Here is a 72,089-nt window from a genome sequence, read left to right on the forward strand (position 1 = left end):
TTTTTCTTCAGCAGTTGCTGCTTTATGATTCTTCTTTTTCTCAGCTTGTCCTTTTTTAAGTTTTTCCAATCTTTCTGCAAAAAACATATTATACAAATCAGGTGAAAATTTTCTTTTATAATATTCAAGTTTTTAAATTTCTTCACTGTCATCGTCACTCTCTTCATCTGATGAGTGATAAAAAATTGGAGCTTTTTCTGAACCAACTTCTGAAGCCTTTTCAGCTTTTTCTGGACCAATTTCTGAATCCTTTTCAGGTTTTTCTGAAAAACTTCTGAAACCTTATCTATTGAAACTGGTTCTTCTTTGATCGTTGCAAGATTGTACTGCAGAGTTTCGTAATAATAATATGCCAATTCTTCTACAGATTCCATGTTTTGGTTTTCAAGAATTTCACACAATCAACACTTTCAAACGAAATAAGACTCTGAATTTTCAATTTCGTGCGAAATGAAGATCTGATGTACTGTTTCAAGTGTAGGATCATGTAGCTGACCCGAACGAGTCGTTCAGAGAAGTTTTGATCAGTTTCAGGTGTGGAAAACAAGAAACTGACTTAGATACAGCTTGCAATTCACTTTAAACACCTTGTAGATTGATATAACACTGATTACATCCAAGAATCAAACCGGCAGCACCTCGGTATGATTTTGAAGAACTGTTACAACTGATTTCGCTTCTAACCTATATATACACATCTGATTCCTCTTGAAACAGCTTCAAGCGGAATAAGGAACTTTGTGATTCCGCTTGAAAATGACCGATGTCATTTCAAGCGGAATAAGCATTCTCAAGCGAAATCACATCAAACTCAACTATCTCGACCTAACGTGCCCTGATCTAATCTATCTAGTCTAAGACTCGATACAAGACGAAGTCGACAGATGCATGCACTAACAGACTCCCCCTCAGATGTTGACGAGTCTTACTGTGTCGAGTCTTTGTAACTTCAGTCTTGAACAGTCTCTGGGCTTCACTCTTTCAATCAGCATCAACAGACTCCCCCTAACGATGTGCTGGCATTCCTTAAGTTCATTAGCATCATCAGTTTCAGGATCGTAATCTGACTTTCACAAGTTCAAGATCGTTTCCTGGCTCAACCTTTGTCCACCGAGTCTTCAGGTATCGGAACCTGGCTCTTTAAACACAAGCTTCTCAGGATCGATCAACCTGGCTTTTCAATATCCAAACTTTCTTTGATGTTGTTCCAAGATCGTACCCTGGCTCTCATCCAGCTCAAAATCGTTACCTGGCTCAGACTTACACCTGCACAATCTCTACCTCAAAATAAATTTCACATATTTAAACATTTCAAATTTAAGTATTCAGACTCCCTCAAATTTAACTATACTCATGATGAACCACTTGTAAATTTGATCATAATTCATTTGTTTTTCAAACATAGACTCCCCCTCACAAAAATGTCATCATGTTTAGCTCTTGGAACTTTGAAAATCAGCTCTCCAATATCAGTTGTCGAAAATCGTTTTGAAATTTTCAAAAGTTTATGCTAAAACACACTAAAAATCTTTTTGGAATTCTGAATATAAAGCAATGCAGTAAAGAAATATTTACAGAACAATATTTTTGTGAGTTTGTGTAAGAGGATCATATCAGTTTTTGAGACAAATCACCAACACCGTTAAGCTTCATTTCATTTTAATGTTCAAAACAATTCACCTAGATTGTCAGTATATTAATCCACTTAAATTTTCACACAAAGTTCAATTGTTTCGAGATACGATATTAATGTCTTAAGCACTTAAACTTATTCGCGTGTCCCACTACTTGAATATACTCCCGTATCCAGATCCCAATATTCAGTCTTACAGGTGAGTATACCACAGATGATATCTGTAAAGGGGTAAATACGAAACCGTGAGAGCTCAGGTCAGAACTTCCGTTCAGCAGAGGGATGACGGTTCGACTTTTGGTGTGTCCCCTTTAGAGGATCTTTTCTTCAACAGCAATGATTATCAATTTTATTGTTTCATCATTTTGCTAAGGGCGAGCTTATATTTCAAAGCATTTAGCAGAAAGTATTATACGGGGACTAGGTCAGAATTTCCATTCAGCAGAAGTCCCGGGATAATACCCCAGATATCACTAAGTATAAAGACCTAGTATCTCAGAAAGAGGGACCTTTCAAACAAGATTTCGGGGGTTACCTATATATCCAAGAAGTTGTTCCCCACGATATAAGCAAGTTTGAATTTAGGTTTATATCTCGTCACAATCTAGTAAATGTGCAAAAACCTACTGGCACATCCGTAGTGAGATTGTTTATCATATTTTCACTTTCCATTTCTTTAGCATGTTGTGACAGTCCACTGATGTACTATCATTTCCTCTTTTCACAACAAAACTCTTTTTCATTTTATCATGTTTTTTGACTTTTCAAATTTTCTAATGTTTTTGGATTTTCTAAAATTTTTACTCCCCCTAAAATGCAAATACATTTAAAGAAATTTGAAAACAAACTGTACAAATAAAGTGACAACTGATATCAAATTGCTTCAATTCGCCATCCACTAGGCATAAACAATCAGAACTCCCCCTTTCAACAAACTATTTTCTCATTAAGATTTCAAAACACTTAAGTTTGTTTTAATCAAAATGATTTTTCCGGAAAATAAGTTTGTTTTTACCACTTGTAGGGACTGGTTCATCATCTTGTTCAATTTTAACCATTTGTAGAAAATCAAGTACAACTTAATGTCCCTGATTTACCACTTGCACATATGCACAAGCCAACCTATGTACCAGTTGTAGATAAAACACTTGTAGGAATATCACATCTACATAAATTCTTTTTACCAACAAAGATGCCGATTCCTGCTTCACACTTACCAACCTAGAAGCTTCGGCAAGTCCATCATCCTGTAAAATTTATCAACATTAAAATCTTTCACAAAATCTATCATAACAATAATGATGCTGATTCCTGATCCACGATTACAAACTTGGGATCTCCGGCAAGTCAGTTTCAAGGGAAAAGAATTTCCACCCAAGTCTTTCCAACCTTGGGTGTTTTTAACTCTTGTTCAGTAGGGTTATATGTTGCTTTCTTTGTTGCATAAAAATCTTTAATTCCTTTGGCCTTTCCCTCGACCATTTTCCCAAAACATTTCTTAACATTCCCATTGAATGCTTTCACAACATCAAATTCCTTCTGATCAGAATAGAATTGATTTGAGATTTCCACCTTACCAGCCTTTTGTTTAAAATTCTCATTCTTCAATGGTGGAATTTTAGCATCATCCACTGAAGACACTGATTTTTCTTCTTCTAACTCAACCTGTGGCTCCTCTGATTTTGTGGAATCAGCTTCATTGCCGACTTTTACACCACCCTTCTTAACAACCCACATTTGGTTGTCTTTGGCTTTATTTTTGTAAAAATTTTTCTTTGAACTCTCACCAACTTCATAAGTCGAATTTTCAAAAATTTTGAATTTTTCAGTTGGTGGTTCAACATCAACAACTTTTTCTTTAAATTTTTCAGATACTCCCTATTTTGGTTTTGTCATTTGAGAACAAGTTGATGCAATGTGACCAGTTTTATTGCATTTGAAACAGGTTCGAGTATCTTTTCTGTAAAAAACTCCAGTTCCTTTTCTTTTCATCTCAGCAAGAAACTCCTGGTTTGATTGTTTCCAGAACGGTTTCTTCTGTTCATCCTCAGCACTTCCACCTGAAACAAATTTTGTATTCGTTTTAGAAATTTTGTCATTTTTATAGTTTTCTGGTGGAACAAAACCAAGACCTTTCTTTTTGAAATTACCATTATGGTTTGGTTTCTTTTGAAAACCAAAACTAGAATTGTAACCTTTTTTCTTGTTTAATCACAGTTGAACTCTTGAAGTGTATTTTTTTAGGTTTTCCAGTAAGATTTAAATCTTTTATTTCAGAAATATTAATTTCTGTCATTTTGAAAACCTTTTTGATCATATCAAATCGAACACTTCTTATTGGGAACTCTTTGTTATAATATAATTTGTCAGAATCATTCAAAGTATAAACTACTTCGAATGTTTCATCATTCAAATTCGATTTTGATAACTAAAACTCTTTACTATAAACCTGTTTAACCGATGATTTTTTACTGTTGACTGACGAACTTGACCCTCCAGACTCAGATTTTGACTCAGACTCCTCATCAGTATCCAACACCTGATCGACCACCTTTTTGATTAACTCAGACTCATGATCAGTGTCAGACAAGGTGAACGTGACGTCAATGTTTTCTGGTAATTCATCAGTTGTTTCGGATTTTAGATTTATATTGACTTCGTTTTGGACTTGCTCCTCATTTGGCTTTCTGGGAGAATAACCTTCCTAGATCGGAGGCGGACACTTGTTATAACTAACACTCGGTTTCTTACCAGTATCATTCTTCTTTGGCTTTTCATCCTGAAATGCTTCGAAACCTGCAACAGTTGGATAAATTCGATCAATAAGATAATCAGAACTAGAATAACTTTGTAACAAACGTCTAATTCTCTCATTCTCAATTTTCTCAGTCTCCAACTCTTGTTTCAATCTCGCACATTCTTCAATGTAAAGATTGAATGCCTTTTGTTTTGTCATCATAGTAGCGTTCGTCATAGTCAAAGCATATTCTCTTTCAGAATTTGTCTTTTGAAGACCAATTACTGTTCTGTTCAAAACGTCATAAGATTCCTTCACGTAGTTTAGATTGAACAGTAATTGTTCTTTCATTTTCTCAAACTCAGCCAGCTTCTCATCTTTTGCTGCACAATCTTTGCAAGATTCAAGACACTTTGAGCATGACTTGATGACTTCCACAATCTTTTCAACTTCAATTGTTTTTACTACCTCAACCACCTTTTCTGCTTCAGTTACCTGCTTAGTTTCAACAATTTCCTCAGCAATACTTTTAACTTCATCATTTTGAACAGTCTCATCTTCTTGAGCAACATTTTCAGGCTTCATATGCTTTTGCTCTTTTGCTGCTCGTCTCTCCTTCAGCTTCTCCAATCTGCAAAATAAAAATGGAAACTTTCAGGAGAGAGATGAGATTTTGCAATATTAATATGTTTTTCTTCCTCATCATCACTACTGTCATCAGTTGGTGATTGATCAAACTCTACTGATTTGTCAGAACTATCATCCGAAGAACCAGAATCAGATGGTGTTTGATCAAAAACAACTTCTCTTTCTGAACTTTCTTCAGAACTCTGTGAACTTTCATCAGATGAAACATAATTTTCATCTTCATTCTTCACACTAACTCCAACAGATTTCATCCATTTGGTGAACATGTCTGGTTCTTTTACAATCTTAGCAATGAAAGCTTTAAATTCTCCTTTATCATCAACAAACATATCCCAGCTAAAGCCTTCAGGTAGCCTTTCATCATCTTGATTGATTAGGCATGCTTTGTTGTCGGATGAAATGCATTTGTTCCAGTTAAAACTTTCTTGATTCCCCAAACATGCTCTCTTTGAATCCTCTATCACTTTTCTACCATAAGCCACTTGTGGTTCTTGTTATTGTTGTAGACGAACTTGTTGGTATATGGCTTTCCGGTAGTAGTTATTTTTTTCGAACGGATTCTTTGCATCATTTGCTTCTCTATTCTTGCATTCCCTCTTGAAATGACCTTTCTCCCTGCATTTAAAATAAGTAACTTTAGATTTATCAAAACCCAAAGTTGAAACATGTGCATCAAGAAAGTCATTTCTCCCAGTAATCAGTTTGAACTTTTCTGCTCTCCTTAGGACACTAGCTAGACACCATTTGATATCCATTAGCTCCATCTCTTCAGCGTCTATCTGATCGTAATCCTCCTTTGTTAGCATAGGATTCCCGATCCTCCCTGCAACCAAACCTTCATAGGATAATAGCACAGAACCAAGTAATGCTATGTGGTCTTTTGCAACTTCTTCAGAAAAACTTTGACCATGAGGAAGATTCAAAGCAATGTTGCATTGTATCACACAACCACCACCTTTTGTACTTTGAGAGTGAAAACTTGATGTTGTATCTTTTGGATTAACACTTGGATATGAAGAGAATCCACTGCTTTTGTTTGAACTTTGATCAACTTTTTCAGATGATTCTCCAGCACTAAAAGCAGTTTGAATCTTTGGACTTCTTTCAACCTCTGGAACATTGCCTTTGTAGTACATTTTCACATCTTGTTGACCACTTGGATTGTTTATCCTCGCAATCTTTTGCTGTTCCAGATCTTGACTCTCAATCTTCTCGATGAACTGAGAAATTGTCAAATCATCATAAACTCCAGTGTTCTTCAAGATCATCAAGTAAGTACCCCACTCTTTTTGCGGTAAAGCATCAGCTAACTTGTCGACCCATTCTTCACGATCTTTAGTTATGCTCAGCATCGACATGGATCGCACTAGATGGCAATATCTTTCAATAAACTTCTTTGTATCTTCCCCAGGTAAACTACTAAAAAGATCAAATTCTTTCTTGAATAGTGCCTTTTTACTCTTAATCTTATTTTCAGTACCCTCAAACTTGACTTTAAGAGCCTCCCAGATTGATTTTGAGGTCTTGTCATGTTGAAGTAACACAAAGATGTCTTCTTTGATGGCTTGCTGAAGTAAACTGATCATCATTTTTCAGCTCTGTACATTTCCCGTTCTTTGTCATTAAACTCAGAAATTTGTTTTTCAGTTTGCAATTCAGTACGTGGTAGAACATATCTCTTCAATATACACTCCCACGATCTTAGATGGTTAGCTTGAACCTAGTTCTCAAACCGATCTTTCCATCCTTAATACTCCTCAATGCTCATTAGCTTCGGGGGCTTTTGTGTAGTTCCGGTTTCATTTTCCAGATTCATGTTTTGAGCAAGGGAAGCCGGATTAATCGAAGATGTGGCAAACGCGTTGTAAAATTCGTCACTCATGATTCTTGCAGATTCAAGCGAAATCACCTAAGAAACAACTTCAAGCGAGATAAGCAGTTCAAGCGAAATAAGACTTTTAAGTAAAATGACCTGATTTTGCTTGAAAGTCAAGCGGAATAAGGTCTTTGGAGCGGAATCAAATGTTTCGAGCGAAATCTCTGATTTCGCTTGAAACTTTTCAAGCGGAATAGCTAGATTGGAGCGGGATCAATTATTTTGAAGCGAAATAACAGATTTCGCTTGAGATTTTCAAGCGGAATAGTCCAACTCGAGCGGAATAAGAATATGCACGTTCAAGCGGAATCACTTCGAAGGTCCAATTTTACCATTTTTAAATCGAATTTTAAACTGATTTGTTCAAGGCTTTTTTAAAATGCACTTTTACACAATCTGTGAAAAATTTGGCCGATTTTAACCGTTAAATTTTGTTCAATTTTAGAAAGAAGGTGTAGAAGACAGAAAACACAGTGAAATCAGGCTATAATCTGCAGAACTCCTCCTCCTGAGCTCTGATACCACTTGTAGGATCGTGTAGCTGACCCGAACGAGTCGTTCAGAGAAGTTTTGATCAGTTTCAGGTGCGGAAAACAAGAAACAGACTTAGATACAATTTGCAATTCACTTTAAACACCTTGTAGATTGATATAACACTGATTACATCCAAGAATCAAACCGGCAGCACCTCAGTATGATTTTTAAGAACTGTTACAACTGATATCGCTTCTAACCTATATATACACATCTGATTCCGCTTGAAACAGCTTCAAGCGGAATATGGAACTTTGTGATTTCGCTTGAAAATGACCAATGTCATTTCAAGCGGAATAAGCATTCTGAAGCGAAATCACATCAAACTCAACTATCTCAACCTATTTTCTCGTACAACGTGCCCTGATCTAATCTATCTAGTCTAAGACTCGATACAAGACGAAGTCGACAGATGCATGCACTAACATCAAGCGAACTGATGTTACTAAACTTCAACCCGTACGAAATGGAGGTCTAATAATTCATTTCATGCGAAATAAATATCCAAGGGTTCAATTCATGTGAAATGGTTCAATTTCAAGCGAAATGGTTCTCTAAATGTCCATTTCGTGCGAAATGGAATAAAAAATTTCAATCCGTGCGAAATGGAGGACCCTTTTCAAGCGAAATGGTACAAATATGTTCAATTCGTGCGAAATGCAAGTCCAATATGTTCAATTCGTGCAAAATGAGTATCTGTTTCACATGAAATGACCTATTCCATATGAAATGATGATGACGTCACACAATCGAACAGTTTTTACCAAAATTGATCAAGTTTTAGGTCGAATTTAGGTCTGATTCTTTCAAGGATTGATTAAAACAGTGTTTCGCTTGTTATATTACAAAATCAGTCCATTTTAACCATAAAACCTTGATTAATTTTTGAAAAACGTGTAGAAGAATGAGTAGAAATCAGAATTTTCGGTGTAATCGAGCTGAATCAGTAAGAATTCTTCCTCTTAAGCTCTGATACCACATGTAGGATCGTTTGCACGACCAAACGAGTCGTGCAGAAGAGTTATCGATCAATACGAGAGGCGGAAACAAACGTATTGATGTTGAATCAGCTTGATATACACATTAACTGTCTGGTTTATTGATTTGAAAGCGTTATACAGGCTAGAGACACTTCGGCAGCACCTCAGCACCGAAATCAAGAAGTCTACAAACGAAATGACAGGACAGGTATTTATAGGCACACCATTTCGCGTGGAATGGGCTTCACACGAAATGGCATTTCATACGAAATGGATTCATCATTTCGTGCAAAATGGCCTTATCCTATAAGTTTCTCGTTTTTCTCGTAAAACGTGCCCTGATCTATTTAATCTATTACAAGACTCGATACAAGACGAAGTCAACAGACATATGCACCAACAGAAATGTCTTTCCAAAAATTTTCATAGGGAACTGTCAAGTCATGCATTTGAGATGATGCATTCTCTCCGAAGTGGAAATTCACTACAAAAGAAACTACTCTCCTTTAAAGACACGTCAATTGTCGTTGACAACATAGTAGCTGGTAATTTGGATATCGTTACAAGCAAAACCATAAGTTTTCCTAACAATGTCCACCCTACCTTCTTACGTATTCTATCGTCATTTAATGGGTTGTTGTTAGTTTGCAATGAACGGATTTGCTGTGAGCTGATCCTTTGGAATCCAACAACCAGGCGCTATAAGTTTTTGTCTGACGACTACTTTAATAATAGTCATGATCGAAACTCTGATACAGGTGGAATGTATTTTGATGAATCCAATGATCTGAAAGTGCTTCACATCAGATGTTACCGTAATGTGTGACATCCGTGCCTCCACGACCATCAAACAAATACCAAATCGATGAAATATTGTATTTCATACTTGGTATTTGTATAAATATGTGTATCATTTGCATATATCAATTCATGTTCGATTTCGAGCTCTAAATCGCTTTGTGGGAAGTTATACGCGAACTGATGCGTAAACGTAATTAGTTTCATGCAACAAACACTCCGAAACAGTGACAAGGGCATGACATACCTTAAATAACCTTTACATAACTTAGAAATAAGTTTTGGAGGGTTTGGTGTGTCGAAATCAAGTTTATTCGCTTACAGGGACTAATTTCGACAAATTTCGAAAGTATACCGATTCGTACTGTAACGAACATTTCGGAATATGATCATAATTCAAAGATGCCCTAAATATCCATTACATGGCTTATAAATAGGCTTAGAGGTGTTTGGTGCGCAAAAATAAACTTATTTGATCAACAGGGACTAAAAGCGTCAAAAAGTGCATAAGTTTGCATTTTCGCGCATATCTTACGTTCTGAATATATCCGGACTTCCAAAAATTTATGTAATCATTAAAATATTTTATTTTAGTGATTGGCATGATAAATTCCATTCGTCGCGTAATTTGGATCGTTTTTCGCGTCCGTTCGTGTTTCATCGTAATTAACTGAATAACGTGATCGTACGACTAAATGAACCGACATCCGACATATTTTTGAGCATTTTTCATGTCCCCTATGCTTAGGCATCATTGTAGAGCCTTGAAAATGGCTTAACAGGCTTTAAACGTGTCAAAATGGGGCTTAAACAACTGTAGGGAGTAAAACTGCAAATAAGGAAACTGTTGCTGAACTGATATGCCGACGCGGGCCGCGTAAGATGGCTCTCACTCGTATGTGGGGCGCGAGAGCCTGTCAGATCAGCAAAACAATTGATTTCAATCAGTAGCTGGGTTTCTTGCTTTTGCACATGGTTTTTAACAAACTAGGGGCTTGTTTTGGGCACCCATAGTATTTCAAAACAATAGGCACACATGTAAGGCTCAGATTGAAGCTCGTTTATCGAGGAACGATCCTAACGGTGGCCCGACAACTATATAAACCCCCATGTTTTTCATTCCAAGCTCACACTTTGATCTGAATTCTCTAAGTTGAAGCTCAAAACCTTCATACCTGAGAAATTTTGGATCAAATCTTCATCGCTTGGATCTCTTGTAAGCTTCTTTCGTTCTTTTATGCGTTTTTAAGCATGAAAGTCAAACAATGTTTGACTTTCAGCATTGACCAGTCAATGGTCAACACGAAGTTCTTTTGAACCTTGCAACGTGAGCGTAATCACGATGGTCATAGTCCTTTGTGACTATACCTACTGATTACCACGTTATTTAGGCATGGTGACGAGTCATAGTTTCGGTCAAAATACGCGTTTATGTGTATTTTGCAACCAAACTATTCTTGGGTATCAAAACCCTTTGTTTTGATATCAAACTTGTTTTCTAACTTCGTTAAACATGTTTTAACATGTTTATCTCGTCACTTTAGGTTTAGTGCTTATATAGGATCGTAAGATAAGCGGTCTAAACAACCGCTTAGACTTTCGAACCCGACCCGTTTGGTCGATCATTAGGATTCGACCAAACATATTTTGTGACCATAGTTGTATAGGGAATAACTTTCCGAGGTTATACCTTATCGCTACTGCGTTTAGTTAGTTGTATGATAGGTAGTTTATATGCCTTAGGAAAATGACCAAAATGTCCTTTTTACGCATAAATTCATTTTAAGCATATGTAACCTAAATTTTTACATCTAAACTGATTAGGTAACATTATTAGACATGTTAAGGCATATAATACTTGTCATAGGACTAGTTAGGCGTTCCGAACGCGTTTTACGCGAACGACGCGTTAAAGTAGCATAAGCTATCTTAACGAGTCATAATGGGTCGTAAGCACTTAGGATAGGTTTCGATTTACAATGTAGGCTTTGTTAAACCATATTACATGAGTTCCTATACTCATTTGGTTTACGAAACCTGATTCTATCCAATCTTCCGATTTAGTCCGGTTTATTAACGTAGTTACTTATATTAGGTGCCGTTTTGATTCTGTGATCCCTCTAGCTTTGCTTGGTTGTTATTCAAGACTTCTAAGCATCCTCAAGTGAGTACATAGTCCCCTCTTTTACTGTTTTTCAAACATTTTGGGGTGAAACACATGTGCCTACTTGTTACTTTCGTGCTTTTGTATCATATACTTGCTATGTTCATTAGTACACATATAGTACATGATTTCATTATGTTTTGCTATGTATGTTCACTTAGCATGCTAGCACATTGATTTTCATAATTACTTTTGTTGCATATGTTCACTCAGCATATGGACACATTGATTTACTTTGCATTTTTGTTGCATATGTTCACTCAGCATATGGACACATTGATTTACATTGTATTTCTGTTGCATATGTTTACTCAGCATATGGACACATTGTTTTACATTAAATATTTCTACTTGTATGTTCATTTAGCATATTTAAGTACATTATTTTCATAAAACATGCTTACATTTGGTATGACATTTGGTTTGTTTAACGGGTCATTAATACATTCATTAACACCGATCATGCCGTTTGGTAGTAGGTAGTGGTACCATAGGACTTGACAACTCCCGTTCCTGAAATCCTAGGTTTGTTTGGGTGGAAGGAATGACCGAATCCGAAAGCATTTTTGGTAGACCTTGAATGTAGGCGTTAGAACATTACCGCATAGATGTTTATATCAGTAAAGCATGCATGGATTTTACAAAACATAACTTTTGATTTATTCAAATACTTTGTTTTGTGCATTTTTACATATTGTTTAAGTAGTCACTTTTTACTTGCCATACATGACATTGTTTACACATTACATGATTTACATTTGACAATAGACATGGTTTACACATAAACATTTGACAATTGGTTTAAACAAGACATTTTTGGTGGTTTGTTTGGGTAAGTGATTTAAGTAACGAGGCGTGTGTAATATGATAAAAGCATGGTGGATACGCCGCTGGTACTTCCTATATATAAGTGCTTTTATGGTATTACATATCGTCGCGTTATTTAAACCTTTTCAAGTTAGACATATTACATTTTACACATATATCATATCTCCATGAAACATTATTTTACAAACAACATATTTTATACATACTCATTTTTACTTGGTTATTCATTTCATTATGCAATGTTCTTTTATATCATCTGATTTCTTATAAATTTTTGTATGATTTATAAAAGAAAAACATTTTACAAGGTTCATGACTACTTTGTTAAACATTTTTCTTTAAACTTACAAGTCATGAATCCTATTTTAAATAAAACCTATGTATCTCACATGCATTTTTATGCTGACGTACCTATTTTCACATGTGTTTTCAGGAGTAGATGCATAGGATTGATCAAGTTACACTTAGGCGAACATTGGCCTTAGTGACAATAAAAGATGCAAGACTAGTTAATCAAGTTATGTTTCTTTGTTTTTAAGACATTGTAACTTCTTTTATTCAATAAAACAAAACTTCAATTTCCATGTGTTACGAAACAATGATTCTGTTACAACACTCCCCGACGATTCCGCCGCGATTTGTTGTTTTACGCGGTCGGGGTGTGACATAATGTGGTTACTGCTCGGGTTTACTCACGACGTCGTGAGTCATGGAGAGCAATAAATTTCTTGAGCGTAAACAATTATGGTTCAAGTAGTTATTCATGGTCTCCCGAAATTTATTCTGGTAAAACCATATATTTCATGGTTTCAAATTATTGGTATCCACCAGGTGAGAGGAACATAGTTGCTTTCGATGTTCTTTCTGAGACTTCCAGAATGCTTCGTTTTCCCGAGAGTATTGGAGTCAATCCTTGCCAAGGGCATTTTTTGACCATCGCAAAGAGGCTGCATTTGATTGTTGTTGGAAAGTCTACTGAGCTAACTGCTGATTTGCTCAAATATGAAGAAGAAGGCTGGATCAAGGTGTTTGTTTTCAATAATACTCGTGTAGTTGATTATGTAGACAGGCGCCGAAGGACTAATATAATTGAAAACAACAAGTGGCTGATAACAAGCATTTGGGGGGATATGGTTGAAGTTGATCTGAGCAATGAAGTTTTGAAATACCTCCAACATGTTGACAACTATAATGGTCCGAAATGAGCTTTATTTATCGAGACTACTGTTTTGCCCATTGATTAGAAATTATTATGTTGTATTTTACTGAATGGTGTTTGGTTTCTCGAACTTTCTTTATTATATAGTTAGCTCTGTTTGACACTTTCATATTTTATATAATTAGTTGTGTTAAAATTGTAGGATCGTTTTACTGACCAAAACGAGTCGTTCAGAGGCGTTCTACTCAATATGAAAGGCGGAAACAGACATATCGAGATCGATTCAGCTAGATATTCACTTTAAATGTCTTTCTGATTGATTTGACAAAGTTTTACAGCGAAACGACACTTCGGCAGCACTTCGGCTCCGGAAACACACATACAAGAATGACTTCAAACGAAATTAGATGGCCCCTATATATAGGCAGAGTAATTTCGCTTGAACATGCTCAAGCAAAATTACACTCAAGCGAAATTAGCAAGTCAAACAAAACTACTAGCTAATTTCGTACGGAATTACCTGATGGTAATTTCGTGCGAAATTACCCTAAATTCTAAATTTGACAATTTCCTCGAATAACGTGCCCACAACAATACAAGACTCAATACAAGACGAAGTCGACAGACATATGCACCAACAGACTCCCTGTGACAACCCGAACCTTCAAGGTTAGTACTGTGTGATCTCGTGATTCTAACTTCTCGTAACTCTCTCCTCCCACGCTCTTGTTATATTGAACTTTTCTTTTAACTCATTGCTACGATAAACTGTCGAATGTGAATTGACTGGGATATAACTAGACGAACTAGACGAGTGGTAGGATCCATTTTGGTGTTTGAACTTATGAGCCGCATATCGACTTGGGCCGCCGTGCACATACTAGGCCATACATGCACCCACACACCACTATCTTAACTCACTCGGCCCACATTCCTTATTATTGGCCCAAACCTCCTTAGATTGTGTTTATTATTATGATTAGGGGTACGTAAGTTGGTTTTAAAGAAAAAAAAAGAACATACAAACCCTAGAGCCTCTCTTGAACCCGGCGGCCATACATCTGTACTTCGTGAAGTCTTCCTTCGAGTTCATCTGATTTGCGGTTAGTATAATACTCCCTCTAGTTGTTTTGATCCCCTATTATATGTTACATGTGACCTTGTAAATAATTGGTGGTAAATCTATTCATGATTATGATAAAGTATAGTTATCGGCCATATATCAATTTGATGCATGTGAAAGATTATAAGAGGTCCAATTAAAGGAGTTGCATGCAAACAATCGGTCCAATCATTCTAGCCTATTAATCGATTGTGATTTAATTAAAAATTGAATTCAAAATATGTCTGACATATACATGTGAAGGTTTGGGTGTTTGGTCAGAACTCTTATTGATTATATATGATTAGGATGAGAACCGATAACAAGCATAAGTTCACAAATCTGTGTAGCATGATCATGTTGTTCGATTTGTTTGTAGATTATGATTAGGCTCATGAACCCAATGTTGAAACCGATTGTTTTGAAACAAATGGATGGTATTGTGTTGTTGATAATGTTTTGTTATTTGGTTTGAACTGTTAATGCATGATTCTAAGTGTCTGATAGTCGGTTGATAATGAGGTTGTGCTATGGACTTTAATATTCGATTTGGACATGGTAATTATCGGCCGCACACACTTAATAACACCCGAAGGATACTTGGGCAGCATCTTCTCTCGGTGTATGTTGGGCCAGCTAAATCATTGGACTGATTTATATGAAATAATCATATGCTGTTAGTAATAGTTAACATTAAATTATGTAGTACCAATTGGGCCTTGTGTATATACATAAATCTCATGAATGGGGCCGCAAGGTTTGCTGGGTTTTCTGTCGGGCCTTGAGCCAACGGATTGCGTATACGTTAGCGGGCTGTGCACTGATTTAGGCCTTATGTTTAATAGGCTTGAACTACGTGGGCCACACATCTATGGAAGTAATATATCGACCAGTCAAGTGTCTAGTAGGGTCACGAAATGGTAGTGTGAACTTGTGTTGTAAACGTACTATGACTCGTATGCTTGTTGTGACATTTGTGATGAAATATGTTTGGTTGTGTTATTGTTTGAGTAAACCGATATGTGAATTGGTTGGAACTGGAACCATATGTGTGTACTAGATGGTTAACTGTTGGGTAGTACAAGAACCGAGAACATGCGGTATATGCTTATGGTAATTGTTGTGCGTGACAATGTGATTAACTTGAATACAAACTAATTGTGACATACCCGTGAATATCATAGGCGTAAACTAACTAAGTGTGATCAAGTAACTGGTCCTACCGAGCAAATCCAAGGTGAGTTCACTACATTCGAGCATGCGTCCCAGTGGTTGGGGACAGTCAGTGGTTTGGGTAAAAACGGGTATATTGGTTAATATTCTCACCTATCATTTTTGTAAGTCCCTTATGATGTTACCTGGAGGGTAACGGGTATTAGTTGGTAGCGCTACTTAGGTTTGGCACCCTCACACCGCTCCTAGGGAGGACGGATGTGAACTAATGACCCAGTCGGGCCCAGTACTGGATAGGAGTACGTGGGAAAGGGCAGTCATGTACTTCAGGAGCCGTCTTGTTCAGAATTGGGATATTAACAATATTACTTGCATTGGTTATTGAACTGTTTTACATTCAACTGGTAACAAACGTTTTCTTAAACTGTGGACTCGCCAGCTTTGTCTGATACACTTGTTACATGCTCGTAGGTCGTTAGGGGATGGAAACAGGAGCTTGCTGGCTGGAGGACAGGAGTGGTCATGGTCACACTGATGGGCTCATTTGTTAAACACTTATTTATCATGTTGATTAGTATTACTTTATGATACAATAATGCTTCCGCTGAACTTGATGGTTTTTGAATTACTTATGTTTGGATTTTATTACTATTAAATGATGAAACTTTATTTTTAAACTTATGGATTCAACGTAATTGGTGGCTCATTACTAGTGGTCACACGCCTAATAGGGACACACCCTAAATGGCAGTTTGGTATCAGAGCCACTGGTTATAGTGAACTTGGTTTAAAACGTTTTTATAAAACCAGACTATAACCGAACTGATCCGAAATCGACCATGACACTCAGCTCCAGACAGCAAGGTTCGTCTCTTGTTTACTATTGTGCAGTATCTCTAGTATTTGCTATTAGATAACATTACATGTGAATGCACACTTGGCACAACAGTATGAACTTATATGATGACAACCCACAATACGTGTTTTAAGAGTGCAACCTTTCTTGAACTTTCATGGCCTATGTTATAGTGTCACCTACTTTATTGCTTGGATTCGGGAACCTTTCTAACACGAATTGAGTGGAGCTGAGATGAACATGCAAATTGGATTATTATTGTGGGTGCACACAAAATAATAATGTGGGATGCATGTGAGTCCTAGTGAAACTTGACAAGTGTGAAAAGGGTTCCGCTATGTCAGTTGATGTTATGCTAGAACGTAGAAATCTGTGGAGATCATAGTAATGCTTGCCTCCTACTTGTACTTGCATGTTGAATCTTTCCTTTGATTATATATAGAATCATGAGCGGACGTGGCGGACGTAATGGTGGACGTGGTGGAGGCCGCGGTGGTGGACATGGTCAGATTAATATGACTCAAGCTGAATTAACGAACCTAATCAATGCACAGGTGGCTGCAGCCTTAGCGGCTTACCAGGCCGGTCAGCCGGTGCCGCAGAATCCGCACCATCCACCTGTTTGCACGTTTAAAACCTTCATGGATTGTAAGCCGCAGACCTTCAGTGGGACTGAAGAGGCTGTAGGACTCTTACGCTGGTTTGAAAAGGCAGAGTCCGTATTCGCGATGTGTAACTGTCCGGTTGGGGACAGAGTGAAATTTGCTGCGGGCACGCTCGAGGATGGTGCCCTGACATGGTGGAATGCCCAGGTTCAGCTGTTGGGCATCGAGGCGGCGAACGCCACTACGTGGGACGACTTTAAGGAGTTGATGAGGGAGGAATACTGTCCTCGTGATGAGATACAGAAATTAGAAAACGAGTATTATGATCTGAAAATGGTGGGATCTGAGATTGAAGCATACGTGAAGCGGTCGTATGAGTTGGCTGACTTGTGTCCGAATTTGTCTCGACCTATGCCTCGAAGAATTGAGTTGTTTATCAAGGGATTACCTCCACGGGTGAAGGGTTTGGTTACTGCGGCAAACTTTAATAACTTAACTCAGATTGTCCGTTTGGCTCACAAGATCGTTGATCAAGAGGTGGAGAGCAATTCACTACCACCACGTATTTCTAGCACTACTACAGCCGTTACTACTTCCACTGCACCTGCTACTGATAGCAAGCGTAAGTGGAACGATATGGACAAGGGGTCCAACTCTGCACAGCCTCAGAAGAAGACGGATACTGGCAGCAACCGCAGTTTCAGCCAGTCATTGTCAGTGAATCAAAACCAGAGTAACAAGTCAGGGCAGGGATCTTATGCGGGGAAGCTACCTTTGTGCAACAAGTGTAACTATTATCACAAGGGACAGTGTACTCGGGTTTGTCATCGGTGTAACCGATCAGGGCACGTGGCTAGGGATTGTAGGGCTACACTTCTAGCTCAGCAGCAGCCATCACAGCAGTCGGGTAGACAGCAGCCTCAGCAGAACCAGGGTATTCGTAAGGGTTGTTTTCAATGTGGTGCTGAGGGTCACATCAAGCGAGACTGTCCTCAGCTAAATCAGAACGCAGGCGGTAATAACAATGGGAATAACAACAATGATGGGAACAACAATGGGAACAATGGGGGAAACGGTGCGCGTGGGCGCGTGTTTACTATTGGAGCTGGGGAGGCACGGAATGACGGCAACGTAGTGACTGGTACGTTTTCAGTAAATGGTATATTTGCTTCTATTTTATTCGACTCTGGTGCTGATTGGAGTTATGTATCGATGGGATTCAGTCGTCAGTTAGGGTTGAGTCCTACACCACTTGTAACTAAGCACATAGTTGAGATAGCTGATGGTAAAACTATTGAAGCTTCACACGTACTTGTTGGGTGCAAACTCGACCTCATGGGTCAAATATTAGATATTGATCTACTCCCTGTTACTCTTGGAAGTTTCGATGTGGTTATTGGCATGGACTGGTTGTCCAAACATCAGGCAGAAATTCTCAGCAAAAAGAAAATTGTGCGTGTTCCTCTCCCTAGCGGAGAATCTTTATCGGTTCAGGGCCATCGTAGTGGTGCCACAGTTAGCATTATTTCAGCAATGAAGGCTCAGAAGTGTCTGCGTAAGGGTTATCCTGCTATGTTAGCCCTCGTTACTGATTCGCAGCCTGATGAGAGAAAGATCGGGGATTTTCCCGTAGTTCGTGAGTTTCCTGATGTGTTTCCTGAGGAACTCCCTGGTCTACCTCCACACCGTCAGGTGGAATTTCAGATCGACCTCGTGCTAGGAGCAGCCCCGATTGCTCGAGCCTCTTATCGTCTTGCGCCAGGAGAGTTACAGGAGTTGTCGAATCAACTCCAAGAGCTGTTGGATAGAGGTTTTATCCGACCTAGCTCTTCACCTTGGGGAGCCCTTGTACTATTTGTGAAGAAGAAGGATGGGTCCTTTCGGATGTGTATAGATTATCGCGAGCTCAACAAGGTGACGGTCAAAAACCGTTATCCTTTGCCTCGTATCGACGACTTGTTTGACCAGCTGCAAGGGTCAAGTTTCTATTCTAAAATCGACGTAAGGTCGGGTTATCATCAGGTACGAGTTAGAGAGGAGGATGTTCCCAGAACAGCTTTTCGGACGTGGTATGGTCACTACGAGTTTCTGGTTATGCCGTTTGGGTTGACTAATGCACCAGCGGTCTTCATGGATCTCATGAACCGCGTGTGCAAACCGTACCTTGACGACTTCGTTATTGTCTTCATCGATGACATCTTGATTTACTCCAAGAGCCAGGAGGACCACGAGCGACATTTACGTCTTATCTTGGAGCTCCTGAGGAAGGAGCAGCTTTACGCGAAGTTTTCTAAGTGTGATTTTTGGATTCGGGAAGTACACTTTCTTGGGCATATTATCAACGAGATGGGTATACATGTGGATCCTGCGAAGATCGATGCTATTAGGAATTGGGCGGCGCCAAAGAATCCTTCGGAGGTGCGACAATTCTTGGGTCTTGCAGGGTACTATCGTCGGTTTATTCAGGATTTCTCGAAGATTGCTCAACCTCTTACCTCCTTGACACAGAAGAACGTTGTTTACTCTTGGGAAACGAAACAGGAGGATGCTTTCCAACTTTTGAAACAGAAATTATGCAGCGCGCCGATTCTATCTTTGCCAGAGGGTACCGAGGATTTTGTGGTTTATTGTGGTGCTTCGATTCAGGGTCTCGGTTGCGTGTTGATGCAACGCGAGAAGGTGATCGCTTATGCTTCTCGTCAGCTGAAGGTACACGAGAGGAACTATACGACTCACGACTTGGAGTTGGGCGCTGTGATTTTCGCGTTGAAGATCTGGAGACATTATCTGTACGGTACCAAATGCACTATTTACACCGATCACAGGAGTCTCCAGCATATCTTCGACCAGAAGGAGTTGAATATGCGGCAACGTCGTTGGATAGAGCTTTTGAACGATTACGAGTGTGCCATCAAGTATCACCTCGGGAAAGCTAATGTTGTGGCTGATGCACTTAGCCGAAAGGTGACGAAGCCTAAACGTGTTCGCGCATTACAACTCACTATTCATTCTAACCTTCCTGATAAGATTCGTACGGCTCAGACTGAGGCATTGAAGGAAGAAAACATCGAAGCTGAGGGTTTACGAGGTATGAAAAAGCAGCTTGAGCAGAGATCTGATGGCATCTATTATATTATGGAAAGGATATGGATTCCTCTATTTGGTGATCTCAGAGAACTTGTGATGGATGAAGCGCACAAGTCACGATCTTCTATTCATCCGGGATCGGATAAGATGTATCAGGATCTTAAAGTTTTGTATTGGTGGCCGAATATGAAAGCTCTCATCGCCACATACGTGAGTAAATGCTTGACTTGTGCTAGAGTCAAAGCAGAGCATCAGAAGCCTTCGGGTCTACTTCAGCAGCCAGAGATACCCACGTGGAAGTGGGAGCAGATCGCCATGGATTTCGTTACAGGGTTACCGAGAACTCAAGCTGGAAACGATATTATTTGGGTGATTGTTGACCGTCTCACGAAGTCAGCACATTTTCTGGCAATCAAAGAAACAGATAAGTTTTCTCAGTTGGCAACAATATATCTTAAAGAGGTGGTTTCTAGACACGGGGTGCCAACTTCTATCATCTCAGATCGAGATCCGCGTTTCAATTCTGAATTATGGCAGTCAATACATAAATCGTTCGGTTCACAGCTTGATATGAGCACCGCTTATCACCCACAGACAGATGGCCAGAGTGAGCGCACTATTCAGACACTTGAAGACATGCTTCGGGCGTGTGTGATTGATTTTGGGAAGGGATGGGAGAAACACTTGCCGTTGATAGAGTTCTCCTACAACAACAGCTATCACACTAGTATTCAGGCAGCTCCGTTTGAAGCACTGTACGGGCGGAAATGTCGTTCTCCTCTCTGTTGGGCTGAAGTGGGTGACAGTCAACTCACAGGTCCTGAGCTCATCCTTGAAACTTCACAAAATATTGTTCGAATCAGGAACCGTATGGCAGCAGCGCGTGATCGCCAGAAAAGCTACGCCGATAAGCATAGAAAACCCTTGGAGTTCGAAGTTAATGACCGTGTCATGTTGAAGGTCTCACCCTGGAAGGGTGTGGTGCGTTTTGGGAAACGTGGTAAGCTTAATCCGCGTTATGTTGGTCCGTTTAAAATATTGGAGCGGATCGGTAAAGTCGCTTACAAGCTCGAGTTACCTGCTGAGTTGGGTAAGGTTCACGATGTTTTCCACGTCTCTCAGTTGAAGAAGTGTCTGTCCGATGAAACGCTGGTTGTGCCGTTCCAAGAGCTGAAGATCGACGACAGGTTATAGTTTGTTGAAGAACCTATAGAGATCATGGATCGGGAGGTCAAGGTGCGTAAACATAGTCGTATCCCAATTGTTAGAGTTCGTTGGAACTCAAGGCGTGGACCGGAGTTCACGTGGGAGCATGAGGATCAAATGAAGCTCAAGTATCCACACCTTTTTCCTAAAGACAAGTCTAAATCTGGTAAAGCTCGCAAATTTCGGGACGAAATTCCTCTTCAAGTTGGGGATGATGTGGCACTTGAGCAAAATCCGCAACAACCTTGATTTACTATTTCACTCCTCCGCGCTACTTGTCAAATTTCGGGACGAAATTTCTTTCAAGTTGGGGATGATGAGACAACCCGAACCTTCAAGGTTAGTGCTGTGTGATCTCGTGATTCTAACTTCTCGTAACTCTCTCCTCCCACGCTCTTGTTATATTGAACTTTTCTTTTAACTCATTGCTACGATAAACTGTCGAATGTGAATTGACTGGGATATAACTAGACGAACTAGACGAGTGGTAGGATCCATTTTGGTGTTTGGACTTATGAGCCGCATATCGACTTGGGCCGCCGTGCACATACTAGGCTATACATGCACCCACACACCACTATCTTAACTCACTCGGCCCACATTCCTTATTATTGGCCCAAACCTCCTTAGATTGTGTTTATTATTATGATTAGGGGTACGTAAGTTGGTTTTAAAGAAAAAAAAAGAACATACAAACCCTAGAGCCTCTCTTGAACCCGGCGGCCATACATCTCTACTTCGTGAAGTCTTCCTTCGAGTTCATCTGATTTGCGGTTAGTATAATACTCCCTCTAGTTGTTTTGATCCCCTATTATATGTTACATGTGACCTTGTAAATAATTGGTGGTAAATCTATTCATGATTATGATAAAGTATAGTTGTCGGCCATATATCAATTTGATGCATGTGAAAGATTATAAGAGGTCCAATTAAAGGAGTTGCATGCAAACAATCGGTCCAATCATTCTAGCCTATTAATTGATTGTGATTTAATTAAAAATTGAATTCATAATATGTCTGACATATACATGTGAAGGTTTGGGTGTTGGTCAGAACTCTTATTGATTATATATGATTAGGATGAGAACCGATAACAAGCATAAGTTCACAAATCTGTGTAGCATGATCATGTTGTTCGATTTGTTTGTAGATTATGATTAGGCTCATGAACCCAATGTTGAAACTGATTGTTTTGAAACAAATGGATGGTATTGTGTTGTTGATAATGTTTTGTTATTTGGTTTGAACTGTTAATGCATGATTCTAAGTGTCTGATAGTCGGTTGATAATGAGGTTGTGCTATGGACTTTAATATTCGATTTGGACATGGTAATTATGGGCCGCACACACTTAATAACACCCGAAGGATACTTGGGCAGCATCTTCTCTCGGTGTATGTTGGGCCAGCTAAATCATTGGACTGATTTATATGAAATAATCATATGCTGTTAGTAATAGTTAACATTAAATTATGTAGTACCAATTGGGCCTTGTGTATATACATAAATCTCATGAATGGGGCCGCAAGGTTTGCTGGGTTTTCTGTCGGGCCTTGAGCCAACGGATTGCGTATACGTTAGCGGGCTGTGCACTGATTTAGGCCTTATGTTTAATAGGCTTGAACTACGTGGGCCACACATCTATGGAAGTAATATATCGACCAGTCAAGTGTCTAGTAGGGTCACGAAATGGTAGTGTGAACTTGTGTTGTAAACGTACTATGACTCGTATGCTTGTTGTGACATTTGTGATGAAATATGTTTGGTTGTGTTATTGTTTGAGTAAACCGATATGTGAATTGGTTGGAACTGGAACCATATGTGTGTGCTAGATGGTTAACTGTTGGGTAGTACAAGAACCGAGAACATGCGGTATATGCTTATGGTAATTGTTGTGCGTGACAATGTGATTAACTTGAATACAAACTAATTGTGACATACCCGTGAATATCATAGGCGTAAACTAACTAAGTGTGATCAAGTAACTGGTCCTACCGAGCAAACCCAAGGTGAGTTCACTACATTCGAGCATGCGTCCCAGTGGTTGGGGACAGTCAGTGGTTTGGGTAAAAACGGGTATATTGGTTAATATTCTCACCTATCATTTTTGTAAGTCCCTTATGATGTTACCTGGAGGGTAACGGGTATTAGTTGGTAACGCTACTTAGGTTTGGCACCCTCACACCGCTCCCAGGGAGGACGGATGCGAACTAATGACCCAGTCGGGCCCAGTACTAGATAGGAGTACGTGGGAAAGGGCAGTCATGTACTTCAGGAGCCGTCTTGTTCGGAATTGGGATATTAACAATATTACTTGCATTGGTTATTGAACTGTTTTACATTCAACTGGTAACAAACGTTTTCTTAAACTGTGGACTCGCCAGCTTTGTCTGATACACTTGTTACATGCTCGTAGGTCGTTAGGGGATGGAAACAGGAGCTTGCTGGCTGGAGGACAGGAGTGGTCATGTTCACACTGATGGGCTCATTTGTTAAACACTTATTTATCATGTTGATTAGTATTACTTTATGATACAATAATGCTTCCGCTGAACTTGATGGTTTTTGAATTACTTATGTTTGGATTTTATTACTATTAAATGATGAAACTTTATTTTTAAACTTATGGATTCAACGTAATTGGTGGCTCATTACTAGTGATCACACACCTAACAGGGACACACCCTAAATGGTAATTTGAGGGTGTGACACTCCCCCTCGGATGTTGACGAGTCTTAAGTGTCGAGTCTTCAACGTCTTCAGTCTTTATCAGTCTTTCTGCACTCTCTGAAGTATCTGACAATTTAAAACTTCTTCATTCTTCTCTTTTCTCTTTTCTTCAGCATCAACAGACCCTTAGGTGTTTTCAGACTCCCCCTTTTGATATGCTGGGATCGCAGTCTTGCTTTTTGAAATCACAGAGTCCTCATGTATTGGAACCTGGCTTTCTATCATTCAGAATCAGGATCTGAAACCTGTCTATCCTGCACATTCTCTACCCCACAATAAATTTCACAAATTTAAAATTTGACAAATTTATACATCACTTGCAGGAATCAAACAACCAAGAAATGATTTTACAGATTTAAAATCTAATGAACCACTTGTATACAGCAATTAAAATATTTTCTTATTGACACAAACTCACCCTCACGAAATGTTCATCATGTTTAGCACTTGGAATTTTGAAAATCAGCTTTTCAATACCAGTTGTCGAAAATCTTTTTGGATTTTTCAAAATTTATGCTAAAACACACTTAAACTCTTTTTGGATTTATAATTTTTGAAAGAAATGCAGTAAAGAAATATTTACATTTAATCTTTTTGTGAGTTTGTGTAAGAGGATCATATCAGTTTTTGAGACAAATCACCAACACCATTAAGCTTTAAACATTTTAAGTTCTAAACAATTCACCTAGATTGTCAGTATACTGATCCACTTAAATTTTCACACAAAGTTCAACTGTTTCGAGATACGACTTAGTGTTTTAAGCACTTAAACTTATTCGCGTGTCCCACCTCAGAATATACTCCCGTATCCAGATCTCTATATTCAGTCGTACAGGTGAATGTACACTAATGATATCTGTAAACGGGTAAATGCGAAACCGTGAGAGCTCAGGCTAGAATTTCCGTTCGTACAAAGAGATGACGGCTCGACTTTCGGTGTGTCCCGTTTGGGGATCTTTTTTTCAACAGCACATGATTAGCATTTTTCAATGTTTCATCATTTTTTATACTAAGGGCTGGCTTTATGATTAAAGCTATTGCAAAGTATTATACGAGGACTAGGCTATTGCTCCCGCAAAATCAGAAGTCCTGGTATAATACCCCAGATATCACCATGCACAAAGACCTAGTATGTCAGAAATAGAAAATCTTTCAAACAAGATTTCGGGGGTTACCCATATATCCAAGAGATGTTCCCCACGATATAAGTAAGTTTTTGAATTTATGTTTATATCTCGAAAACAATCTACTGAATGTATAAAAACCTACTGACACATCCGTAGTGAGATTGTTTATCACATTTTTGACTTTTCAATTCTTTAGCGTGTTGTGATAGTCCACTGATGTACCATCATTTCCTCTTTTCTACAACAAAACTCATTTTTGAACTTTATCATGTTTTTGATTTTTTCAAATTTTTAATGTTTTTGAATTTTCTGAAATTTCTTAATCCCCTTAAAATTCAAAAACATTTAAAGAAAATAAACTGTACAAGTAACATGACAACTGAGTTTCAGGCTTCAATTCTCCATCCACTTGGCATAAACAATTAGAACTCCCCCTTACAACAAACTATTTTCCCATTATGATTTCAAAACACTTAAGTTTGTTTTAATCAAAATGGTTTTTCCGGAAAATAAGTTTTGTTGATTTTACCACTTGTAGGTTCGGGGTTCAATTCATCACCTTGTTCAATTTTAACCATTTGAAGAATTTAACAATTTTAGGTTTCATCATCAATTATCACTTGTAGAAAATCAAGTACAACTTAATGTCCCTGATTTACCAATTGTAGGTCAAACCACTTACCACTTGTAGGTATGCACAATCGAACTTGATACAAAGAATGATGCCGATTCCTGCTCCACTCTTACCAACCTGGGAGCTCCGGCAAGTCAGGATTTTAAGTAAAAAACACAGACACCCAAGCCTGACCAGCTTTGGGTGTAATCACATCATCTTCACTCGGGGTGTAAGTTGCCTTTTTAGATTTGTAAAAATCTTTAACCCCTTTAACCTTCCCCTCGACCATTTTTCCAAAAATCTTTTTAATATTTTCGTTAAAAGCTTTTTAGACATCAAATTCTTTCTTTTCAGAATAGAATTGATTCGAGATCTCAACCTTTCCAACTTTTTGTTTAAAATTTTCAGTCCTCAATGGTGGAAAGTTCTCATCATCCATTGGAGGCACTGAGTTTTCTTCTTTTATCTCAACTTGTGGCTCCTCTGACTTTGTGGAATCAGATTCATCGCCAGATTTCACCTCAGATTTCTTAACAACCCATGTTTGGTTGTCAAGATTTCCCCTTCGTTTGTAAAATCTTTTCGAACACTCACCAACTTCATATGTAGAATTTTTAAACACTTTAAATTTTTCAGTTGGTGGTTCAGTTTTATCAACTACTTTTTCTTTGAGTTTTTCTGAGACTCCCTGTTTTGTGTTGGTTGCCTTTGGACAGTTCCAGGCAATGTGACCAACTTCTTGACATCTGTAACAAGTTCTAGTCTCTTTTCTCTGATAAGCTTCATTCTTTACAATCTTCTGTTTTTCAGCTAAGAACTCTTTGTTTGATTGTTTCCAGAAAGAGCTCTTCTTTTCATCCTCAGCAGAAGTACCTGAAACAAATTTTGTATTTGTTTTAGAAATTTTCTCATTTTTAAGATTTTCTGGTGGAATAAAACCCAATCCTTTCTTTTTGAAATTACCATTATGGTTTGGTCTCTTTTGAAAACCAGAACCAGAACTGTAACCCATTTTCTTGTTTAATCTTTGTTTAATTCTTGAGGTGTAAGGTCTAGGTTTTGTAGAAAGATTTTCATCTTTTATTTCAGAAATATTAATTTCTGTTAATTTGAATTTTTTTTTATAATTTCTGGTTTAACACCTCTTATTGGAAATTCTTTATCAAAATATAATTTGTCAAAATCATTCAAAGTATAAACAACTTCAAAAGTTTTGTCATTCAAATTAGATTTTGATAACAAAAATTCTTTACTATAAACCCGTTTTCCCGACGACTTTGAACTCTTGACAGACGAACTAGAACTTCCGAACTCGGACTGTGATTCTGACTCCTCATCCTTATCCAACACCTGATCGACCATCTTTTTTATTAACTAAGACTCATGATCTGTGTCGGACGCTGTGAATGTGATGTCAATATTGTCAGGTAACTCATCAGTTATTTCAGACTCTAACTTTATATTGACTGCCTTTTTTACTTGTTCCTCATTTGGTTTTCTAGGCGAGTACCCTTCCCAAAGCGGAGGCGGACACTTGTTATAATTAACACTCTGTTTCTTACCAGTATCCTTCTTCTCAGACTTCTTATCCTTAAAAACTTCAAAACCTACAACAGTTGGATAAATTCTGTCAATCAAATAATCAGAACATGAATAACTTTTCAGTAATCGTCTAATTCTTTCATTTTCAACTTTTTCAATTTCCAACTCTTGCTTCAACTTAGCACATTCTTCAATGTAGTAATTGATCTCTTTTTGCTTGGACATCATTGTTGCATTCATCATGGTCAAAACATCTTCTCTTTCTGAGTTTGTCTTCTGCAAACTATTCACGGTTCTGTTCAACACATCGTATGACTCTTTCACATACTTAACATCAAACAATAACTTCTCTTTCAACTTATCCAGTTCACTAAATCTCTCGTCTTTTTCTACACATTGTTTACAGGGTTCTAAACATGTAGGACAAGGTTTTGTGACTTCAACAATCTTTTCAATCTCTACGATCTTTTCAACTTCCACCATCTTTTCAACTTCAACAATCTTTTCGACAACTTTAACTTCTTTCTTTTCTCCTGCAGCTCTTCTCTCTTTTAGTTTCTTCAATTTATCTGCAAAATAAAATTCGAAACTGTCAGAAGATAAATTAGTTTTTCCAATGTTTATCTGTTCAATTTCTTCATCATCATCACTAGTGTCTGTTGAACAATTTTCTGAAGAAACAAATTCTTCATCTTGACTTTTCTCTTCATCAGCTAACACTGCTATCCATTCTTTCATTAATTCTGGCTTTTGAACAATTTGAACAATGAAAGCTTTAAACTCCATATTCTCTGTCACATACTTATCCCATCTAAAGCCTTCTGCCATCTTTTCATCATCTTGATTCACTAGATAGGCTTTCTTCTTTCCATCTTCAATCTGTTTAGCATGAGTAGTTTGCGGTTGTTGATGATGCGATTGTTGAGCAACTTGATGATAAATTGACTTTCTATAATAATCATTGTTGCCAAATGGATTCTGAGCTCCACTTGCTTCTCGATTGGTATATTCCCTCTTGAAATGTCCTTTTTTCTTGCATCGAAAACAAGTAACTTTAGATTTATCAAAACCCAAAGTAGAGACATTAGCATCACGGAAGTCATCTCTTCCAGTAATCTGCTTAAATTTCTCAGCTCTCCTCAGCACACTAGCCAAACACCATTTAATATCCATCAATTCCATTTCTTCCCCATCGATCTGATCGTAATCCTCTTTAGTCAGCATAGGATTTCCAATCTTCCCAGCAACCAAACTTTCATATGATTCCAAAACGGTAACAAGCAATGCCATGTGACCCTTTGCAACTTCTTCAGAAAAATTCTGTCCATTCTGAAAATGCAACGCAATGTTGCAGTGTAGCACATGATCGTTACCATTTCTTGAACTCTGAACACTTGGATTAACAGTCGGATATGAAGAGAATCCACTGGACTTGACTGAACTTTGGTTGATTGATCCTGATCCTGATGAGTTTTCTGCACTGAAAGCAGTTTGGATCTTTGGATTGGCTTCAACCGTTTGAACATTTCCTTTATAGTACAGTTTGATGTCTTGTTGATTGCTTGAACTATTCATTCTAGCAATCTTTTGCTGTTCGAGATCTTGTCCCTCAAGTTTTTCGATAAACTGTCCAATAGACAATCTACTAAACTCTCCAGAATTCTTCAAAATCATGAGATATGTGCCCCATTCTTTCTGTGGTAACGCGTCAGCTAACTTCTCAACCCACTCATCTGGAGTTTTAGTAATTTTCAACTGAGACATTGAACGCACATGATGACAATATCTCTCAATGAGAGTCTTTGTAGTCTCCCCTAGCACACTCGTAAACAACTCAAACTCCTTCTTCAACAAAGATTTTTACTCTTAATCATTTCTGCACTTCCTTCAAATTTCTTTTTAAGTGCATCCCAAATCGAATAAGCACTACCATCATGCTGAAGCAAAACAAAAATATCCTCTTTAACAGCTTGTTGTAAAAGACTAATCATCATTTTCTCTCCTTTATAACTATCTCTCTCTTTGTCTGAAAATTCTGAGATGATTTTATCAACATTTAAAGCAGTCTGTGGTCTAACATACTTGGTTTCAATACTTTCCCAAGATCTCAGATGATTTGCTTGAACCCAGTTCTCAAACCTTTCTTTCCAGCTATGGTATTCTTCAATACCCATTAGCTTCGGGGTTTTTTTGCAAAGTTCCTGTTTCATATTCCATATTCATGTTTTGAGCAATGGCAGCCAGAGTAGTCGGGGATGAAGCAAATGCGTTATAGAATTCCTCTTCCATGATTCGGTAACAATTTTTTCACAACAGACACTTTTCAAGCGAAATTAGATCTTTCAAATGAAATCTCCCAAGTGAAATTAACCCTCAAGCGAAATAACCTGTCTAAGCAAAATTACCTGCACAACAACTTCAAACGAAATTACAACACAAGCAAAATTAGACTTTTCAAACGAAATAAGTAATTTCGTGTGAACCGGTTAAACGAAATTTAATTTCGTACGAAATTATGAACCAGTTCAAGCGAAATTAACCTCTTTGGAGCGAAATTATAATTTTGTATGAAATTACTCGAGCGAAATTACTAATTTCGTGCGGAATTAGCAGGAATTTCAAACGAAATTAGTCAAAAGATGTAATTTCGTGCGAAATTAAGGAGCTATTTCAAACGAAATTATGCTGATGTCATCATTTCGGTCAAACTTTTGTCAAATTGATCAGGTTTTAGCTTGATTTTAGGTCCAATTCTTTCAAGGGTTTGTTAAAACACAATTTCGCTTATGATGTGTGAAACTCAAACCATTTTAACCGTGAAATCTTGTCGAATTTTGAAAAGAAGGTGTAGAAGTTAGAAAATATGATGAAATCAAGCTAAATACGGTAGAACTCCTCCTCCTGAGCTCTAATACCACTTGTAGGATCGTTTTACCGACCAAAACGAGTCGTTCAGAGGCATTCTACTCAATATGAAAGGCGGAAACAGACATATCGAGTTCGATTCAGCTAGATATTCACTTTAAATGTCTTTCTGATTGATTTGACAAAGTTTTACAGCGAAACGACACTTCGGCAGCACTTCGGCTCCGGAAACACACATACAAGAATGACTTCAAACGAAATTAGATGGCCCCTATATATAGGCAGAGTAATTTTGCTTGAACATGCTCAAGCGAAATTACACTCAAGCGAAATTAGCAAGTCAAGCGAAATTACTAGCTAATTTCGTACGGAATTACCTGATGGTAATTTCGTGCGAAATTACCCTAAATTCTAAATTTGACATTTTCCTCGAATAACGTGCCCACAACAATACAAGACTCGATACAAGACGAAGTCGACAGACGTATGCACCAACAAAAATTATTAACTATGTTTGTTATTTAAATTAATTAAATAAATATTTAGGGTTGAGAGTTTAAAAGCTTGTAATAGTGGCAAAGGTCTGTTTATCTTTTGAAAGCTCTATTGTTGTGAACAGATGTTTGAAAATAAAACAGTGGTTGATACATCTGTTGACTTTGGTCAACAGATGGATGAAAATGGATGTTTGAAACCACTGTTGGGTTAAAACAGATTTTTGTGGAGAAAACAATGGTTGAAACTGCTGTTGGGTTAAAACGGTGGTTTAAAACCACTATTGGGTTAAAACAGTGTTTTGTAGAGGTTGAAGGTGATTGAAACGAATGGCGAGTTAAAACAGTGTTTTTTTGGAGAAAGGACATGCTTGAATGCAAATGTTATTTCGTTCACAAAGATTAATGAATCGTATATTTTCGTATTTTTTATACTCTAAACTTTAAGCATTTACCGACTGATTTATCTATTTATAAATATAACCATATTCATCATTTATATGTGTTATGCATGGTTTTCTAAAAGCCACCCGTGTTTGCACACGGGTCTTACTGCAAGTATATTAAAATAAAATTATTAACAAAATCCCCTTTGAGTTCTATACAAGGGGTGTTTGGCTTAGCTTTTCTAAACTTCTTATGACTTTTTTCAAAAAATTAATAAGTCACAATGGAGTGACTTATTGACTTTTCCCTTGACATAAACTCTCAATCCCAAACACCATTTAACTTTTCAAAAAGTCAATAAGTTATAAGTTGGTTAAAGAGTTAATTACATAGATGGACCCTATGGTTTATAGCTTAGTTTTGTCTTTGGGAACTAACTTTTTTTAACAAGTTCAGGTTTTATGGTTTCAATTTGTAACACATTTGGGTACTAACACCAAAATTAGTTAATTTTTTTTTCAATATAATGACTAAAATTGTTATAGACAAAAATAATTTTAATTAAAAATTCTTTGTAAAATTGATTTAAACTTAAATAAAATTAGGTGTTAGTACCCAAAGGTGTCACATTGATAAAATTTAAAAAAATAAAAGGGTATTTTAGTCATTATATTGATAAAATTAACTAATTTTGGTGTTAGTACTAAAAGGTGTTACAAACTTGAAACTATAAAACTTAAACCTGTTAAAAAAAGTTAGTACTCAAAGATGAAACTACCTATAAACCATAAAGTCCATATGTGTAATTAGCTCTTAGTTAAAATAATCAATCCCAAACACCACAACAATATATTAAAATAAAATTATTAAGAAAATCCCCTTTTGAGTTGTATGATACACTTGGGCGAGTCCGTTGATCAAGAAACACACATACATGGATATGAGGATATATGCTTGATAGCACCATTATATGCCACGTGTCTATCCAATTATGGGTTGATATGGATGGGTTTCACGGGAATTTGTGTACCCTCGTCACCCTACCAACTGATACATGTGTCATCTTTTTCTTTGTAATATATTCTAGAGTTTTTTTAAAGGTGTGAATTATTTGCGAATGTCAGGAGCTCTAGCATACGTTGTTTTAATCGGGTCTGCGCTAGAGAGCCTCCTCACACAATAGATCCCCAATTTAGATCTCTCAATGAGAAACCCCTATCACCAAGACTCGAACTTAAGACCTTGAGGGGAAAACTCACCCGAGCCCACCATAAGTGGAACTTAAGTACCCGTAGCCACCACTAGAGCACTAGTGATGGTTGTAATATATTCTAGAGTTAATTATGGTTTTCGTTGTTATGTTTTGTAAAAAATCAGTATTTCAATGCATTTGTTTAAAATTACAAAAAAAGTTCTTGTGGTTTAACTTTTGTAACTATTACAATCCACTTTTATTAACTTCATCCATTTATTTCGTTAAGTATACGTGAGATGATCAAATTGTCCCAATTAACTCAACTGGCTATGCACATAATTTATTTAATTAAAAAAAGATATTGGTCACATGATTCAAACCTGTGACCTTTGTTTTGAAATGTATTTAGTTTGTAATTGTAATTTAGTTCATATCGTTTTCCTTTTAACATAAAAATACACTATAACCAAAGTGTTTTCCTTCCTTTTTAATCGTCTTCTTCATCAACTAACATAAAAATACAGTATAAACTAAATTGTTTAGTATCCAAAAACATTCCTCGACTAACCGAACTTTTTTTCTTTGCATCACCATTGTTTTGTTTATCCATGGTGTGTGATGTTTGTAGTTTGGTTGTGATTGTTTAAGTTGTGAGAAAATAAAATGTGAAAGTAGTATTTAAATAAAGAAAACACATTCATTAGTTTTTTTTTTATTATAAATAACGGCTATATAGCCGTTCCACCTCCACAACGGTCGAAAAAGGCATTCACTTTCCATCAGTAACTTCTCACCGAAATCACCACCTCACCACATACCTATGGGGGTTGGCGACAGTGAGCTCGCGCGGAAAATCTCATCGCCGAACCACATCCCCGAGAACACCCCGCACACCCTTATGTATTTTTTTAGGGTGTAAGGGGTGCTCCCCTTGTGAGGAGTAGTCACCTCTACACCACAGCCAATCATAGTATGCCATGTCAACTCTCCTATTCATTACCCATTTTGCACTCAAATATAAGGGATCCTCCCTTCCTAGGAAGTAGTCCACTCTTTTTTATTTTTATTTCTAAAAATTATGCATTAAAAATTAAAACATATTTAAGAAAAAAACTAAAATTACATTAAATTAAAAAAGACATTATATAAAATTAAACTAAATAAAAATACACTAAAATAGAGAAAGACATTACATTAATTTAAAACTAGGAAAATAAAAAAATAAACCATAAAACAAAAAATTAGAAATTGCATGAAACATAAACCATAAAACTAAAACCACTCGAACCGCCTCGCCTCATTTGCAAGACACGTCCTCTCGGGTTCGAACCCGATCCTTGACTAGCGGAACTTTTTTTCTTGGCATCACCCTTGTTTTGTTTATCTATGGCGTGTGAGGTTTGTAGTTTGGTTGTGATTGTTTTTGAGTTATGAGAATAATATGTGAAAGTGGTATTAAAAAAAAAGAAAATTAATTAATATTTTTTTTATTATAAATAACGGCTATATAACCGTTCCACCTCCAGAACGGTCGAAAAAGGCATTCACTTTCCATAGGTTACTACTCACCAAATTCCCCACCTCACCACACACTTATGGGGTCGGTGGCAGTGTGCCCGCGCGGTAAACCTCATCACCGAACCACCTCCCCGAGAACAACCCACACACCCGTGCCTCCACGACCATCAAACAAATACCAAATCGATGAAATATTGTATTTCATACTTGGTATTTGTATAAATATGTGTATCATTTGCATATATCAATTCATGTTCGATTTCGAGCTCTAAATCGCTTTGTGGGAAGTTATACGCGAACTGATGCGTAAACGTAATTAGTTTCATGCAACAAACACTCCGAAACAGTGACAAGGGCATGACATACCTTAAATAACCTTTACATAACTTAGAAATAAGTTTTGGAGGGTTTGGTGTGTCGAAATCAAGTTTATTCGCTTATAGGGACTAATTTCGACAAATTTCGAAAGTATACCGATTCGTACTGTAACGAACATTTCGGAATATGATCATAATTCAAAGATGCCCTAAATATCCATTACATGGCTTATAAATAGGCTTAGAGGTGTTTGGTGCGCAAAAATAAACTTATTTGATCAACAGGGACTAAAAGCGTCAAAAAGTGCATAAGTTTGCATTTTCGCGCATATCTTACGTTCTGAATATATCCGGACTTCCAAAAATTTATGTAATCATTAAAATATTTTATTTTAGTGATTGGCATGATAAATTCCATTCGTCGCGTAATTTGGATCGTTTTTCGCGTCCGTTCGTGTTTCATCGTATTTAACTGAATAACGTGATCGTACGACTAAATGAACCGACATCCGACATATTTTTGAGCATTTTTCATGTCCCCTATGCTTAGGCATCATTGTAGAGCCTTGAAAATGGCTTAACAGGCTTTAAACGTGTCAAAATGGGGCTTAAACAACTGTAGGGAGTAAAACTGCAAATAAGGAAACTGTTGCTGAACTGATATGCCGACGCGGGCCGCGTAAGATGGCTCTCACTCGTATGTGGGGCGTGAGAGCCTGTCAGATCAGCAAAACAATTGATTTCAATCAGTAGCTGGGTTTCTTGCTTTTGCACATGGTTTTTAACAAACTAGGGGCTTGTTTTGGGCACCCATAGTATTTCAAAACAATAGGCACACATGTAAGGCTCAGATTGAAGCTCGTTTGTCGAGGAACGATCCTAACGGTGGCCCGACAACTATATAAACCCCCATGTTTTTCATTCCAAGCTCACACTTTGATCTGAATTCTCTAAGTTGAAGCTCAAAACCTTCATACCTGAGAAATTTTGGATCAAATCTTCATCGCTTGGATCTCTTGTAAGCTTCTTTCGTTCTTTTATGCGTTTTTAAGCATGAAAGTCAAACAATGTTTGACTTTCAGCATTGACCAGTCAATGGTCAACACGAAGTTCTTTTGAACCTTGCAACGTGAGCGTAATCACGATGGTCATAGTCCTTTGTGACTATACCTACTGATTACCACGTTATTTAGGCATGGTGACGAGTCATAGTTTCGGTCAAAATACGCGTTTATGTGTATTTTGCAACCAAACTATTCTTGGGTATCAAAACCCTTTGTTTTGATATCAAACTTGTTTTCTAACTTCGTTAAACATGTTTTAACATGTTTATCTCGTCACTTTAGGTTTAGTGCTTATATAGGATCGTAAGATAAGCGGTCTAAACAACCGCTTAGACTTTCGAACCCGACCCGTTTGGTCGATCATTAGGATTCGACCAAACATATTTTGTGACCATAGTTGTATAGGGAATAACTTTCCGAGGTTATACCTTATCGCTACTGCGTTTAGTTAGTTGTATGATAGGTAGTTTATATGCCTTAGGAAAATGACCAAAATGTCCTTTTTACGCATAAATTCATTTTAAGCATATGTAACCTAAATTTTTACATCTAAACTGATTAGGTAACATTATTAGACATGTTAAGGCATATAATACTTGTCATAGGACTAGTTAGGCGTTCCGAACGCGTTTTACGCGAACGACGCGTTAAAGTAGCATAAGCTATCTTAACGAGTCATAATGGGTCGTAAGCACTTAGGATAGGTTTCGATTTACAATGTAGGCTTTGTTAAACCATATTACATGAGTTCCTATACTCATTTGGTTTACGAAACCTGATTCTATCCAATCTTCCGATTTAGTCCGGTTTATTAACGTAGTTACTTATATTAGGTGCCGTTTTGATTCTGTGATCCCTCTAGCTTTGCTTGGTTGTTATTCAAGACTTCTAAGCATCCTCAAGTGAGTACATAGTCCCCTCTTTTACTGTTTTTCAAACATTTTGGGGTGAAACACATGTGCCTACTTGTTACTTTCGTGCTTTTGTATCATATACTTGCTATGTTCATTAGTACACATATAGTACATGATTTCATTATGTTTTGCTATGTATGTTCACTTAGCATGCTAGCACATTGATTTTCATAATTACTTTTGTTGCATATGTTCACTCAGCATATGGACACATTGATTTACTTTGCATTTTTGTTGCATATGTTCACTCAGCATATGGACACATTGATTTACATTGTATTTCTGTTGCATATGTTTACTCAGCATATGGACACATTGTTTTACATTAAATATTTCTACTTGTATGTTCATTTAGCATATTTAAGTACATTATTTTCATAAAACATGCTTACATTTGGTATGACATTTGGTTTGTTTAACGGGTCATTAATACATTCATTAACACCGATCATGCCGTTTGGTAGTAGGTAGTGGTACCATAGGACTTGACAACTCCCGTTCCTGAAATCCTAGGTTTGTTTGGGTGGAAGGAATGACCGAATCCGAAAGCATTTTTGGTAGACCTTGAATGTAGGCGTTAGAACATTACCGCATAGATGTTTATATCAGTAAAGCATGCATGGATTTTACAAAACATAACTTTTGATTTATTCAAATACTTTGTTTTGTGCATTTTTACATATTGTTTAAGTAGTCACTTTTTACTTGCCATACATGACATTGTTTACACATTACATGATTTACATTTGACAATAGACATGGTTTACACATAAACATTTGACAATTGGTTTAAACAAGACATTTTTGGTGGTTTGTTTGGGTAAGTGATTTAAGTAACGAGGCGTGTGTAATATGATAAAAGCATGGTGGATACGCCGCTGGTACTTCCTATATATAAGTGCTTTTATGGTATTACATATCGTCGCGTTATTTAAACCTTTTCAAGTTAGACATATTACATTTTACACATATATCATATCTCCATGAAACATTATTTTACAAACAACATATTTTATACATACTCATTTTTACTTGGTTATTCATTTCATTATGCAATGTTCTTTTATATCATCTGATTTCTTATAAATTTTTGTATGATTTATAAAAGAAAAACATTTTACAAGGTTCATGACTACTTTGTTAAACATTTTTCTTTAAACTTACAAGTCATGAATCCTATTTTAAATAAAACCTATGTATCTCACATGCATTTTTATGCTGACGTACCTATTTTCACATGTGTTTTCAGGAGTAGATGCATAGGATTGATCAAGTTACACTTAGGCGAACATTGGCCTTAGTGACAATAAAAGATGCAAGACTAGTTAATCAAGTTATGTTTCTTTGTTTTTAAGACATTGTAACTTCTTTTATTCAATAAAACAAAACTTCAATTTCCATGTGTTACGAAACAATGATTCTGTTACAACACTCCCCGACGATTCCGCCGCGATTTGTTGTTTTACGCGGTCGGGGTGTGACATAATGTGGTTACTGCTCGGGTTTACTCACGACGTCGTGAGTCATGGAGAGCAATAAATTTCTTGAGCGTAAACAATTATGGTTCAAGTAGTTATTCATGGTCTCCCGAAATTTATTCTGGTAAAACCATATATTTCATGGTTTCAAATTATTGGTATCCACCAGGTGAGAGGAACATAGTTGCTTTCGATGTTCTTTCTGAGACTTCCAGAATGCTTCGTTTTCCCGAGAGTATTGGAGTCAATCCTTGCCAAGGGCATTTTTTGACCATCGCAAAGAGGCTGCATTTGATTGTTGTTGGAAAGTCTACTGAGCTAACTGCTGATTTGCTCAAATATGAAGAAGAAGGCTGGATCAAGGTGTTTGTTTTCAATAATACTCGTGTAGTTGATTATGTAGACAGGCGCCGAAGGACTAATATAATTGAAAACAACAAGTGGCTGATAACAAGCATTTGGGGGGATATGGTTGAAGTTGATCTGAGCAATGAAGTTTTGAAATACCTCCAACATGTTGACAACTATAATGGTCCGAAATGAGCTTTATTTATCGAGACTACTGTTTTGCCCATTGATTAGAAATTATTATGTTGTATTTTACTGAATGGTGTTTGGTTTCTCGAACTTTCTTTATTATATAGTTAGCTCTGTTTGACACTTTCATATTTTATATAATTAGTTGTGTTAAAATTGTAGGATCGTTTTACTGACCAAAACGAGTCGTTCAGAGGCGTTCTACTCAATATGAAAGGCGGAAACAGACATATCGAGATCGATTCAGCTAGATATTCACTTTAAATGTCTTTCTGATTGATTTGACAAAGTTTTACAGCGAAACGACACTTCGGCAGCACTTCGGCTCCGGAAACACACATACAAGAATGACTTCAAACGAAATTAGATGGCCCCTATATATAGGCAGAGTAATTTCGCTTGAACATGCTCAAGCAAAATTACACTCAAGCGAAATTAGCAAGTCAAACAAAACTACTAGCTAATTTCGTACGGAATTACCTGATGGTAATTTCGTGCGAAATTACCCTAAATTCTAAATTTGACAATTTCCTCGAATAACGTGCCCACAACAATACAAGACTCAATACAAGACGAAGTCGACAGACATATGCACCAACAGACTCCCTGTGACAACCCGAACCTTCAAGGTTAGTACTGTGTGATCTCGTGATTCTAACTTCTCGTAACTCTCTCCTCCCACGCTCTTGTTATATTGAACTTTTCTTTTAACTCATTGCTACGATAAACTGTCGAATGTGAATTGACTGGGATATAACTAGACGAACTAGACGAGTGGTAGGATCCATTTTGGTGTTTGAACTTATGAGCCGCATATCGACTTGGGCCGCCGTGCACATACTAGGCCATACATGCACCCACACACCACTATCTTAACTCACTCGGCCCACATTCCTTATTATTGGCCCAAACCTCCTTAGATTGTGTTTATTATTATGATTAGGGGTACGTAAGTTGGTTTTAAAGAAAAAAAAAGAACATACAAACCCTAGAGCCTCTCTTGAACCCGGCGGCCATACATCTGTACTTCGTGAAGTCTTCCTTCGAGTTCATCTGATTTGCGGTTAGTATAATACTCCCTCTAGTTGTTTTGATCCCCTATTATATGTTACATGTGACCTTGTAAATAATTGGTGGTAAATCTATTCATGATTATGATAAAGTATAGTTATCGGCCATATATCAATTTGATGCATGTGAAAGATTATAAGAGGTCCAATTAAAGGAGTTGCATGCAAACAATCGGTCCAATCATTCTAGCCTATTAATCGATTGTGATTTAATTAAAAATTGAATTCAAAATATGTCTGACATATACATGTGAAGGTTTGGGTGTTTGGTCAGAACTCTTATTGATTATATATGATTAGGATGAGAACCGATAACAAGCATAAGTTCACAAATCTGTGTAGCATGATCATGTTGTTCGATTTGTTTGTAGATTATGATTAGGCTCATGAACCCAATGTTGAAACCGATTGTTTTGAAACAAATGGATGGTATTGTGTTGTTGATAATGTTTTGTTATTTGGTTTGAACTGTTAATGCATGATTCTAAGTGTCTGATAGTCGGTTGATAATGAGGTTGTGCTATGGACTTTAATATTCGATTTGGACATGGTAATTATCGGCCGCACACACTTAATAACACCCGAAGGATACTTGGGCAGCATCTTCTCTCGGTGTATGTTGGGCCAGCTAAATCATTGGACTGATTTATATGAAATAATCATATGCTGTTAGTAATAGTTAACATTAAATTATGTAGTACCAATTGGGCCTTGTGTATATACATAAATCTCATGAATGGGGCCGCAAGGTTTGCTGGGTTTTCTGTCGGGCCTTGAGCCAACGGATTGCGTATACATTAGCGGGCTGTGCACTGATTTAGGCCTTATGTTTAATAGGCTTGAACTACGTGGGCCACACATCTATGGAAGTAATATATCGACCAGTCAAGTGTCTAGTAGGGTCACGAAATAGTAGTGTGAACTTGTGTTGTAAACGTACTATGACTCGTATGCTTGTTGTGACATTTGTGATGAAATATGTTTGGTTGTGTTATTGTTTGAGTAAACCGATATGTGAATTGGTTGGAACTGGAACCATATGTGTGTACTAGATGGTTAACTGTTGGGTAGTACAAGAACCGAGAACATGCGGTATATGCTTATGGTAATTGTTGTGCGTGACAATGTGATTAACTTGAATACAAACTAATTGTGACATACCCGTGAATATCATAGGCGTAAACTAACTAAGTGTGATCAAGTAACTGGTCCTACCGAGCAAATCCAAGGTGAGTTCACTACATTCGAGCATGCGTCCCAGTGGTTGGGGACAGTCAGTGGTTTGGGTAAAAACGGGTATATTGGTTAATATTCTCACCTATCATTTTTGTAAGTCCCTTATGATGTTACCTGGAGGGTAACGGGTATTAGTTGGTAGCGCTACTTAGGTTTGGCACCCTCACACCGCTCCTAGGGAGGACGGATGTGAACTAATGACCCAGTCGGGCCCAGTACTGGATAGGAGTACGTGGGAAAGGGCAGTCATGTACTTCAGGAGCCGTCTTGTTCAGAATTGGGATATTAACAATATTACTTGCATTGGTTATTGAACTGTTTTACATTCAACTGGTAACAAACGTTTTCTTAAACTGTGGACTCGCCAGCTTTGTCTGATACACTTGTTACATGCTCGTAGGTCGTTAGGGGATGGAAACAGGAGCTTGCTGGCTGGAGGACAGGAGTGGTCATGGTCACACTGATGGGCTCATTTGTTAAACACTTATTTATCATGTTGATTAGTATTACTTTATGATACAATAATGCTTCCGCTGAACTTGATGGTTTTTGAATTACTTATGTTTGGATTTTATTACTATTAAATGATGAAACTTTATTTTTAAACTTATGGATTCAACGTAATTGGTGGCTCATTACTAGTGGTCACACGCCTAATAGGGACACACCCTAAATGGCAGTTTGGTATCAGAGCCACTGGTTATAGTGAACTTGGTTTAAAACGTTTTTATAAAACCAGACTATAACCGAACTGATCCGAAATCGACCATGACACTCAGCTCCAGACAGCAAGGTTCGTCTCTTGTTTACTATTGTGCAGTATCTCTAGTATTTGCTATTAGATAACATTACATGTGAATGCACACTTGGCACAACAGTATGAACTTATATGATGACAACCCACAATACGTGTTTTAAGAGTGCAACCTTTCTTGAACTTTCATGGCCTATGTTATAGTGTCACCTACTTTATTGCTTGGATTCGGGAACCTTTCTAACACGAATTGAGTGGAGCTGAGATGAACATGCAAATTGGATTATTATTGTGGGTGCACACAAAATAATAATGTGGGATGCATGTGAGTCCTAGTGAAACTTGACAAGTGTGAAAAGGGTTCCGCTATGTCAGTTGATGTTATGCTAGAACGTAGAAATCTGTGGAGATCATAGTAATGCTTGCCTCCTACTTGTACTTGCATGTTGAATCTTTCCTTTGATTATATATAGAATCATGAGCGGACGTGGCGGACGTAATGGTGGACGTGGTGGAGGCCGCGGTGGTGGACATGGTCAGATTAATATGACTCAAGCTGAATTAACGAACCTAATCAATGCACAGGTGGCTGCAGCCTTAGCGGCTTACCAGGCCGGTCAGCCGGTGCCGCAGAATCCGCACCATCCACCTGTTTGCACGTTTAAAACCTTCATGGATTGTAAGCCGCAGACCTTCAGTGGGACTGAAGAGGCTGTAGGACTCTTACGCTGGTTTGAAAAGGCAGAGTCCGTATTCGCGATGTGTAACTGTCCGGTTGGGGACAGAGTGAAATTTGCTGCGGGCACGCTCGAGGATGGTGCCCTGACATGGTGGAATGCCCAGGTTCAGCTGTTGGGCATCGAGGCGGCGAACGCCGCTACGTGGGACGACTTTAAGGAGTTGATGAGGGAGGAATACTGTCCTCGTGATGAGATACAGAAATTAGAAAACGAGTATTATGATCTGAAAATGGTGGGATCTGAGATTGAAGCATACGTGAAGCGGTCGTATGAGTTGGCTGACTTGTGTCCGAATTTGTCTCGACCTATGCCTCGAAGAATTGAGTTGTTTATCAAGGGATTACCTCCACGGGTGAAGGGTTTGGTTACTGCGGCAAACTTTAATAACTTAACTCAGATTGTCCGTTTGGCTCACAAGATCGTTGATCAAGAGGTGGAGAGCAATTCACTACCACCACGTATTTCTAGCACTACTACAGCCGTTACTACTTCCACTGCACCTGCTACTGATAGCAAGCGTAAGTGGAACGATATGGACAAGGGGTCCAACTCTGCACAGCCTCAGAAGAAGACGGATACTGGCAGCAACCGCAGTTTCAGCCAGTCATTGTCAGTGAATCAAAACCAGAGTAACAAGTCAGGGCAGGGATCTTATGCGGGGAAGCTACCTTTGTGCAACAAGTGTAACTATTATCACAAGGGACAGTGTACTCGGGTTTGTCATCGGTGTAACCGATCAGGGCACGTGGCTAGGGATTGTAGGGCTACACTTCTAGCTCAGCAGCAGCCATCACAGCAGTCGGGTAGACAGCAGCCTCAGCAGAACCAGGGTATTCGTAAGGGTTGTTTTCAATGTGGTGCTGAGGGTCACATCAAGCGAGACTGTCCTCAGCTAAATCAGAACGCAGGCGGTAATAACAATGGGAATAACAACAATGATGGGAACAACAATGGGAACAATGGGGGAAACGGTGCGCGTGGGCGCGTGTTTACTATTGGAGCTGGGGAGGCACGGAATGACGGCAACGTAGTGACTGGTACGTTTTCAGTAAATGGTATATTTGCTTCTATTTTATTCGACTCTGGTGCTGATTGGAGTTATGTATCGATGGGATTCAGTCGTCAGTTAGGGTTGAGTCCTACACCACTTGTAACTAAGCACATAGTTGAGATAGCTGATGGTAAAACTATTGAAGCTTCACACGTACTTGTTGGGTGCAAACTCGACCTCATGGGTCAAATATTAGATATTGATCTACTCCCTGTTACTCTTGGAAGTTTCGATGTGGTTATTGGCATGGACTGGTTGTCCAAACATCAGGCAGAAATTCTCAGCAAAAAGAAAATTGTGCGTGTTCCTCTCCCTAGCGGAGAATCTTTATCGGTTCAGGGCCATCGTAGTGGTGCCACAGTTAGCATTATTTCAGCAATGAAGGCTCAGAAGTGTCTGCGTAAGGGTTATCCTGCTATGTTAGCCCTCGTTACTGATTCGCAGCCTGATGAGAGAAAGATCGGGGATTTTCCCGTAGTTCGTGAGTTTCCTGATGTGTTTCCTGAGGAACTCCCTGGTCTACCTCCACACCGTCAGGTGGAATTTCAGATCGACCTCGTGCTAGGAGCAGCCCCGATTGCTCGAGCCTCTTATCGTCTTGCGCCAGGAGAGTTACAGGAGTTGTCGAATCAACTCCAAGAGCTGTTGGATAGAGGTTTTATCCGACCTAGCTCTTCACCTTGGGGAGCCCTTGTACTATTTGTGAAGAAGAAGGATGGGTCCTTTCGGATGTGTATAGATTATCGCGAGCTCAACAAGGTGACGGTCAAAAACCGTTATCCTTTGCCTCGTATCGACGACTTGTTTGACCAGCTGCAAGGGTCAAGTTTCTATTCTAAAATCGACGTAAGGTCGGGTTATCATCAGGTACGAGTTAGAGAGGAGGATGTTCCCAGAACAGCTTTTCGGACGTGGTATGGTCACTACGAGTTTCTGGTTATGCCGTTTGGGTTGACTAATGCACCAGCGGTCTTCATGGATCTCATGAACCGCGTGTGCAAACCGTACCTTGACGACTTCGTTATTGTCTTCATCGATGACATCTTGATTTACTCCAAGAGCCAGGAGGACCACGAGCGACATTTACGTCTTATCTTGGAGCTCCTGAGGAAGGAGCAGCTTTACGCGAAGTTTTCTAAGTGTGATTTTTGGATTCGGGAAGTACACTTTCTTGGGCATATTATCAACGAGATGGGTATACATGTGGATCCTGCGAAGATCGATGCTATTAGGAATTGGGCGGCGCCAAAGAATCCTTCGGAGGTGCGACAATTCTTGGGTCTTGCAGGGTACTATCGTCGGTTTATTCAGGATTTCTCGAAGATTGCTCAACCTCTTACCTCCTTGACACAGAAGAACGTTGTTTACTCTTGGGAAACGAAACAGGAGGATGCTTTCCAACTTTTGAAACAGAAATTATGCAGCGCGCCGATTCTATCTTTGCCAGAGGGTACCGAGGATTTTGTGGTTTATTGTGGTGCTTCGATTCAGGGTCTCGGTTGCGTGTTGATGCAACGCGAGAAGGTGATCGCTTATGCTTCTCGTCAGCTGAAGGTACACGAGAGGAACTATACGACTCACGACTTGGAGTTGGGCGCTGTGATTTTCGCGTTGAAGATCTGGAGACATTATCTGTACGGTACCAAATGCACTATTTACACCGATCACAGGAGTCTCCAGCATATCTTCGACCAGAAGGAGTTGAATATGCGGCAACGTCGTTGGATAGAGCTTTTGAACGATTACGAGTGTGCCATCAAGTATCACCTCGGGAAAGCTAATGTTGTGGCTGATGCACTTAGCCGAAAGGTGACGAAGCCTAAACGTGTTCGCGCATTACAACTCACTATTCATTCTAACCTTCCTGATAAGATTCGTACGGCTCAGACTGAGGCATTGAAGGAAGAAAACATCGAAGCTGAGGGTTTACGAGGTATGAAAAAGCAGCTTGAGCAGAGATCTGATGGCATCTATTATATTATGGAAAGGATATGGATTCCTCTATTTGGTGATCTCAGAGAACTTGTGATGGATGAAGCGCACAAGTCACGATCTTCTATTCATCGGGGATCGGATAAGATGTATCAGGATCTTAAAGTTTTGTATTGGTGGCCGAATATGAAAGCTCTCATCGCCACATACGTGAGTAAATGCTTGACTTGTGCTAGAGTCAAAGCAGAGCATCAGAAGCCTTCGGGTCTACTTCAGCAGCCAGAGATACCCACGTGGAAGTGGGAGCAGATCGCCATGGATTTCGTTACAGGGTTACCGAGAACTCAAGCTGGAAACGATATTATTTGGGTGATTGTTGACCGTCTCACGAAGTCAGCACATTTTCTGGCAATCAAAGAAACAGATAAGTTTTCTCAGTTGGCAACAATATATCTTAAAGAGGTGGTTTCTAGACACGGGGTGCCAACTTCTATCATCTCAGATCGAGATCCGCGTTTCAATTCTGAATTATGGCAGTCAATACATAAATCGTTCGGTTCACAGCTTGATATGAGCACCGCTTATCACCCACAGACAGATGGCCAGAGTGAGCGCACTATTCAGACACTTGAAGACATGCTTCGGGCGTGTGTGATTGATTTTGGGAAGGGATGGGAGAAACACTTGCCGTTGATAGAGTTCTCCTACAACAACAGCTATCACACTAGTATTCAGGCAGCTCCGTTTGAAGCACTGTACGGGCGGAAATGTCGTTCTCCTCTCTGTTGGGCTGAAGTGGGTGACAGTCAACTCACAGGTCCTGAGCTCATCCTTGAAACTTCACAAAATATTGTTCGAATCAGGAACCGTATGGCAGCAGCGCGTGATCGCCAGAAAAGCTACGCCGATAAGCATAGAAAACCCTTGGAGTTCGAAGTTAATGACCGTGTCATGTTGAAGGTCTCACCCTGGAAGGGTGTGGTGCGTTTTGGGAAACGTGGTAAGCTTAATCCGCGTTATGTTGGGCCGTTTAAAATATTGGAGCGGATCGGTAAAGTCGCTTACAAGCTCGAGTTACCTGCTGAGTTGGGTAAGGTTCACGATGTTTTCCACGTCTCTCAGTTGAAGAAGTGTCTGTCCGATGAAACGCTGGTTGTGCCGTTCCAAGAGCTGAAGATCGACGACAGGTTATAGTTTGTTGAAGAACCTATAGAGATCATGGATCGGGAGGTCAAGGTGCGTAAACATAGTCGTATCCCAATTGTTAGAGTTCGTTGGAACTCAAGGCGTGGACCGGAGTTCACGTGGGAGCATGAGGATCAAATGAAGCTCAAGTATCCACACCTTTTTCCTAAAGACAAGTCTAAATCTGGTAAAGCTCGCAAATTTCGGGACGAAATTCCTCTTCAAGTTGGGGATGATGTGGCACTTGAGCAAAATCCGCAACAACCTTGATTTACTATTTCACTCCTCCGCGCTACTTGTCAAATTTCGGGACGAAATTTCTTTCAAGTTGGGGATGATGAGACAACCCGAACCTTCAAGGTTAGTGCTGTGTGATCTCGTGATTCTAACTTCTCGTAACTCTCTCCTCCCACGCTCTTGTTATATTGAACTTTTCTTTTAACTCATTGCTACGATAAACTGTCGAATGTGAATTGACTGGGATATAACTAGACGAACTAGACGAGTGGTAGGATCCATTTTGGTGTTTGGACTTATGAGCCGCATATCGACTTGGGCCGCCGTGCACATACTAGGCTATACATGCACCCACACACCACTATCTTAACTCACTCGGCCCACATTCCTTATTATTGGCCCAAACCTCCTTAGATTGTGTTTATTATTATGATTAGGGGTACGTAAGTTGGTTTTAAAGAAAAAAAAAGAACATACAAACCCTAGAGCCTCTCTTGAACCCGGCGGCCATACATCTCTACTTCGTGAAGTCTTCCTTCGAGTTCATCTGATTTGCGGTTAGTATAATACTCCCTCTAGTTGTTTTGATCCCCTATTATATGTTACATGTGACCTTGTAAATAATTGGTGGTAAATCTATTCATGATTATGATAAAGTATAGTTGTCGGCCATATATCAATTTGATGCATGTGAAAGATTATAAGAGGTCCAATTAAAGGAGTTGCATGCAAACAATCGGTCCAATCATTCTAGCCTATTAATTGATTGTGATTTAATTAAAAATTGAATTCATAATATGTCTGACATATACATGTGAAGGTTTGGGTGTTGGTCAGAACTCTTATTGATTATATATGATTAGGATGAGAACCGATAACAAGCATAAGTTCACAAATCTGTGTAGCATGATCATGTTGTTCGATTTGTTTGTAGATTATGATTAGGCTCATGAACCCAATGTTGAAACTGATTGTTTTGAAACAAATGGATGGTATTGTGTTGTTGATAATGTTTTGTTATTTGGTTTGAACTGTTAATGCATGATTCTAAGTGTCTGATAGTCGGTTGATAATGAGGTTGTGCTATGGACTTTAATATTCGATTTGGACATGGTAATTATGGGCCGCACACACTTAATAACACCCGAAGGATACTTGGGCAGCATCTTCTCTCGGTGTATGTTGGGCCAGCTAAATCATTGGACTGATTTATATGAAATAATCATATGCTGTTAGTAATAGTTAACATTAAATTATGTAGTACCAATTGGGCCTTGTGTATATACATAAATCTCATGAATGGGGCCGCAAGGTTTGCTGGGTTTTCTGTCGGGCCTTGAGCCAACGGATTGCGTATACGTTAGCGGGCTGTGCACTGATTTAGGCCTTATGTTTAATAGGCTTGAACTACGTGGGCCACACATCTATGGAAGTAATATATCGACCAGTCAAGTGTCTAGTAGGGTCACGAAATGGTAGTGTGAACTTGTGTTGTAAACGTACTATGACTCGTATGCTTGTTGTGACATTTGTGATGAAATATGTTTGGTTGTGTTATTGTTTGAGTAAACCGATATGTGAATTGGTTGGAACTGGAACCATATGTGTGTGCTAGATGGTTAACTGTTGGGTAGTACAAGAACCGAGAACATGCGGTATATGCTTATGGTAATTGTTGTGCGTGACAATGTGATTAACTTGAATACAAACTAATTGTGACATACCCGTGAATATCATAGGCGTAAACTAACTAAGTGTGATCAAGTAACTGGTCCTACCGAGCAAACCCAAGGTGAGTTCACTACATTCGAGCATGCGTCCCAGTGGTTGGGGACAGTCAGTGGTTTGGGTAAAAACGGGTATATTGGTTAATATTCTCACCTATCATTTTTGTAAGTCCCTTATGATGTTACCTGGAGGGTAACGGGTATTAGTTGGTAACGCTACTTAGGTTTGGCACCCTCACACCGCTCCCAGGGAGGACGGATGCGAACTAATGACCCAGTCGGGCCCAGTACTAGATAGGAGTACGTGGGAAAGGGCAGTCATGTACTTCAGGAGCCGTCTTGTTCGGAATTGGGATATTAACAATATTACTTGCATTGGTTATTGAACTGTTTTACATTCAACTGGTAACAAACGTTTTCTTAAACTGTGGACTCGCCAGCTTTGTCTGATACACTTGTTACATGCTCGTAGGTCGTTAGGGGATGGAAACAGGAGCTTGCTGGCTGGAGGACAGGAGTGGTCATGGTCACACTGATGGGCTCATTTGTTAAACACTTATTTATCATGTTGATTAGTATTACTTTATGATACAATAATGCTTCCGCTGAACTTGATGGTTTTTGAATTACTTATGTTTGGATTTTATTACTATTAAATGATGAAACTTTATTTTTAAACTTATGGATTCAACGTAATTGGTGGCTCATTACTAGTGATCACACACCTAACAGGGACACACCCTAAATGGTAATTTGAGGGTGTGACACTCCCCCTCGGATGTTGACGAGTCTTAAGTGTCGAGTCTTCAACGTCTTCAGTCTTTATCAGTCTTTCTGCACTCTCTGAAGTATCTGACAATTTAAAACTTCTTCATTCTTCTCTTTTCTCTTTTCTTCAGCATCAACAGACCCTTAGGTGTTTTCAGACTCCCCCTTTTGATATGCTGGGATCGCAGTCTTGCTTTTTGAAATCACAGAGTCCTCATGTATTGGAACCTGGCTTTCTATCATTCAGAATCAGGATCTGAAACCTGTCTATCCTGCACATTCTCTACCCCACAATAAATTTCACAAATTTAAAATTTGACAAATTTATACATCACTTGCAGGAATCAAACAACCAAGAAATGATTTTACAGATTTAAAATCTAATGAACCACTTGTATACAGCAATTAAAATATTTTCTTATTGACACAAACTCACCCTCACGAAATGTTCATCATGTTTAGCACTTGGAATTTTGAAAATCAGCTTTTCAATACCAGTTGTCGAAAATCTTTTTGGATTTTTCAAAATTTATGCTAAAACACACTTAAACTCTTTTTGGATTTATAATTTTTGAAAGAAATGCAGTAAAGAAATATTTACATTTAATCTTTTTGTGAGTTTGTGTAAGAGGATCATATCAGTTTTTGAGACAAATCACCAACACCATTAAGCTTTAAACATTTTAAGTTCTAAACAATTCACCTAGATTGTCAGTATACTGATCCACTTAAATTTTCACACAAAGTTCAACTGTTTCGAGATACGACTTAGTGTTTTAAGCACTTAAACTTATTCGCGTGTCCCACCTCAGAATATACTCCCGTATCCAGATCTCTATATTCAGTCGTACAGGTGAATGTACACTAATGATATCTGTAAACGGGTAAATGCGAAACCGTGAGAGCTCAGGCTAGAATTTCCGTTCGTACAAAGAGATGACGGCTCGACTTTCGGTGTGTCCCGTTTGGGGATCTTTTTTTCAACAGCACATGATTAGCATTTTTCAATGTTTCATCATTTTTTATACTAAGGGCTGGCTTTATGATTAAAGCTATTGCAAAGTATTATACGAGGACTAGGCTATTGCTCCCGCAAAATCAGAAGTCCTGGTATAATACCCCAGATATCACCATGCACAAAGACCTAGTATGTCAGAAATAGAAAATCTTTCAAACAAGATTTCGGGGGTTACCCATATATCCAAGAGATGTTCCCCACGATATAAGTAAGTTTTTGAATTTATGTTTATATCTCGAAAACAATCTACTGAATGTATAAAAACCTACTGACACATCCGTAGTGAGATTGTTTATCACATTTTTGACTTTTCAATTCTTTAGCGTGTTGTGATAGTCCACTGATGTACCATCATTTCCTCTTTTCTACAACAAAACTCATTTTTGAACTTTATCATGTTTTTGATTTTTTCAAATTTTTAATGTTTTTGGATTTTCTGAAATTTCTTAATCCCCTTAAAATTCAAAAACATTTAAAGAAAATAAACTGTACAAGTAACATGACAACTGAGTTTCAGGCTTCAATTCTCCATCCACTTGGCATAAACAATTAGAACTCCCCCTTACAACAAACTATTTTCCCATTATGATTTCAAAACACTTAAGTTTGTTTTAATCAAAATGGTTTTTCCGGAAAATAAGTTTTGTTGATTTTACCACTTGTAGGTTCGGGGTTCAATTCATCACCTTGTTCAATTTTAACCATTTGAAGAATTTAACAATTTTAGGTTTCATCATCAATTATCACTTGTAGAAAATCAAGTACAACTTAATGTCCCTGATTTACCAATTGTAGGTCAAACCACTTACCACTTGTAGGTATGCACAATCGAACTTGATACAAAGAATGATGCCGATTCCTGCTCCACTCTTACCAACCTGGGAGCTCCGGCAAGTCAGGATTTTAAGTAAAAAACACAGACACCCAAGCCTGACCAGCTTTGGGTGTAATCACATCATCTTCACTCGGGGTGTAAGTTGCCTTTTTAGATTTGTAAAAATCTTTAACCCCTTTAACCTTCCCCTCGACCATTTTTCCAAAAATCTTTTTAATATTTTCGTTAAAAGCTTTTTAGACATCAAATTCTTTCTTTTCAGAATAGAATTGATTCGAGATCTCAACCTTTCCAACTTTTTGTTTAAAATTTTCAGTCCTCAATGGTGGAAAGTTCTCATCATCCATTGGAGGCACTGAGTTTTCTTCTTTTATCTCAACTTGTGGCTCCTCTGACTTTGTGGAATCAGATTCATCGCCAGATTTCACCTCAGATTTCTTAACAACCCATGTTTGGTTGTCAAGATTTCCCCTTCGTTTGTAAAATCTTTTCGAACACTCACCAACTTCATATGTAGAATTTTTAAACACTTTAAATTTTTCAGTTGGTGGTTCAGTTTTATCAACTACTTTTTCTTTGAGTTTTTCTGAGACTCCCTGTTTTGTGTTGGTTGCCTTTGGACAGTTCCAGGCAATGTGACCAACTTCTTGACATCTGTAACAAGTTCTAGTCTCTTTTCTCTGATAAGCTTCATTCTTTACAATCTTCTGTTTTTCAGCTAAGAACTCTTTGTTTGATTGTTTCCAGAAAGAGCTCTTCTTTTCATCCTCAGCAGAAGTACCTGAAACAAATTTTGTATTTGTTTTAGAAATTTTCTCATTTTTAAGATTTTCTGGTGGAATAAAACCCAATCCTTTCTTTTTGAAATTACCATTATGGTTTGGTCTCTTTTGAAAACCAGAACCAGAACTGTAACCCATTTTCTTGTTTAATCTTTGTTTAATTCTTGAGGTGTAAGGTCTAGGTTTTGTAGAAAGATTTTCATCTTTTATTTCAGAAATATTAATTTCTGTTAATTTGAATTTTTTTTTATAATTTCTGGTTTAACACCTCTTATTGGAAATTCTTTATCAAAATATAATTTGTCAAAATCATTCAAAGTATAAACAACTTCAAAAGTTTTGTCATTCAAATTAGATTTTGATAACAAAAATTCTTTACTATAAACCCGTTTTCCCGACGACTTTGAACTCTTGACAGACGAACTAGAACTTCCGAACTCGGACTGTGATTCTGACTCCTCATCCTTATCCAACACCTGATCGACCATCTTTTTTATTAACTAAGACTCATGATCTGTGTCGGACGCTGTGAATGTGATGTCAATATTGTCAGGTAACTCATCAGTTATTTCAGACTCTAACTTTATATTGACTGCCTTTTTTACTTGTTCCTCATTTGGTTTTCTAGGCGAGTACCCTTCCCAAAGCGGAGGCGGACACTTGTTATAATTAACACTCTGTTTCTTACCAGTATCCTTCTTCTCAGACTTCTTATCCTTAAAAACTTCAAAACCTACAACAGTTGGATAAATTCTGTCAATCAAATAATCAGAACATGAATAACTTTTCAGTAATCGTCTAATTCTTTCATTTTCAACTTTTTCAATTTCCAACTCTTGCTTCAACTTAGCACATTCTTCAATGTAGTAATTGATCTCTTTTTGCTTGGACATCATTGTTGCATTCATCATGGTCAAAACATCTTCTCTTTCTGAGTTTGTCTTCTGCAAACTATTCACGGTTCTGTTCAACACATCGTATGACTCTTTCACATACTTAACATCAAACAATAACTTCTCTTTCAACTTATCCAGTTCACTAAATCTCTCGTCTTTTTCTACACATTGTTTACAGGGTTCTAAACATGTAGGACAAGGTTTTGTGACTTCAACAATCTTTTCAATCTCTACGATCTTTTCAACTTCCACCATCTTTTCAACTTCAACAATCTTTTCGACAACTTTAACTTCTTTCTTTTCTCCTGCAGCTCTTCTCTCTTTTAGTTTCTTCAATTTATCTGCAAAATAAAATTCGAAACTGTCAGAAGATAAATTAGTTTTTCCAATGTTTATCTGTTCAATTTCTTCATCATCATCACTAGTGTCTGTTGAACAATTTTCTGAAGAAACAAATTCTTCATCTTGACTTTTCTCTTCATCAGCTAACACTGCTATCCATTCTTTCATTAATTCTGGCTTTTGAACAATTTGAACAATGAAAGCTTTAAACTCCATATTCTCTGTCACATACTTATCCCATCTAAAGCCTTCTGCCATCTTTTCATCATCTTGATTCACTAGATAGGCTTTCTTCTTTCCATCTTCAATCTGTTTAGCATGAGTAGTTTGCGGTTGTTGTTGATGCGATTGTTGAGCAACTTGATGATAAATTGACTTTCTATAATAATCATTGTTGCCAAATGGATTCTGAGCTCCACTTGCTTCTCGATTGGTATATTCCCTCTTGAAATGTCCTTTTTTCTTGCATCGAAAACAAGTAACTTTAGATTTATCAAAACCCAAAGTAGAGACATTAGCATCACGGAAGTCATCTCTTCCAGTAATCTGCTTAAATTTCTCAGCTCTCCTCAGCACACTAGCCAAACACCATTTAATATCCATCAATTCCATTTCTTCCCCATCGATCTGATCGTAATCCTCTTTAGTCAGCATAGGATTTCCAATCTTCCCAGCAACCAAACTTTCATATGATTCCAAAACGGTAACAAGCAATGCCATGTGACCCTTTGCAACTTCTTCAGAAAAATTCTGTCCATTCTGAAAATGCAACGCAATGTTGCAGTGTAGCACATGATCGTTACCATTTCTTGAACTCTGAACACTTGGATTAACAGTCGGATATGAAGAGAATCCACTGGACTTGACTGAACTTTGGTTGATTGATCCTGATCCTGATGAGTTTTCTGCACTGAAAGCAGTTTGGATCTTTGGATTGGCTTCAACCGTTTGAACATTTCCTTTATAGTACAGTTTGATGTCTTGTTGATTGCTTGAACTATTCATTCTAGCAATCTTTTGCTGTTCGAGATCTTGTCCCTCAAGTTTTTCGATAAACTGTCCAATAGACAATCTACTAAACTCTCCAGAATTCTTCAAAATCATGAGATATGTGCCCCATTCTTTCTGTGGTAACGCGTCAGCTAACTTCTCAACCCACTCATCTGGAGTTTTAGTAATTTTCAACTGAGACATTGAACGCACATGATGACAATATCTCTCAATGAGAGTCTTTGTAGTCTCCCCTAGCACACTCGTAAACAACTCAAACTCCTTCTTCAACAAAGATTTTTACTCTTAAGCATTTCTGCACTTCCTTCAAATTTCTTTTTAAGTGCATCCCAAATCGAATAAGCACTACCATCATGCTGAAGCAAAACAAAAATATCCTCTTTAACAGCTTGTTGTAAAAGACTAATCATCATTTTCTCTCCTTTATAACTATCTCTCTCTTTGTCTGAAAATTCTGAGATGATTTTATCAACATTTAAAGCAGTCTGTGGTCTAACATACTTGGTTTCAATACTTTCCCAAGATCTCAGATGATTTGCTTGAACCCAGTTCTCAAACCTTTCTTTCCAGCTATGGTATTCTTCAATACCCATTAGCTTCGGGGTTTTTTTGCAAAGTTCCTGTTTCATATTCCATATTCATGTTTTGAGCAATGGCAGCCAGAGTAGTCGGGGATGAAGCAAATGCGTTATAGAATTCCTCTTCCATGATTCGGTAACAATTTTTTCACAACAGACACTTTTCAAGCGAAATTAGATCTTTCAAATGAAATCTCCCAAGTGAAATTAACCCTCAAGCGAAATAACCTGTCTAAGCAAAATTACCTGCACAACAACTTCAAACGAAATTACAACACAAGCAAAATTAGACTTTTCAAACGAAATAAGTAATTTCGTGTGAACCGGTTAAACGAAATTTAATTTCGTACGAAATTATGAACCAGTTCAAGCGAAATTAACCTCTTTGGAGCGAAATTATAATTTTGTATGAAATTACTCGAGCGAAATTACTAATTTCGTGCGGAATTAGCAGGAATTTCAAACGAAATTAGTCAAAAGATGTAATTTCGTGCGAAATTAAGGAGCTATTTCAAACGAAATTATGCTGATGTCATCATTTCGGTCAAACTTTTGTCAAATTGATCAGGTTTTAGCTTGATTTTAGGTCCAATTCTTTCAAGGGTTTGTTAAAACACAATTTCGCTTATGATGTGTGAAACTCAAACCATTTTAACCGTGAAATCTTGTCGAATTTTGAAAAGAAGGTGTAGAAGTTAGAAAATATGATGAAATCAAGCTAAATACGGTAGAACTCCTCCTCCTGAGCTCTAATACCACTTGTAGGATCGTTTTACCGACCAAAACGAGTCGTTCAGAGGCATTCTACTCAATATGAAAGGCGGAAACAGACATATCGAGTTCGATTCAGCTAGATATTCACTTTAAATGTCTTTCTGATTGATTTGACAAAGTTTTACAGCGAAACGACACTTCGGCAGCACTTCGGCTCCGGAAACACACATACAAGAATGACTTCAAACGAAATTAGATGGCCCCTATATATAGGCAGAGTAATTTTGCTTGAACATGCTCAAGCGAAATTACACTCAAGCGAAATTAGCAAGTCAAGCGAAATTACTAGCTAATTTCGTACGGAATTACCTGATGGTAATTTCGTGCGAAATTACCCTAAATTCTAAATTTGACATTTTCCTCGAATAACGTGCCCACAACAATACAAGACTCGATACAAGACGAAGTCGACAGACGTATGCACCAACAAAAATTATTAACTATGTTTGTTATTTAAATTAATTAAATAAATATTTAGGGTTGAGAGTTTAAAAGCTTGTAATAGTGGCAAAGGTCTGTTTATCTTTTGAAAGCTCTATTGTTGTGAACAGATGTTTGAAAATAAAACAGTGGTTGATACATCTGTTGACTTTGGTCAACAGATGGATGAAAATGGATGTTTGAAACCACTGTTGGGTTAAAACAGATTTTTGTGGAGAAAACAATGGTTGAAACTGCTGTTGGGTTAAAACGGTGGTTTAAAACCACTATTGGGTTAAAACAGTGTTTTGTAGAGGTTGAAGGTGATTGAAACGAATGGCGAGTTAAAACAGTGTTTTTTTGGAGAAAGGACATGCTTGAATGCAAATGTTATTTCGTTCACAAAGATTAATGAATCGTATATTTTCGTATTTTTTATACTCTAAACTTTAAGCATTTACCGACTGATTTATCTATTTATAAATATAACCATATTCATCATTTATATGTGTTATGCATGGTTTTCTAAAAGCCACCCGTGTTTGCACACGGGTCTTACCGCAAGTATATTAAAATAAAATTATTAACAAAATCCCCTTTGAGTTCTATACAAGGGGTGTTTGGCTTAGCTTTTCTAAACTTCTTATGACTTTTTTCAAAAAATTAATAAGTCACAATGGAGTGACTTATTGACTTTTCCCTTGACATAAACTCTCAATCCCAAACACCATTTAACTTTTCAAAAAGTCAATAAGTTATAAGTTGGTTAAAGAGTTAATTACATAGATGGACCCTATGGTTTATAGCTTAGTTTTGTCTTTGGGAACTAACTTTTTTTAACAAGTTCAGGTTTTATGGTTTCAATTTGTAACACATTTGGGTACTAACACCAAAATTAGTTAATTTTTTTTTCAATATAATGACTAAAATTGTTATAGACAAAAATAATTTTAATTAAAAATTCTTTGTAAAATTGATTTAAACTTAAATAAAATTAGATGTTAGTACCCAAAGGTGTCACATTGATAAAATTTAAAAAAATAAAAGGGTATTTTAGTCATTATATTGATAAAATTAACTAATTTTGGTGTTAGTACTAAAAGGTGTTACAAACTTGAAACTATAAAACTTAAACCTGTTAAAAAAAGTTAGTACTCAAAGATGAAACTACCTATAAACCATAAAGTCCATATGTGTAATTAGCTCTTAGTTAAAATAATCAATCCCAAACACCACAACAATATATTAAAATAAAATTATTAAGAAAATCCCCTTTTGAGTTGTATGATACACTTGGGCGAGTCCGTTGATCAAGAAACACACATACATGGATATGAGGATATATGCTTGATAGCACCATTATATGCCACGTGTCTATCCAATTATGGGTTGATATGGATGGGTTTCACGGGAATTTGTGTACCCTCGTCACCCTACCAACTGATACATGTGTCATCTTTTTCTTTGTAATATATTCTAGAGTTTTTTTAAAGGTGTGAATTATTTGCGAATGTCAGGAGCTCTAGCATACGTTGTTTTAATCGGGTCTGCGCTAGAGAGCCTCCTCACACAATAGATCCCCAATTTAGATCTCTCAATGAGAAACCCCTATCACCAAGACTCGAACTTAAGACCTTGAGGGGAAAACTCACCCGAGCCCACCATAAGTGGAACTTAAGTACCCGTAGCCACCACTAGAGCACTAGTGATGGTTGTAATATATTCTAGAGTTAATTATGGTTTTCGTTGTTATGTTTTGTAAAAAATCAGTATTTCAATGCATTTGTTTAAAATTACAAAAAAAGTTCTTGTGGTTTAACTTTTGTAACTATTACAATCCACTTTTATTAACTTCATCCATTTATTTCGTTAAGTATACGTGAGATGATCAAATTGTCCCAATTAACTCAACTGGCTATGCACATAATTTATTTAATTAAAAAAAGATATTGGTCACATGATTCAAACCTGTGACCTTTGTTTTGAAATGTATTTAGTTTGTCATTGTAATTTAGTTCATATCGTTTTCCTTTTAACATAAAAATACACTATAACCAAAGTGTTTTCCTTCCTTTTTAATCGTCTTCTTCATCAACTAACATAAAAATACAGTATAAACTAAATTGTTTAGTATCCAAAAACATTCCTCGACTAACCGAACTTTTTTTCTTTGCATCACCATTGTTTTGTTTATCCATGGTGTGTGATGTTTGTAGTTTGGTTGTGATTGTTTAAGTTGTGAGAAAATAAAATGTGAAAGTAGTATTTAAATAAAGAAAACACATTCATTAGTTTTTTTTTATTATAAATAACGGCTATATAGCCGTTCCACCTCCACAACGGTCGAAAAAGGCATTCACTTTCCATCAGTAACTTCTCACCGAAATCACCACCTCACCACATACCTATGGGGGTTGGCGACAGTGAGCTCGCGCGGAAAATCTCATCGCCGAACCACATCCCCGAGAACACCCCGCACACCCTTATGTATTTTTTTAGGGTGTAAGGGGTGCTCCCCTTGTGAGGAGTAGTCACCTCTACACCACAGCCAATCATAGTATGCCATGTCAACTCTCCTATTCATTACCCATTTTGCACTCAAATATAAGGGATCCTCCCTTCCTAGGAAGTAGTCCACTCTTTTTTATTTTTATTTCTAAAAATTATGCATTAAAAATTAAAACATATTTAAGAAAAAAACTAAAATTACATTAAATTAAAAAAGACATTATATAAAATTAAACTAAATAAAAATACACTAAAATAGAGAAAGACATTACATTAATTTAAAACTAGGAAAATAAAAAAATAAACCATAAAACAAAAAATTAGAAATTGCATGAAACATAAACCATAAAACTAAAACCACTCGAACCGCCTCGCCTCATTTGCAAGACACGTCCTCTCGGGTTCGAACCCGATCCTTGACTAGCGGAACTTTTTTTCTTGGCATCACCCTTGTTTTGTTTATCTATGGCGTGTGAGGTTTGTAGTTTGGTTGTGATTGTTTTTGAGTTATGAGAATAATATGTGAAAGTGGTATTAAAAAAAAGAAAATTAATTAATATTTTTTTTATTATAAATAACGGCTATATAACCGTTCCACCTCCAGAACGGTCGAAAAAGGCATTCACTTTCCATAGGTTACTACTCACCAAATTCCCCACCTCACCACACACTTATGGGGTCGGTGGCAGTGTGCCCGCGCGGTAAACCTCATCACCGAACCACCTCCCCGAGAACAACCCACACACCCTTTGTTCAAGTTAAACAAGATAGATAGAAACTAGAATACTAGATCTTACAATCCTATGGTGGATCTTACGTAAGGATCGACAATTTTGATTCATTTAGTTATGAAATGGTTAACTTGGTTAAAAAATTAGTAACAATTAAACGGGCTACAAGCAGCCCAGAATATACTTTTAATATATACAACCAACCTTCTAAATTGCTTTATTAAGGTAACTTCGTTAATAATACTCAACACATTATAGTAACACATTATAGTATTACTAGTGTGAGCCCGCGCGTTGCGACGGACACTTCAATCTTGCTACAAACCAGCCTAAGCCCATGTAATATGCTATACTCACCCACATGAAAATTTAACAATTATAAGACAATGAAAACCTTAAATTAGGTGAAAATCTTACTCTTTATTCAGATTACGAGGTTGGGGTTAACACAATAAAATGGGATGTGAATGCTCTTAACAAAATAACATAACAACCGGTTAGAAACTGCGCCAACACATGGATCTTGTTGCAATCAGCATGCCAAAAAATTAGGACATAAGCCGCCACATAATTATTAAGGGGCTGTTTGGCAACATCTGAATGGTTAAGTGCTGAACCAGTAAGAGGTCTGAACCATTAAGTGTTGAATCAGTAAGAGGTCTGAACCATTACGAGTCTGTATAATTCTTAACCATTCAGAGACAAATGTCTTACCAATTCAAATTAGAGGTTTTAACCGTTCAGACTTCCGTAAATCTTAACCATTCAGAGGCAAATGTCCGAACCATTCAGACATCTGCTCGTGAAACAAACAGTCTGAACCATTAAGTGTTGAACCAGTAACATGTCTGAACCATTAAGAACCTCATTAATAGGTAAACAAACAATCCCTAAGACCAACGAGTACAATATATTTTGTAACTTTATAACCACTCCATCTTATATTAATTTATACAACACTGTTTGCTTTTCTATTCTTTACTATTTAAAACCTATAAATAACCTCTTATCAAAATATTTCCGGCACCTCCTCAATACTCTATTAATCAAAAAGGTCAGGTTAATCACTCTCTTCGTCAAACACAATTTATATTAACTCACTTTCATTTAGTTTGATCTCCAAAATAATTCTAGAAAAATATTTAAAATATTTTTAATCTATTTTAACTTTAGATTAATAATAGACTGTCATCATCATCATCATACTTAGTAAATCCCACCAATAGCAAAGCTAAGGTAGGGTCTGAGAAGGGTAAATGTAGACAGCCTTACATCTACCACGTAGGAATAGAGATGCTGCTTCTAGTGAGACCCTCGACTCGATGGTAGTTTTGTATCAAGCCTTGGACATAAGGCACATGACACTCGGCAATTAAGACAAAGGCCAATTAGTGGATATACTCCCTTGTCTTTCGGCTATCAACGCCACCACATGATGCATGATTAACCATCCCCCTCTTTTAACATTATTTTCACGAAATTAGTAAAATAACGTTAAAATTAGTGCACTTTCACTTTTGCCCCCCGAGCGCCCACACATATATACATTATATGCGCATACCGCAAGCGGACGTAATTAATAATAGACTGTCAATGTTTTAAATTGTTAACTTTAACTAAATTAGTTCTTAGGACCCGCGCGTTGTGGCAGGACACCATTAAACCGACCCAAAAATAGAGGTAAAAACATTGAACTACGTACACACGTTGTACATACCATGATATAAATGAAATTTAGATAAAACATCCTTATGATTTTTAAAAGAGGTACAGAATTGCCCTAAGCGGGACTTGAAAGGAATAATATTGTCCTCGAATGGACAATGGACTGAAAGATAAATATGTCTTTATAAGGACTACTAAGGAAACGATCTTCAGCAAAAGGAGTTTCTTCTTCATTTTATTTCTGAATGCTTTCTCCTTGGTTGCATGTTAATCCTAGTCGCAGTACGAAGCTCGGCCTTCCCTAGGCTTCAAAATGGGAGAAGCTAAATTTAGACCGAAATGTATAATATTATAAGAGAAAAGAATAACTAAGTCGAAACGGTATGAAAACCATGTAAAAAGGAAATAATAATAATAAAGTTATAAATTATAGGATTTATTAGAATTATCGGATTTATTAAAATTCGAAGTAAACCATAAGGATTATTTTGTGTTCATGCTAATACTCTAAAGAATAATAAAAGTCATAGAATCAACAACAAAAGTTATACAATTATTTGTGATATTTATCCATCAGAATGTAAAATAAAGTGTGATACTTGTATTAGTATAGACCAATGAGAGAAAACAAAAAATGAATAGTAAAATAACGAGGGTTTACAAATTTGCAAAATTATAGAGTGATAATAATTACTTAAAATTAAAAACCTAAAACCTTTATGGGTTTTTGGGTGTTTTTTCTAAAAAAAACCTCCCCTCCAGCTTTGGAACCGCCAACATGGGAGTTTTTTTTCAAAAAAAAAAATTTGTTTTGTCGTTCTTTTTTCCTCGCATTTGTTCATTCTTTTTGGTCAATGACTTTTCTGATGGTTTTTGTTTGGAGAATACGATTTTTTTGATGGTTTTTTTATTTAATTCTATTACACATCTTTTAAAATAATGTCCCACAATGCCCACATCTCTACTACACCCATTTTAGAAAAAAACGCCACATAATGCCTCATTGCTGACTGGACAACCACATTGCGCAAAAAGCCCAAGGCTGAGGGCATTATTTGTGTCTTCCACTACACATGGTCTTAGTAGCCTTTAGTCATACACCATATATTAGATATATTATATAACTATTTTAAATTATAAATATTATTAAAACACAAGTTGGGTTATTATAGCGTCCCTTACATCATAGCTACAATAACTTTTTTATTTGTTTTTTTATTGTACTTTAGCTTTTAACTTTCGGTTTTTACACTTACACCTTCTTAATTTTCTAAAAATTGTATGAATGTCATTTTAACCCCCTTGAGTTTTAAGTGCTTAGTTTTATATATATACATATCGGTATAAGTTCAATTTGGTTTACGTTTTGACGTAACTTTTGTTGGGTCAAAGATAATATGTTATGCATATGTAGTATGTTCATGTACGTTTTCAGTTGTTCTACGTTTTGAAGTAAATGATGTTTGGAAATGAGTTGGGTCAGATATAATACGTTTTCATTAGGCGGTATAAATTCGAGTTACTTTACGGTTTGACACCGCCACAATGCATTACTATCCTTTAACTTAAAAACACACTATTTTCTTACGTTTTGACGTAGTTTTTTTAGGAAATAACTCGGGTCAAATATAAAATGTTTTCATTAGACAATATAAATTCGCTTTACTTTACGTCTCGATGCCGATGCAACGCGCGAGAGAAATTTACTAGTTATTATTATTACACATATACCATGACAAAAGAACTACATGTATATATATATATATATATATATATATATATATATATATATATATATATATATATATATATATATATATATATATATATATATATATATATATATATATATATATATATATATAAACGGGATCAGGAGAAAACGTTCAAAAGTGTGAGAACGGTGAGAACGCTTCCTGGCCCAACACGTGTCACGCGACATAGAGAAGGGCGGAGGGGTTTTTTTGTCCTTTCATATTTCCTTTTTTAAACACGTGTCACATCATCTTTCCATTTTTTGGCGTTTAATAAATACGCGGCGTTTTTTATTTTTTTAGATCAGGATCATAGTAAATATTTTGGCATTTTAAGTATGTTTTGGCGTTTTTATTGTTTTTAGATCAATATGCAGGCCTATATTGTAAAAAACATCAGTAATTTTCTTGATTTCATTATATCAAGTGTTGTGTCATGTAGGATACAGGCCTATAATGTGACAGACAATTATGGCGTTTTGAAAAGATAAGTAAATTCAATTTTCTATGTAGTGGCTTTTAATATAACAAATGTTTGGCAATAATGTTACCGTCTCTTCATTTTACTGTTTAGCAATTACTGTTTTGTTCAATTTCATCTGTCAATTAGTGTTGATTTTTCCAGTAATACTTTGTTTGGCGTTTTTTGGCGTTTTATATAGCAACATCGTGCTTTGCTAGCATCCGTTCTCACAATTTTTCACACTATCATGCGTTTTGGTGTTTGTAGTTTTTGGCGTTTTATAGTCAATTTTTTAGATTAGTAGAGAACTAGATAATAAACAACATAGAATTAGATAACAAACAATAGAAAATGAAAAAAACAAAAATAAAAATTACAATCTAATTTATCATCCAAATCTTCACTGGCATCAGCCTCTTCTACTTTAACCTTTTTGGCGTTTTGAACCTGTTTTTGAATACCTTATGTAGATCCTTATTTTTCTACATAATGCTCGTCTTTAGAAGATGCTTATGTTTTGTGACATCCTTTATTGTGGGTTGATATATCCTTGTTTGATGATATGTTGAAGACCAACGTCTGCTCTAATGTATTGATCCCTTCATGCCATCAATATATCCATCAAGAACAAAGTGACATGATGACATATCAATGTCATCAGTCTCTTTTTTCTTGAATATTTGTCCATCTCATTCAGCAAAAGATTATAGAGATACCCAACTCAGAGAAGAATCCATTCAGTGAAACTTCATTTAGATCAATACTCAATATAGAAGAAACGAGGTTCCACATCTGTGGCTTTTTTAACTATTTTTTGGCGTTTTTAAAGTGAATGGTTTCTAGGAAATATGGCGTTGTTTTTGGTTTGTGATTAGTTGATTGTGCAGAGACGTCTCTCTTATAGGATGTTTTGGCGCGTAGTTTAGGTGGGATTTTATTTATAATAAATGATATTAATAAAGTAGCCGTCTTTTCAGTTACTGTGTATTTTTACTGTTTTGTTAAGCTTTTTATGAGTTTTTAGGGTCATAGACTTTCCATCTCCCAAGTTTGGCGTTTTTTAATGGCTTTAAGTAGTTTTGGCATTTTTTTTTCCATTTTTAGCTTTTATTAATACTTATGCAAACTACTTTCATTATAGTTGGGACTTTTTGGCGTTTTTACTGCATTATGGCGTTTCACATGCATTATGACTGTTTGGTGTTTTATTAATATAATGTATTTTTTTTATTATAAGTTGAAAAATACATAACAAACAACAGAAAAAGAAAATTAAAAAAATAAAAATAGAAACAATTCATCTTCCAAATCTTCACTGTCATGAGTCTCTTTCTTCTTTGAATCATGTTCACTGGCGGTTTGGCTTTGTCATGCTTGTGTTTTTGTGGCTGTTTGGAAAGACAAAATGACATGAGTTTTTTATTTGAATATGTATCTTCAAACAACTCATCAGTGTCATTCGTCTTTTCATACCATTATAATATTCATCAATAACAAAACACAAAAAATGACATAAGTCTGACACCAGCATCTTTTTGTTTATGATTTGTCCATCTCATGCAGCAAAATGTTATTTGAGTCACAACACCTCAGGGAAGAATGCATTCTCCGAAACTTTGGCGTAGAATAATATTTGAATATACAAGAAACGATATTTGCCATTTTTGGCGTTTTACAGAGGAAATAGTGTATCTGAAAGAACTGTCGATTTTTTGGAATCTTTGATGTTTGAGTGTTTTTGGGGTTTTCTAAGATGATTGGTATATAGTAAAATATGGCGTCTTTTGAGTAGGTGTGTTTGATGTTTTGAGGATTTTGGCGTTTATAAGATGAATGGTATATAGTAGAAAATATGGCGTTTCAGGTTCCGGGGGGTGTGTTTTTATGCCTGGTATGTTTTTGTTTATATAGGGCTGTGTTTTGGTCCGTAATGGCGTTTTATTCATTAGTTTGACGTTTTGGTATAGAAGTGTAAAGACCTTTTTACCCTTAATGAGGCGCGTCCGCTAGTCCATAGATTATTTTAATCGGACGATCCATAAGCGTTCTCACCGTTCTCACTTTTTACCGTTTTCTCTAAATCCCGACCCTATATATATATATATATATATATATATATATATATGATCAAGGGAAACTCCTACGAGTTGTGAGAACTTAGAGAACTCAGCCTTCCCGTGCGAGTTTTGCCCCCATTTTTTCACACCCCTAGATTAAAATATTACAAAGACGGTTGTAAAAAAAATCGAATTGGTGTTTTTGGGCCCCTTACAGCAGATGTAAAAGTTTTTACAGCATTTACGGTTGCCGTAAATACAAAAAACTTTTGGAAAAGTTGATTTCTTAAGGATTTTTGGTAATTTTTTTTGAAAAAACCTTTCGTAAGGGCGAGTTCTCTAAGTTCTTACAACTCGTATAAGTTTTCATGTTATCCTAATCCTATAAAGATATAGATAAAGTATATCATACAATATTTCTTAACGTACGAAGCGTACGCAATGTCAAATTTGCATGTTAGAGATTAGAATCGCATGTTATAGAAACAACAGTCGCATGGTTTACCAAAGCAAAATCGCATGTTTGTGTGTGTATATAAATCGCATGCTGAAGCCAATAGAAGTCGCATGTTGTGGAAAAAAAAGAAATCACAAGTGTAAAGAAAAATTCACAGGTTGTAAGGCAATCTCGCACGCATCATACGTTAAGGCAATTTATACAATAACCAGCCTCTCTCTCTATATATATAGGGTAAGGTTCATGCGAGAACCACCTTTATTGCGAGAACCAATGTGAACACAACCAAAAATACCTAAAAAAACCTAACCCCCCCTCCACAAAAAAAACCTAAACCCCCACCCCCCAAAAAAAACCTAACCCCCCCCCCAAGGTAAATGCTAAAAACTAACCCCCCCCCCCTCCCAAAAGCCTAACCCCCTACCCCACCACCCAAAAACCTGAACCCCCCACCCCTCTCCCAAGCTAAAATGCTAATAACTAAACCGCCAAAAAACCTAAAAAAATAAAAAAAAAAAAACACAATTTTTATCATTAAAATCGCTACTTTTAGTAGCCTTAAAAAAAAATTTTGGCTACTAAAAGTAGCGATTTTTTATAAAAAAATATTAAAAAATTGTGTGATTGTGTGTTTTTTAGCTATTTTTAGATATTTTTATTGTCTTCACATTGGTTCTCGCAATAAAGGGTGGTTCCTAACGGATCCTTCTCCTATATATATATATATATATATATATATATATATATATATATATATATTCATATGCCCATTATTATCATTCATATTATACTCGATCATTATTAAATGGTAAATATTCGATGGACGTATTTACCTTTACTTGAGAATAGAGTTTCCCCATGGGTGTATGTATAGAGATTACTAGAGAGGTTTAAGGTTGGTCACCATAATTACAACACCACCATTATTCACCTCCATCTCTCTCTAATATCATGATCTTCAAGATCATATTACCACCATTATAATCATACACCAAAAAGGGAACTTGATCTATGGAGTAACATCCTAATCTTCATCAATCCGGCACACTCGTTCTAACTTCTTGTTTTAATCATGTTAATCTAAAAAATTGCTTAGCATGTGGTATCAGATCTTAAATTGAATAAATCAATTTTTTTGTCAAGAAACCAAGTCTTACACAAAACTTGCCTTGAAAAAACGCTAATCATCCAAACTTTTTTCAATTTTTTTTATTTTCTTTTACTTATATTGGTTTAGTTGGGTAAAATAAGTCCTAAAAATTATGTTTTCACTAATTTACACCTAATAGCGTCGTGATAAAAAGAACCAACTAAGAAAATTATAAAAACGGGCATAACAATTCTTTGTAAAATTTGATTACATATACATTTTTACACTATAACCCATTTTTCCCACAAAAGTGAGTTTTGAGCATTTAACGAGCATATAAATACACATCTATACTAATTACTCAATTTTCTTTTCCTGTGTGAATAGCCTGTTTGGTTCTTACAAATCTAGAACTTGCCAAAGCAATACATTCCAAGTCCTTACTGACACAAATCTAAGTAAGTAAATGACAGAGACATTAGGACTAAAAAAGTTTTTCATTTAAAACCTTTGTTTTCCTTTCTTTTTCAAAAACATTCTCCTAGATAAACCATGTTGAGCCTTTAAACCTTTCATTTCTAAAACCCGCAAAAATATATTTTTGGAAAAACAACCACCCATCACCCCTAAACCAATCCTTTTTATTTTCACACCCCTTATTTTCAGTAAATGTGGCACTTTTGAAAAATATGAAAGGAGTGACTTAGTATGTATGTATGTATGTATGTATGTATGTATATATATATATATATATATATATATATATATATTGTAGCTACTTGAAATAAATAAGCAAAAAAATTATTGCTTATAAATATGTAGCTTTTAACTAAGTCACAAGCAAATAAATTTTCAAATGAAACAGTCGACATTTTACAATTTTAGCCACTTTCAATAAAACACACCTACCCGAACCACAGCCTACCCTTTGAAAGTACTCTTGATACTCACAAGGATTAAAACGTCAAAAAGGAGGAGGTTTGATTACTTGTCAAGCCTATAGTAGGAGTAATTTCCAAACCGGATACGAGCGTCTTCACTTATACATCTTCGGCCGAGTGTTGAGTGATTACTTGTGAGGGGTGTAAACTTGTATATAATTAAATAGAATTTTATAAAGGCATGTTATGCCTAAAAACAAGTACCTTTTTCTTAAATTGTGTTGTAAATAAATCATGACGAATAAAACTGTAAATAAAATAAAAACAAAATAAAATTAGAACTTAGATTCCCGACACCCTAAAGATAAGTCCAAAACCTTCTCTTCAACCTATTCTGTTTGGGTGTGTAAGCCACGATATAGAGTTTTTCTTGAGGACAAGCAAAGATTCAAGTGTGGGGGTATTTGATATGCGTAAAATACAACATATAAATTATATAAAATACGGCGTAAAATCAACCCTTTTTCAGTACTAATATTGGAAAAAGCTTAATTCTTTGTTCCTTTTTAATTTACAGGGTCAAAAGAGCTTAAACGCGCAAAAGGAGCAAAATAACAGCAAAAACCAACATAAAATACGAAGAAGGAGGATTGACACAACTCGCCAAGCCCCCATCCACATCCAAACCAAGAAAATAACAAGATCAGAAGCTTTGGCATGGGGCCGTGCCCACCAGGCATGGGCCATGCCCAGTTAATGTCCTCTGCAGAAGAAAAAGACAACAACAAAAGACAAATAAGAAGATCAACATGGGGCCGTGGCAACACGAGGCATAGTCAACTCTAAGATTCGTAGAATCTGAGATAGTACAGCTTGTATATTGGCCACGAGCCATGCCGTTAACGCACGGGGCCGTGTTAGTACGAAGTCTAACACTACAGTTAATGAAGAGGAGAGAGATTGAAGGCCACGGGGCCGTGCCAGGCAGGCACGGGCCGTGTTGTACGTCTGATTTCAGCTATAAATAGGGGTGCTCGGTTTCATTCCAATTCATCCCTTGTCAAACCACTTCTCTCACACTTGCCACCACCACTACAACACCATCATCCACCACCATCATCTATCTTCCATCATTTAGAGTGTTTAGTAGTCTCGGGATCTAAGATCGGTCGTAAGAGTTCTTGTCAAAAAAGGTCATGCTTGGCTAAACTCTTACATCACTTGGTGAAGACAAATCTTTTTTTTTTTGGAACGACAAATTTGGATCACTGACGGACCACTGGAGTATCATCGTGCTACCAGCAGAACCATCCGATCATATACATCTCCACTAGGCAATATTGCCTATACACCAATTCAGGAGGAAACCAAATAAATCTGGGAAAACCCCCTTTGTGGGAATCGAACCCATGACCTAATGGTCATAAGCCTTATCCCACCCAAAGATACCACTAGGCTATAATGCCATGGGTGAAGACAAATCTTTTATATATTACTTTTTGGTTTCCAATCTCTGGCTCCTTTTTATTTGGGTATATATTAATGACTTTAATAACTAATTTTTTATATTGAAGGCAAATTTATCTAACCATCCTTCATATGTTGTTGATTCATATATTCGTGTCATTACAGTCTATTTAAAGCGTGTTAACTACTTGGAAGGGGGCTAAGGGTGGTTGGGTAATTCTATATCTCATTCAGTGTATAGATCCTGCGAGAACCTGGTTCAAGCTTAGTACTACTTCACGGTTTGGGCGGTACTGTTCGCCCCAAAAGAAAGTAGGAAACCGCTTGAATCCCTTATCTATAAACTACAATTAAAACTTTAAACCAACCCTGCAAGGACTGTATCCCTGCTGACTTAGACCAAAGGGTTGAGGGTAACGCTGCCTGGAAGGGGGCCTACCTCTATTCGCATTAATAACTTACTTAATTATCTTTCAATAATCCGACCTTGCGGGACTGTATCCCTGCTGACTCAGACCAATAGGTTGAGGGTAACACTGCCTTGAAGGGGCTGTACTACTATAACTTAAAGATAATCTCTTAAAATGTCCAAAGTGCAGAAATCATTAAAGGATACATAAAAGAGGAGTTAGAACCAAGTGATTCCTTCTTGTTTATTTGTTTTTCCTTATATTTTATTTTTGCTTTTTAGTTTATCTTTTTATAGCATTAAAACCTTTTTATCAAAATTTGGTTAGATTAGACGTTAACGATAAGCCGGTATTAAAAGCTCTTGTATCCTTAGACGACCTCGGTATCTTGCCATCACTATACTACGTCCGCGATTGGTGCACATGCCCTAACGTGTCTGTAGATTGATAGTATTATATCGTGTTTTATAAATTTAAAACTTGAATTTGCGAGTAAAAAGAACTAAAATATATCTAAAAAATATACACACTAGCATGCACGTCAATATGTATAGTTAAAAAATTGACAATATATACACACATATATAGTTAAAAGATTAATAATATACACATGTGTATAAATCCTTAAAAAAAACCTAATAGAAAAAGCTCCGATTTTTTCAAAAAAAAAAATGCGTATTTTTACAATTTTTTTTGCTTTTTTTTTCATAAGGAAAATGTGTGGTCCAGAGTGCTTCTTAAGTTTATCAATTAGCCTACTACTTCTCACATGATCCTAATCCTATATATATATATAGGGGTTGGTTAACATATAATTGGGCTTAACGTACGATGCGTACGCGGTGAATATATAACATTCGATTTTGTTTTTTTAATCAACATGCGATTTTGTTATGTTTTTTTCAACATGCGATTTGTTATTTTTTCCAACATGCGGTTGTTTTTTTACTCATGCGAATTTACCCCCTATCCAAAAAAGCGCATGTCATAAGTACAAATTCTCAAGTTATATATTCACAGCGTACGCAACGTACGTTAAGCCCAATTGTACAATACACTTTCTCTCTTTCTCTCTCTCTCTCTCTCTCTCTCTCTATATATATATATATATATATATATATATTAAGAATTATTTTTAAATAAATGACCATTGCCAAACGGTCATTTTGACCACATTTCTTGAATAAAGCGCATTGATGAAACAGTGGTTAACCAAGGGAGGTTAATTCACTGGTCTCGTAGAGTAGGGTTAATCTCTTCTTTCCGAGGAACGGTGGCTGGACCGTCAGCTGGGCTGTCTCCTGCACAAGGAAAACACACCGTGACTCGTAACAAGGAGGAAGGGGTGGGGGGGGGGGGGTGCTCCTTGTTACCACTCTCTGGCGTGATAATCAGTAATTTGCTTGAGAAGCAAAGTGTGTGATCGTAGTAGTTGTTAGAGAGTTGAGAAGAGATACCTCAAACCTGGTTTGGGATGGGTATTTATAGCCGGGGAGTGAAGGAGGGTAATTGAGTGGCTAGACTGACGACGCACCGCCCTTATGCAGGTGTGTAGGATCATTTACAGACCCGCACGAGTCGTTCAGAGGAGTTTTTATCAGTTTCAGGTGCGGAAAACAAGAAACTGATTACGAAACAGCTAGCAATTCACTTTTAACACCTTTCTGATTGATTTATAACAGATTACACGTACAAAACACACCGGCAGCACCTCGGTATGAAAAATCAGGAACAAATACATATAATCTCGCTCGAACCTGTATATATAGGGATAGGGTTCCGCTTGAAATGACATGATCCATTTCAAGAGGAATCACTTGATTGTGATTTCGCTTGAAACTGACCAAAGTCAATTCAAGCGGAATCAGCAAGTTCTAGCGGAATCACCATTTTCAACACTAAAACTTCCTATTTTCTCGATCTACGTGCCCTGATCTAACCTATCTAGTGTAAGACTCGATACAAGACGAAGTTGACAGATGCATGCACTAACAGACTCCCCCTCAGATGTTGACGAGTCTTACGGTGTCGAGTCTTTGCAACTTTGGTCTTGATCCGTCTCTGGGCTTCACTCTTTCGATCTTCACCAACAGAATCCCCCTAACAATGAGCTGGCATTCCTTAAGTTCATCAGCATCATCTGCTTCAGGATCGTAGTCTGACACACACTTGTATTCACAAAATCCTCAGGTATCGGAACCTGGCTCAAACTTCTCAGGATCGATCAACCCGGCTCTCTTCTGGCTCAGGATTGTCACCTGCACAATCTCTACCTCACAATAAATTTTACAATTTTAAACATTAACATGTATGCACCAACTCAAACTCTCCATCAAAACAATCAGAAAGTTTTATCAATAAAAATCCTGATGAACCCCTTGAAGATTTGATTAAACCTCAATTGTTTAAGAACAAACTCCCCCTCACAAAATGGTCATCATATTTAGCACTCGGAATTTTGAAAATCAGCTCTCCAACACCAGTTGTCGATTTTTTTTTTGAATTTTTCAAACTTTATGCTAAAACACACTAAAAATCTTTTTGGATTTTGTAATAAGAGAGATGTAGTAAAGAAATATTTACAAACAATATTTTTGTGAGTTTGCGTAAGAGGATCATATCAGTTTATGAGACAAATCACCAACACCGTTAAGCTTCATTTCATTTTAAGTTCTAAAAAATTCACTTAGATTGTCAGTATACTAGTCCACTTAAATTTTCACACAAAGTTCTACTGATCCGAGATACGATATTAATGTCTTAAGAACTTAAACTTATTCGCGTGTCCCACTACTTGAATATACTCCCGTATCCAGATCCCAATATTCAGTCTTACAGGTGAATATACCACATATGATATCGGTAAAGGGGTTAAATTGCGAGGGCCGTGAGAGCTCAGGTCGATACTTCCGTATACGCAGAGAGATGACGGCTTCGACTTTTGGTGTGTCCCCTTTAGAGGATCTTTTTTACAACAGCAATGACTATCAATTTTATTGTTTCATCATTTTGCTGAGGGCGAGCTTATATTTCAAAGCATTTTGCAAAAAGTATTATACGGGGAGTAGGTCAGAATTTCCA

Source organism: Helianthus annuus, chromosome 17 (assembly GCF_002127325.2).
Source record: "Helianthus annuus cultivar XRQ/B chromosome 17, HanXRQr2.0-SUNRISE, whole genome shotgun sequence".
NCBI lineage: Eukaryota > Viridiplantae > Streptophyta > Magnoliopsida > Asterales > Asteraceae > Helianthus > Helianthus annuus.